Below are 61,338 nucleotides of genomic sequence, written 5' to 3'. Positions count from 1 at the left end.
CCTAGCAGTCCTCGTGGAATCTGTCTTGTTCAAGTCCAACGGCGGCTTTGGCGCTCATTTCACGCGTCGCACTGCCCTAACACATGCACTTTTTCTTCTTTAACGTCTGTTGTGTCATGGCACACAGGTAAGAAATAAAATGGGAAGAGCCCCGACATCATGTAAAAAACATGGTGAACATACGTAAATACATGGTGTATATACGCCCGCAAAAGAGGGCGTATGTTCAACCATGGTCCTGCGCTACCTCTCTTTGCGCCTCCAATCAACTCGCTGGAGCAGACAGGGGCGAGCTTTGAACTTGCATTAATAGGAGCCGCCGGAAGTGTGTGATGTCGACGGACGTCAGGAGAAAGCCTACAAAACTTCCCTAACAGCTTTAATCCGACGGACACGCTCCTGTGCTTTTCTGTCGCACATTGAAGAAGACGAATACCCGCGCCGTGATTACTTCACTCTCTGTTGTTGACTGACGCACACATTCATACACCCTAAGCAAAACTTGCAAGCTCGCACTACGCTCTAAAATCTCCTTGTCTCAAGAATGGTATGTACTGCGAGAAACACACGGGTCCAAAAGACATTTAATTTTTCAGAGGCCTAGAGCGGCACCTGGAACTTTAGGAGCGCGGTCGCTATAGCACCGTTGATGTTTGGCACAGCAGTCCCAGTGCTACTCTGCGGAAAACACCACGTGACTTCCGCCACACTCTCTCCAATTGACCCGCGCTAGCCGGGGCCTCTTCTAGGCTTTCTTTCCCTCATATGTCGTGGCAACGTAGCTGAGACGTAGTTATCTCTGTTCGAAAGACTACCCTCTCACCACCGTTCAGAAAGTTTCACGTATTTCGACCGCTGCTCTTCAAGAGATCCACACAATGCACTACTTCATGAAGGAAAGTACTGATACTTGCAGCCGAGAAAGTCAGTGATGCTTGTATTCGGCATGAGTTAGCCGAGCAGTCCAATTTACACACTACAACATTGAAGGCAAGATCATGGTCCACAGGCAGAGTAAAAGAATCCACATGCTAAGACTATTGACCAAAGCTGAAACGTTGGTACAAATGTTTTACGCAAGAAAAGTATGCCACTGACAGCGATGTAGGAGGCTTTTCAAAACACAGCGAGCTCAGCATGTAAGCATAATTAAAATTTTTGGGCAAATCGTGTAATCTTGGAAAGGACCACAAACAACTTTTTTATGCCCTTGTATTAATCTCGGATGAAAACAGTGCTACACACTCGGCTGAAATCTAAGCAACAAGTTAGTAAAAACAGTCATGCCCGGTACGTAATTACCATGACATTGCCAACAATGAAACACATATGTCTAATCGTAGCGCTTCATATCATAGGTGGTTAACATGGTTCCGAAGGCAAAAGGTCGCCATAGGCTCTAGTTACGAAGGGGTCACCGAATATTCGCGCAAAAATGCTGTACTAATCATCAGTATCACCAGCAGACTCGGAGCGAGACTGCTGAAGAAAGTGGTAGGTTCCGTGCAGCGATCGCCGGTATGACTGCCAGTAGGCCATCGCGGTGACGGCGTCACTGCATCACCTCAGCGGCATCACATCCTCCTGCCGCCATCACGACAGACTGCCGCGAGGGATACACTTGAGAACCACTGAAAAACTACGCATAGGGCTATCGAGTGAAAAGAAACACTCGTCATAGTTGACTACAAACACTGACAAGTATTACTGTCATCTATCATTTTCCTTCATACTCGAACTGATTTGCGCTAAAGGAAGACAAGTTAACTGCAGTGCGTAGTGTAAGAGGGTACAACTAGAGTTACTGCTAGTCGTGAGCTCCAGTGACTGTGCGTTTAATAGTGTGATGCGCTACAGAGAACATCGCTTATTATAAATGTCGTTCCTCCGCGCCCGTACTTTCCTCACTGTGTTCTGAGCTCCTGCTCCCATCTTCTCTCCCGCTCGCCCCCCGAATCCACAAGATAAAGTAAGCGAACTTCAGGGCATAATTAAAACATCGTCCTCGTAGCCCGCTGCCGCTTCCTTGCAGACGCAATGTGCATAGTAGTGTCCAGATTAATAATAATAATAATAATAATAATAATAATAATAATAATAATAATAATAATAAATAACTCTATTACATAGATCAAATATACAAGACTAGTATTCTACGCCTGTGGCGGTTTCAATACATCAGGCTATGCTTAAAATTGGACCGAGGATGCCCGAACACTGCGCATCTACATCTAGAGCCGTCACCAAGTGGGGCCTCGTGAAGTAGTTCAAGCACTTAGGTAATTCGAACTTATTGTTTCGCTACCACAATAATCTTGCAAGTGGTGTGCCAACGAAGAACTTCGGACTGCCGACTTCCGTGTAAATCCACGCCATTGTGGCAGTGTTGCATCTTCAGAAATTTTTTGGTCTTTAGGCAAGGAGAACAACGTTAGGAAATACCTTCCGAGTCAAACGTTTTATCGTTCGTTATATACAGCGTTTACATGTTAAGAGTAGTGTGAGAACTACAGAGCTCTGTATCGTTCGCAACTGTTCATGCTCTTGAAGCTGTTACTAGCTTTAAGGAAATCTTAAATTGCATGAAAATTGGATCACAAAGAGTGACATCGACAACGGTGTGCAGGGACGTTATTAACGCCAGTCTGAAGAACTAAATTCAGAGCATATGACTGTCCTACAGTAGTTGAACTGAGCACATGTTTTCGTTAGCTTATCTCATGACGCACATAAACAAATGCAAGGCTAAAGAACGAACAACGGGCAAACTGTCATTTATCTAAACGCAGCCAAATGGCCTTTCGTAGACCGCATAATAGCTTCATTCACGTCAATATTTTGCCGCACAAATGTAATCCTAAGCGTGACCGCCATTCGCAGCTATCATTCAGTGCCCGCCAGGAGGTGTTGAATGACACGGTGGACTCCGAGAACATGGCCGACTTGGTGGGCGCCATGATCGCGTACGCGACGTTCGCTTCGTTGCCCCCAGCACAAGCCAACGTCACGCTTGCCGGGCTTGACATGTCGGCGGAGCGCTTGTTCTTCGTCAATCACTGTGTGATGTGGTGCCATGAGTACGGCGTGTCACCCGTCCGCTATGCACCAGACCGATCCCGCTGCATAGTGCCTCTGATGAACATGCCCGAGTTCGCCAGTGCCTATGGCTGTGCCGCAGGTGAACCCATGAATCCCCTAAAGAAGTGCAACTTTTGGCAGTGAACAATTTACTGCTGCTCGTACTGCTTTCAGCACTGAAGAAGGTCGATAAAAACTACAATAAACGCTAAATTCAGAAGTCAGCGCAGGATTAATTATTTCGTCTGACAGGGTTTTAGGTGGAAGAGCTGTTGATAATGATGTTTTCTAAATAGGTTGTAAGCAAACGAGCGAAAAAGCACTATGCGCTCAATGACTCGTCGCTGAGTATAAGATGACTAATAAAAGTTACCTGAAAACTACTGCCGTCATTTTAACCCTTACAAAAAGTGTTGAAAGGTTATTTAAATATCATTGTTCAACGTCAACAAATGACATTGAATGAACATTGGGGAATTGTTGAAACATCATTGAGAAAATTGTTGACAAGTGTTGATAATTCGCCCGCGACATATTGTTGAAACATCATTGTGGCCTCTCGATTTGATAGATCATTGGCATATTGTTGGAACTATGATGTATTTCAAGGTAGAAACCCATTGAGGCATTGTTGAAGATGTCTTCATTCTCAAAATTGAAAGCGCTTTGAAGTATATTTGAAATGTGTTGTTTGTAAACATTGAAAGCCCATCGAAAAATAGTTTCAGATCTGTTGAGCATCGACACTCAAATTATGTTGAAAGACCGTTATGCCCCACTGTGTATTACGCACTGTTTAAAACTTCACTTTCCTGAAAATACTGCTGAGCTATGTTGCATATAGTTACCTTTTAGATCAGGTTGATATGTTTGCTGTGAGAGTATAGGGGTCAAATTTAAATGCAGGCGCTTTTGTATTGCAGGCCTCTATCACCCTGGCCTTAAAAGCACAATCATAGATCGCCTGTAATAAACCATATTGTAAAGCTGCTAGCAGTACTGTAATGCCACTTTTTTTCAATTGTCAAAGTGAATGGTCCTTCACGAAATCAAAAGTGCTAAACTGATGTAGACAAAAACATTTTTCTAGGTGAACTGTTTATTTGTAACCAAACATCTGTGTAAATGTACAACCATTTGTAGTTTGTAGGAAGTAGAAACTTCCTGCAGCTTGACACCATAAGAAAATTGAATACTGACAGATGTAGTCTGTGTGGCCCTCAAGTGCAAAACATTACTCCAAACAAATAAATCTTAAAAAATAAATACTTAAATAAATAAATTTACAAACTCACTGACATGCCTGTATATAAGAACTCAGAAAAGGTACTTGCTTTCTCTATGAGGTAGCCAGTGGTACTATAACCATGGCACGATTCGCTTGAGCGCACAGTACTCTCTGAGACCTGATGTGAAGTGTGGTTATCTTTAAGTTTCATGGAATTTATTAAAAACTGGTGCTGCAGCTAGCATAACTCTAGTTACAGAGTGCCAAACATTACTTGCATGATAAATCAAGACACCATATTCAGCTAATTAACAAAAACTCAGTTCTTAATAATTTTTTTAGGATTCGTAGCCTGTGATTTTACAAGGTGTATGCACTTAGAATAAATTTACAGAATTACACCAGAAACAAGACACATGCCATCAAACTGGCTGTAGAAATGCACTGTTGTTGCACTTACCTTTTTTTACCAAAACGCACAGTTATGCATTGAAGCACAAAAGTAACTGGAATACCCATGTATTTCTCTCACATTTATGAAAAATCCCGAAACTGTGTCATCCTGAAAAATAATTTCAAGTGAATACGTCTTTCAAACTCACTTGCTACAATTTGCAAACAGAAATGTGCCGTGATATTATAAGTGAATAATAAATTCGTGAGAATCCGTTGGACGTGTTTCCATTTCTTATGCTAGTAATGTCCACCTCTGAAAAATCCTGCTCAAGAACAATAATTATGGTACCTGGCAAAGGCAACCTAAAAAAACCTGTAAACTATTTATGGATCACTTTGTACAATCCGTATTTGTTGGTTGAATGGTATGCCCCAATTTCAGTAAACATTACGTACCTTTGAAACATGGCAATCGCAAAAGTGATGCTTATGGAAGCACTTTATTTTGCTGCATTGCTGCTGCATGATCCAGTTGTGTTTGCTACCATAATGTTCCTGCGCAGGTCATTCCATATCAAGCGACTTATTCATATAGACTGCTTCAGATTTTTATATGAAAAAAACAGCTATTAACGATGTGCTGTAATACTACAAAGTTCCTCCTTGTGTGCGTTCCATTTCAATTCTCTTCACTGCCACAAAAAATAACGAAATAACTTTTTAAAAATCTGGTTTCATGCAAACATGAAAACCACATCATTGCCTTTACCGGACATTTTTGTTGAATTTTAAATTCAAGCCGACTTATACCTATTAATATTTACTCATGTGTTTTACATAGCAGTAAACAATTTGTACGAAGTTATGTAAAATGCAGCTTTTACTGAACGACTCTGATCACTTGCAAGTGCATCTGCGCTTGCAAGCGATCTGCAAGCGCAGATGCACTTGCAGGTGCGCGATTCCATGCCGAATCGACCAGCGCTTTTTCAACACCACAGATATAGCTGAAAATATTGCCATATGTTTACTAAAGTTCAAAACTCCTTACCGACTTTTATTGATTTTTGGCAGATATATTGTAGCATTTTGGTGACAGTTTAGTTTTCCTACTCAGCTGAGCTAGAGGACATCAATCAACATTCTTTTTCAAATGTGCGTTGTATTAATCGACGCCTTCAAATTGTGTGCGTGAAAATACCATGAAGTCATGGAACTGCCAAAATAGCCACTTTTGAAAATATTTGAATATTTGAAGTACTTTCGGCACCGGTAAAAGTGAGTCAAATTACTGCATGCGTTAATTTTTTTCGTAACGAAAAATTAATAGCACAGAGATTAAATACAGAATGGTAGCCCAGGTGACGTAGTGCAACAGAAAAATATTTGAAGCTCTCAAGGTTCAGCTGATCGCCGGTAAAGAAACTAAAATTCTAATCTTTTGCAAGAAGCTTTATGTTCAAATTAAGAACAGTTTTAGTAGTGGGCCAAAACATATGTGATACAACATTGGATAGCTCTACATGTCTGCTATGCATGTATGAAGTTAAAAAAGAAGGCATTATTTTTAAATGCGAAAAATTTTTTGAATTTTTGTCAGCACCGACTTTTCTCGGATGTGCGTACAGCTTGCCGGCCTGGAATACAGACGACAAAGTTGGCTTTATCTGCAACACAGCTGGTAGAGAACTGGGGTTGGGGTCTGCATTTTATTGTCAAGAGACGCATGCTCTAACGCAACTAGCCTTGTGCTTGGTGTGGTCTGGGTAATCCATACAGCCATTGCACATAAAATATCATTACGAAGTCTGTTAGAAAAGTATCCGACCTTTGGCTGAAGAAAGAAGCTAGCATAACTGGAGCGTTGGAAACATAATCACTCTCGAAGTAGTCTCCTTGGGACTTCACCCACTTCTCCCAGCGGTGCTGCCATTGTTGGAAGCATTCCGAGAAGGCCTCTTTATGAATGGAGTTTAGCTCTGCTGTCGTTGCAGCCATAATGTCCTCTCCTGTATGAAATCACACTCCTTTCAATGGCTTCTTGATCTTGGGAAATAGCTAGAAGTTGAAGGAGATTAAGGAGCCTGTTGAACTACATGAGCCTGTTTTTTCGCCCAAAAAGTCTGAATAAAGAGCGAGGAATGTGCAGGAGCATTGTCGTGATGGATGCGCCAATTTCCTGTTGACAATTCCAGTATCTTGCGCCGCAGAGCATCACGTTGGCGACGGAGGACATCCTTGTAGTACTTTTTGGTAATTATTTGACCCTGTGGTGCGTACTCGTGGTGTACCACAGCGCGGAAGTCAAGGATAGCAGTCGGCATCAGTTTGGCGTTGCTGCGCACGTGGCGGGCCATCTTTGGTCTTGGTGACGTGGAATGCTTCCACTGTAACGACTGGGATTTGGTTTCCGGGCCGTACCCATACAGCCAAGGCTCGTCGCCAGTTATTATGGTGTTCATGAAGTGGGGTGACTGTTTCTGAAATCCAGCATGTCCTGTGAGACTTCCGGACGAAGTTGCTACTGCTCCACCGTGAGCAGCTTCGGCACAAATTTCGCCGCACTCTCTTCATGGCGAAATCTTCGGTCATAATGGAATGTGGAGAAAAAGTGCTAATGCCCACCTCTTCCGCGATTTCTAGGATAGTCACGCGACGGTTCAGCGCCACCACAGCGTTCACTTCGGCACTGAACTGGTCATTTGGGCATGTTGATAGCCTACCGGAGTGTGGCTCGCTCTCCACCGATATGCGGCCGTCTTTAAACCAGTTGCACCACTCCTTAATCTGTGGGCTGCTCCTAAAATAGTCGCCGAAAGCCGTCTGAATCTTCCGAATTGTTTCTACTTGGCTGTTGCCCAGTTTCTGGTAAAATTTGATCCAGTAGCGCTGCTCCAGTCGCTCCGCTATTTTCCTTGCAATAAAAAACTTACGAAAGCACTACGCACTACCTCAGTCAAACGCTGCGTCCCAGCGATTGACGCTATCATATCGGCAGGTGGGAAAAAATTCCCGCATGCGCACAAAGGTTCTAGCGTGGCTGATGCAAGCGCGCTTGTTTCATATCCAACAGGTGTTCACAAAAAAATAAGGTCTAGTACTTTTCTAACAGACCTCGTACGTGTTAAATTCGTGAAGTAGTCCTGCGGTGCTAAAAGATATGTTTCATGCAATTTAAAAACAAATATCTGCTATTATGTAGACAGTAAATCAAGAAAGAGCGCTGATACTGTTCATACAACGCATTTTAAAGGACATCTTGCACTGCAATGCAACGCGACATACGGGATGCAGGACACTTTGTGCACTCCTCCTTGGAACGCAATGACGATGCAAGTAGGAAATACCTTCATAATTAAAACTGAAAATCTACACGAGCATGAACAAATTCTTGTGGTGTTGCGTGTTACCACTGTTTCAGAGCCGAAACATACTCATCTATAAAAGTCATATGTGATTTGTTCAGTCTGATGTGGTCAGGCGTCGTTGGTGATCACTTTTCGCGTTCATGTTAAGAAAACACGAGTCGAGACTGTGGCGCTTGACGTCACCTGCGTTCGTAATGATGAAAAGGGCAGTCACAGTTTGTCGAGGAGTTTTTGCGGCTAATTATATTGACAATCTTTCCTTTATAGATGACATGTATTCATATATTTATGCTTTATGTGTGATCCGCAAATGAACATTATAAAAATAATTTATCGCACTTAAAGAATTATACCTTTTCGTTACTTGTCTCATGCATAGAAGACATGTAAGGGCTATGTAATAATGGGCGACATACTTTTGCACCAGCCACTAAAGCTAATTTGTTCACCTTCAACCCGAAGTTTTTGGGAAAAATTCGAACTTTGCAGTTTTTGTGTGATCAACTAAACCTCCAAGGCTTGAAATATATTGCAGCTATCCCAAGACAACCAGGCTGATTGTACATTTATTTTGTGCCATCTGTATTTCCCTACGTTTTAAGAAACAAATTCAAGCTTTGCAAATTTTGGCAGTCACACCACTTCAGTCTCTTCACAGGAACACTGTCTGAATATCTGGATATTATAATTTCCCTTTAAAAAGAAACGTGTATCAGTGCCTTCCAGCTTAGCTGGGCAAGAACAATCAATTTTCGCCAAAATTCTTGAAAATTTTTGTGAAGGAAAATAAATGGAGAGAAGAGTTCGGCGCTTCAACAAACATCACAAATTTTTTTCATCTATATCTGTGATGGTCAAGAAAACGCTGGTTGGTTGCTCTGGAGTGACTCAGGTATATGCATGAAAGCAAATTTTTCAATACTTTTCTCATTGTACCTACTTTTGAATATCAAACAAACTTGAAATGCTTTGTCATAATGAAACTATTCTTTACAAAATTGGGTTGTTTGACATGAAATGACTGAAAGTACTTAAAATATATAATAAGGAAACACTATCCTTGCTGGAACAATATCAAAAACTAACATAATGTAGAGAAATATAACAAAGCAATGCACTTGTATTCTGGATTGAGCAAACCAACGTGGGCTTTTCAGGAGACTAGCATAATTAACACTTATAAAATTAACATAAAAATGTAAAGACATAGAAAGGCAAAACATCTGTATGCTCGTTTGAGAAATCCGAACTCGGCTCTTCAGGAGACTAACATAAACGAACATAAAATGCCGAGAGTTACGAAAGCACAACACTTGTGTTTTGGTTTGAGCTGTCCAACTTAGGCTCTTCAGAGGCTAGTGGTCCCATGCGAAAAGCGAGGCCACATTTCTTTACATACGACATGTTAGTACCAGGAAATTTGCAACACGTGAAGCCGGCAAAAACAACAAAAGCGATAACGAGCTTTAAGAAGCAACTTCCACATGCAAAAGTGTGAAATGCAATATGGCCTCGGTATAATGAAATCGATTTGTGTATTTGTCTTGCTTTATTCCAACTTTCCACGGGTACAACTTCACAGTACGACCACTTAAATTTATTCAGCGTGGCACAGGACTCCGCTAAGTGTCAAATGCAGGAAAGGGCAAATGGGAACAATACACTGTAGCAAAATAAATTTATATATATCCTCAATGTCGAAGATGTGAACTTTGCTGGCTTAGAAACAAAATAGTGAAAAAAATTTCACGGCGTTCATAAAAAACCTAAACTACTGACAACTAAAATTATTTCTTGTAAGTTTCATAATTAAAATGTGCACCACTTCACTGCGCTTGTCCATGCTTGAAATACAATACTTTCATGTCAGTACGATTGAGTGTGGCTTCATTTGAAGTATGTTTCATGGGTTGAAATGCAATTGGAATGTACTTCACGCCTTACAATGACTTAGGACTTCCTACCTTAAAGAAAATACTGCTTACTCCGAAATGTGCTTTCTGCCTCAACAAATGAATGACTGTTATAATGAGGATTGCGTGGAGCTTTGCACCAAGCCGCTTAGTATGACACATGCAAAATGTGGCAGCTACGAAGAAATGCTCGGTATTCTGAGAGCCATATGCCAGAGGACCGACTTCTTTAACCCTTTTAGGGTTCACTGCCCTACATCGGTGACTGTGACGGAACATTTTGAAAAACATTGCTTTTTAGAACAAAGTGTTGCCTAGCATCCCACTGGAAGTGCTGAAACTTTCTTAGAATTCTAGAAAATATTCTTATTGTGCTGCCACCCCTTGGGTTTCTGCAAACTGATTTTCCACTTAGCCCCTTGGTGTCTGTCATTGCAGTGATTTGAGAGTAGTGCCACTACACCTAGTTTACAATAACACAAGATTTTGCAAGTTTAATTACACAAAAAATTATGCTGCTTCATCCTGGATAGAAAAATAAACATGTAAAACTGCAAATACTGAAAGGGTTTTGCCACTTTATTGTCACTTAAAAAATTATTTACCAGTTTCTTTTCTCGGATTGTCACTCAGAAGAACCTGAATCTGCAATAAAAATATTAGGCATGCACGAATAGTTATTTTTGAGACCAAACCGAATAATGCCAGAAGCAACTCGACTATTCGATAGCTTCTGCATAACGAACAGTTGATATCACAATTAATGTAAAATGATGCTCACATCCTAGTATTCTTAAAGTTAGCAAGTTTCTGTCATTGCATACTATATTATGAAGACCTGTTTATTAGAAGCACAAATGGAGCAGCAAGAAGTTTCTTCCATGCACAGGAACCTTCAGTAACCATAAAGGATTGCTGTACAGCCTCTAAAGTACAGCTACTTAAGTAACGTAGCCTGCTTTGCTATTCGTACAAGTTCTCGCGTTTTATGTCTATACTACGTTATTGGAAGTAAAAATTTACCGTACTTTGCCTCAAATTTTATGTTTAATGAGTGTTTTGAAATATTAAATAATACTCGCATCTAGAAATAGTGACCATTCAAAGAACAAATCGAATAGGACACTATTCAATTTGAAAGTTTCGTATATTTGCACACCATTAAAGATATATGTATAACTCCTATATTAGAGAGGCATATTTCTCCCTAAAATGTGATCCCAACGGGCGAACAAGAGCGACGGGAAATACCATTAATCTTTTTGGTAAATTTAAGCCCATAATCTACTTAGCAATAGTTCATAATAACCATGTAAACAAGCAAGTCAAGTAAGGAAGCAGGAAACAATTCCAACAAATTCAGAACGTCCGATGGTCTGTAGGAAGCTTTATACACCTATTCTCAATTTATTGAAGTATATGGGGAAAAGCCAGATAAATATTCTTTCATATCTTAGAATAGAAAGTAATAACATGCATGTTAAGGAATACGAGTCATAGGTTAGGTGCTTAGAATGAGTAAGCGTCCCCTAAACTTAGTACTGTTGAAAGTGCTGCTGGTAACTCTGTCCCTGTTGTTTCTTTGATTGAAACAACCAAAAGAAAATAGCCACACAGCTCAGGTTCCCTGTGCTGAATGGTTGCTGTGTGGCATCACGTGGACCTCCTTCAAGGTAGGAGCAACTTTAATTAAACATGGTCTGTTAAAATTGGTGTAAATCGCAGAACCTTTAGAGCTGCTTTGATTGCTGAAACTTGGTGAACGTGCTGCTCCTCAGCTGAGCAGTAACCACACTTGAGCATTGCTTCTCCGCAATTCGTGTATTAGAATAACACTTTCAGGCTATTAAACATGTCCTTCATGCCACTAGATTTGGAGCGTGCTTCCCAGACAACTATTCATTGCAATGACAGCCAAGTAGTACTGCTAATGCGCGCATGCCGCTCATTTCATCTAGTGGCGCCACCAAAAACTTCTGGCAATGAAGGCAACTTAAATTTTTGAAGCATTTGAGTGCGGTGCCATGAGGCACTTAGGATCATGTGAACAGACATTCTAACTGGTAGGCTATTGTAGCACACAACTGCACACATTGGCTACTTGAAAGTCGTTTGTTATGGCAAAGGCAAGTTACTAATTTTAGAAAAGAAATGGGAATGTAAAAATGAAATGGAGGGGATATACGGTACTTGCCTATAACAACGTTGACCGTGGTGGGGTGAAGAGCCTCTTGGGCCCCTTGGTATTATTTCCAAAGCGCAAATGGCTCATAAGCTCCTCCTCTGTGAACATATGGAGAAGCAAGGCCCTTGCAAACTTTCCTGGTCGACCATGGCAGGCCCCCATGGTAAGCTGTGCCAGGATAATCTTCTCAATGTGCACTCCTCCAACCTATGTGAACATGCATGTTTAGGTAAATGGTAGCAAAGCAGTTTTAACGCTTTTAAGCACATTTATACAACAGTCCTACTGCAAACTGAAAACAAAAGCACCTGTTGCAAATCTGGAACGCTCAACTTTACTTCTTACTGGCCTGTTATGCTGTCTGGATGCCACGTGTTTGAGAAGAGCAATCCAGCGCAAACCAGAAAAATAAGTAAACGAAAGCATCCGAAAGATCTAGTACATTTTAATGCGATTGCCATTCTTAGAGTACTTCATATTGTCGGATGTCTGGGGCTATTTTCCCACGCATGTGTGTCAACGGTTAGCCCATGGTCTGATGGGAAAAGATAGGGCTGCTATGTTGAGGGACGTGGGTTCATAATAAACCGTCAGAACAGCTTGGGTGACTGGGTATGTGACCCTGGGTATATGCCACTTTTCAATGAATCTCATTCACGCTATATAGGGCAACTGCTGCTGCTTGTGTTGGCAAGCAGCATTAGGAGCTCGAAGAGGGACATGACTGTCGATTGTTGCTAAGATTACCACTACACATCAGGTTCGCTTGCTGTGGTCCAGAAGTAATATGCGAGATTCCACTCCACTGTATAAAATTTACATAAGCCGCAAAGACAGTATGTGCCAACCACTATCTCATCAATTAAATTATTCGACTCGTAAAGCACAAGCTGCAGAAGATCACGGAGTCAACTCAGAAGTTTGCGGACAGTCAGTTGATGTCCATGTCAGGGACCTCTAGGGAGAGTCGATCATTTCCTCGATGTCCTTCATTGTGCCCTCACACACTGTGTTACAATTATGTCTTTCTGTTTGTGCCACCGTTCTAATAGTCATCACGTGTCAACACTAATGAAAATATAAGCAGACACTTATATCTACTGTTTATTAAATCTTTATGGAGAATAATTTGAGCATGAGTTTTTGCAAGGTAATGAATGCTAGAGCTTAAAGGAGCACTAAAGAAAAATTAAATAAATTCTGACGTTTTACGTGGCAAAATGACAGTCTGATCTTGAGGCACGCCATAGTGGGGAACTCCGAATTAATTTGGACCACCTCAGGCTGCACGTTACATGGGTAATTTTGCATTTCACCTCCATCAAATTGCGGTTGTTTGATCCTGTGACCTTGCGCTTAGCGGCCCTGTGCTAATGCCCCTAAGCAACTATGGCATGAGAGCACTAAAGAGAAAAATAATTTTATATGTATCTGTAAATGACCTTCCTACAATTCAAGAGATTCACTAGTACTGTGGCAACAGGCTGAGTAAACTGTAAAAGGAGCAAGAAGAAAGATTGGTGGCAGTGCTGCCTTGAAGTCACCACACCAGCTAGCTGTGACGTCACGGATTTTGATGATGTCTGTTCAGGTGTAGCAATTTTTGTGACAAATAAAGATGTTCTTCATCGTGCTCCAAAAAGCCAAGTACACAAAATAAAAAGCGTCAGGAACTTTTACTCAACCAATACAACCCAAGTTTGTAAAAATACTCGAAATCCACGATGTGGCAATGAGGTGTCAGCACGAAGATTTTACGGCGATACTCAGAAAATCGAACTTTGAGCTTTATTTTCTCAAATAATGAACCAACTACCAAGAAGTTAACAGAATTAGACAATTAAAACAATGCTTTTTCATTTTAAATTGATTTAGGGGATCATTACTGTCCCCTTAACACAAAACAAGGAATGCACTTGGCTGCGTAAGAGGATACCATGCATCAGTGGTTCTCATTAAGGTAGGATTGTCAGTATAGCAGAGGGCATGCACTGGCTGCTCCAGAGGAGAGCCCTGCCACCTCCCCTCAACATCCCAATTTCCAATTGCTTTATGAGCAGTGATGCAATTTCTATATCTTAAAGAGACATAATGCGTAGGAAATTCATGCCATGTTGGCTACAGTATGTGGCGACCGGCACTGCACACCGTCCAGCTCGGTATCAATCTTTTTTTTTGGAATTTGACCTTTAAAATGCAGAAAGCCCCGATCACTGCTCGTTCTTCAGCCAACTTTCTCAATGGGTGCTGCTGTTTTGGTTTGATACCCCTAGCAATGCACTGCTTTACGACATAGGTCATAATACCTCCATTCTTGTAGAACTAGAACGAAGTGCACTCATGTAGACCACTAATGTCCACACTAAGTTTCCGGACGCCCCTCTTATATCAGGCATATACACTGAAAAAGGCATATTGTACGTGTAATATGTTCACTAGTGACACCGAAATTCACTCCCAGTCCCTGTGCAGTTGCAAAGTCTTTCAGCTGAGTGACTAAAGGCACCATGTCTGCTACTGAAGGCACTCTGCACCAATTGATCACTGGAGGAGAAAATGCTTGCAGTTGCATCAGCAATGTTTTTTCTGCTTCCTGCAATATCTTTTCACGGCATCACTGTATTTCATCATGGTGACGCTACAGAATGGATGGCCAAAGCATTCACCTTTAGGATTTCAGTTTGGGTGTCTCCCAGCTCATTTGCAATATGAAAAAAAAGATGCCCGTATTAAGACGAAGCCACGATGCATCAAAAGCAACAATAAAAAGAGCTACATGGACCACATACATAAATGGACGGATACAAATTACTAGTAATTGAAAATACTTAAGTGTGGCTGCTCTTGCCAATGGCAGTGTGAGCTGGTCAAATAATTTATTTCACATTCCTATCGTTATTTAAAAAAAAATTTCTGCTCATCTACTTAACTGTTATGGCCACATCCTAAAGGCAGCTCCTTCATATAAAAACTGCAGTGTTGCATTCTTTTGCTACCGGTCTACCTAATACTACTGAATTTTTTCTTACTCTCAAAGAAGGTATTTCACAGAAGGGCTTCACCGACAAAGCATTAGTCCAAGCTTTTGGCAAAGAGTCATTTAGTTCACAACGATGCGCTCCCCTTTCCGTCTGTTCTCTGTGTAGTGGTCGGATTCAAAGCAAAAATAGCTTTTCGACACAACTAGCTACATCTATGGTCCCAAGAAACCTTGATAATTATTTATGTTTATGTTGCCGATAACGTATACATGCCGCCTGGAAACACAGTGGGACGACAAGGCAGATAAGCCCAGGCATCTCGTTCCTTTACTGATTTTAAAGCTTTGTAAATCAATCAGTTACTAAAGTGCGAAAAGCTGAAATTTCACGCTATTACATTATTTTGAATGTTCTATCCAAGTAAAGTAGGAACTGGAGTGCCATGGAATCTGCCTTTTCCGTGAATGCAAAGAGCATCTACGCGAAGCCGCTTGCGCGAAACACTCGGTGGCGTCGATTTGAGAAAATCAAAAAAGGAAGTTGAATGCGTGCGAACTGGTGGAACGCAAAACACACGCGGTTGGCGAGGCGTATAACTCGATGATTTCGCAGCACTCTGTGGCACCACCCCTATTGTATCTCACGTATCGCATAGAATCGCAAGTACACCCTTGAAATTTTTTATTACTATCGCGCGATAGCCTCCTCTGTGTTCTCTGATCGCGCGAGCGTCGGCCTAGCAGCCATGCGCGATCGCTCGATCCTGTAGCGATCAGATCAACAGAATATCATTTCGCCGATCCCACCGCCCCTCGTTGGTAGAAACCCGCTCACACGCCATGTACTAGATTGCGTGGCGCAAACAAATTATCTTCGATTACAGTACAGATCGGATGGTTTCATGTCGCATTGTTTTGCGCTCATTAACAAGGCTAACTCAATCGGTGCTCGAACGCCGTATAAGAAGTCGGGGCGTACAACATGGCCTGTTTTAGCTGGCACCACATAGCTGCCTTACGTCACCGCAAGCGGAGTGTGAAGTTAAACCAGGACAAAACTACATGTTATATACCACAAATCTAGTGCTGTACAACCAATTCTCGCAATGGAAGGATAGTACTAGGAATGAAAACTCGAAAAGAGGCGTGCGGAACGCACGCACAGGCACTGAACGCATTTCCGCGTTTCCGTTCACCGCGTCGCAATGGAAGAACAAGGGGAATGCGAAACACACACTCACATTTGATGTCGCTGAGTCGGAGGCGATCATGGCGATCTTCGAGGCAACAAGGCCACAAAAAGCGAGCAACACGCCGGAATATTCCAAAGAAGTCACGGCGAAGCACACAAAGAACGCAGAAAACGCAGGAGGCTCTCAAGCAAATGGCGTGCACAAACTCCCGGAATGCGCCGAAGCATCAACAGCGCAAACGCGCAGTCATACAAGTACACGCTTATATTATCATAAATTGTAACATTTTATAACAAATTTTGTAATATCATGTTACTGCTGAACAATTGCTGCGATTTGCAAGTGTATGAAAGTTTTATGCTTCGCTTCTTTGATGAGGTATTTTCTTTATCGCAGTAACGCAGTGCACCGGCCGGAGCTAATGGAGTGCGCTGGAAAAGGCGCAAAATTCGAACGTCGCAAACGCCGCGCCATGTGTGCGCGCACAGTTTTCATCGTTTGGATTTTAAAAAAAGTAATGCGTGCCGCAACCGTGTGAACTGAAATATTGACCAGAAAAGTACAGAAATGTCGCTGTCTGTGCTTCTTACTTCGACGCCATGGCAAAATGCAGACGGTCTGTCATCCCATTCTTTAAACATTTGTGTGTGTGCTTCTGCGCTGTGCGATTTGTCACCGGAAAAGTATAGCAGCGCAGATTGTGCTTGGTGGTCAAGCAAATTCCCAGCACATTGGCCAGCACCCCGCCTAAGTAACAGAAAAGACTTTGGCCTCCATGTGAAATATGAGCACTTCGTCGTAGATATAGGCCAAGATTTTCGCTTCGTTCAAAGCGAAACGCACTCTGTAAAAACAATGTTCACTACTTTCTCCGCTGCACCCGCCGTGGTGGCGTAGTGGCTGAGGTGTTGCGCTACTAACCCGAGTGCCTGAGATCTAATGCCACCGCGGCTGCATGTCGACGGGAGTGAAATGGCAAAACGCCCGTGTACTGTGCGTTCGGTGCAGGTTAAAGAACTACAGGTGGTCAAAATAAATAAAGGTTCTTAATACGGCGTGGCTCATAATCGAAGCGTGGTTCTGGCACGTAAAACCCCAGATTTGGATTGTGTAAACTTTGTCCGCCATCTTGACTATATTTAACATGGACGTATACATTGCCGTTTCCTCACACACATCTGGGGCACTGGCCACTTACTGCTGCCCCCAGGACGTTCGTTAATAAAACGGGGGCAGCCTTCCCCTCCCCCTTTTGCAATAACAACCCTCCCCTTTCCACCGCAGCGTCTTCCGCGCATTTTAATACGGAATAAACGTGGTTTCATTCATTCTGGCCACTTACAATGGCCGCCGATGGAAATGCAGGATGCTTCCAATCATCGGTTGTTGGTCACTGCTTGTAGGGACGTGTGTCTTCTTCGCAAACTGCACACACACACACACACACACACACACACACACACACACACACACACACACACACACATATATATATATATATATATATATATATATATATATATAAATATAATGGTCTTACAGCAGATAAGGTTAGGCTGGGGAGCTTAAACTCTATGCACTCTATGACGACGCGAACAAATGCACGTTGCTCACTTTTGTGTGTAGCATGTCGTGATATTTTTGCATTTTGCTTCATTAGCTCATTAGTCAACGATAAGTAACGCATCCCTGATGTACGACGTGCGAAGCGGTGGGATGAAGGCGTTCGGCCGCGAGTGCTGCTTTGCCCTGCTGAGAGGATGCAATGTAAAGTCGAAGTGAAGCGTCTTTGGCGTGAGTCTGACGCTGCTATACGAGCGCACGAAGCAGCAGCTAAGCGTCGAAAACAAGCCGAAGTTGAACTGTGAAAGCAGCGCCGTGATGATGCAAGACGGCAACGCAGATAGAAGGACGAAACTCGCATACAACGGCTTGCCACACGTTTAATTCACACTGCGGCTCGTTAAATCTTGCAAGAGGTCTGACGCCTCCAATCGTGTAACTCGACGTGTTACAAAGAGCGCAGCACGCCTTCGCCTTCACGTGTTGCAGGACTGTAACATCTCTTATCTTCCGTTTTCTTTATTTTTTGCACATGTTTCCTTAAGCGGTCGTTCACATAACGCGCGATTTGTCCAATGTCCAGCTACACATTAGTTTGCCAGCGAATTGCATATACAAGAGTTCTGTAGCATTTAACAAAAGGCTTCTCATGCCGATTGTGGCAGCCCCGCATGCTCTCACACCATACTCGAGTGCTCAGCTACGAAAGCTTCTTGGGCGCAGAAAGAAAAGAACATCGCCATGACGGTTAGCAACCTTTGACAATGTTGTTTGCCACATTGTGCACGTCGGGTATAAACTCCAACCTCACCGTCGCTCGTTGGACCTCTGCTCTTGCGTTTTATGCCCCAAGCTTTACTTTTTGAAGTAGAGACTCTGCTATACAGTTGACGACCGTCGAAGGCAAACCAGGTGCCAGAAGGCATCCAGCTTGGTTTGAGAAACTAGACCGCATTTAATGCATGTGTGATTTTCGCAGAGCCGACTCCAAGCAAAGGCTACATACTGCTCGCTTCACTACCTTAGAACCTGAGGAATCATACGGTAGTAAATGCTTCAAGGCTCGCGGTTGATAGGCGCAGAAGACGTGGCCCATTTCAAAACACAGCTTTAAGTCTAATAACTGCAGGCCTGTGGTGCATAAGAGTTCACACCTATAAATAAGCCCTTGTTATTGGTTGATAAAAGCTACTAAAATAAAAACAGGAGTACTAGACTCACCGTCATTGCTTAAAAGCACTAAAAATCGTAAACATATCTTAAAACCTTGAAAAGCTGACACGTCCCCCCCCCCATTAAACCATGCTCCAAAGAACTGTCGAAAAGGATGAAAAAATGCTGCACAATACAGGAGCGATACAAGCACCTATACACACGCTGCCCGACATTGGAGATATGGCAGCTCTTGGAAAAGAATAAAACCCCCAGCAAGCTAAAACTCAAGTAATTTTAAAAAGCTGCTCATTTCCAAGCCTGCTGAGTTCTGGCAGTTGATGACATCATTGCACTTAATACATTCGCTTAAGAAAACTATGTTTTTCTGAGGAATTGAGTAGAATATACCTTGTACGTCAACATAAATACCATACTTGATGCCATAACTACAATTAACAAATTGTGCAACCTCCGAAGAACTGTTCACACGGAAAGGATCGTTCACATGTAGCTTATTAAGCTTTTTAAGAAGAAAGTAACGCAGTGTTGTCAAGCCTGCGTTCACTAATAATAGTTCTCTGAAGAATATCGGGCTTGCGCGGTTTCAAAGTAAAGAAAACAGTTAAATAGCTTTCTTTGCTGTTCTTGATTTCTTTAACAAAGGGTGGTCAAATCTACACTTTTGCAGAACTAATTGACGCTTGACTTGACCTAACGGCACTCTTACTAATGGGAAATCAATTCATTTCACTCCTACCTGCATTTTTTGTTTAACCGGCCTTCTCACTACACAACAAAACCACCTTCCTTATCTAACTGCAACAGCATGAGTTCTTCATGTTTGCAGAGCTTCACTACACCTACTAATTTTTTATGCTCTGCTTGGACATCTTGAGATGCGGATAATTGGCTCCTTCAGGCACTGGTCGTGGTCCTCTTGGATAAACCTTGCAAAACATCTTCGTTGAGCCCTAAGACATTGTGGGGCCAGACGGAGGGTGGAACAGCATACTTCGGAACTTTTTCCAGTGGCCTTGAAACGTCCTCGGGAAGCGACACTTGGTCTAAAGCAACCACAACCTTACCCTGCGGAGAACAATTCGTTGAAGACTTCAGAAGGAAGTTTAGCATGGTCCTCCACCTTGTCTCCGTGAACTGAGCGGCAACTTGCTTCAACAAACGCAGCTTCCTGCTCGCTAGCCATACTGGATTAACATGGTGGCAAACAACGTACAACCACTCTTGCTGAAGTCGTACTTGGCCCCAGAGTTCAGACTTCGAGAGTTTGCAAATCGCCTTCAGATGTCCCCAGGAACGCTTTACCAATCCAAACAGAATACAAATATGTTGAGGGTATATGCTTCGCCAGAAATGGCAGGCAAAAAACGTGGTCCTGCATTTGGCTTCGATGGTGTGGGATAGAAGAAGGTCGGTGACAGAGGAAATAGGTCATTACTTGATGCAAATTTGACTTTTTGCGCAACCGCCTTTGATGTGCACGTGCCTTGTTTTAGTGCTCGGTTTGAGCATGCGTCACAAGAGGATATATATGTAAAATTCTGTTCTTCCTTTCGGTATTTATGAGTAGCGCTTGTCTTTTTCCACCTTTCTTGTGTGTGTGTGCGTTTTTTATTGCGTTAAGTTACTAGTACACTAATCAAACTCACGTCAATTTATCCTCAAGGGAACTCAGTCATGTTGACACACTGGCGCACTCATGCTCATCCATAGGAAACCGTACTTCTTTGCAGTGACACCTACATAGTAAGACAGAATCTATATAACCCCACGGGCAGTAAAACAGCGCTAAACAACAGGACAAGCAGAGGGACACAAACAGTGCTGAAAGAATGCTGTTGTCTGTGTCCCTCTTCCTGTCCTGTGGTTTAGCAATGTTTTACTGTTCGTAAGCATGAACCAACCAGCCCAAATGCGTACTCTTCTACATGGCACCAATTCCACCAGGGGTTGCAGATGCTTCCTCTGTGTTAGTCTAAGTAAGTATTACACGATGTGGACCTAGTGACACCATATGAATGGGGCTTTTTCGAATATAAGGCTAGTGAGGCAGTATGAAGTCGTGGTTTTAGTATATTCGACCCTGATTGGCTAGTTCATACAATAGAAGGAACTCTACGCTTTTGCAAATTACGAGACACTAAATTTAAAGCTGAACCTAGGCGATTCGCATGCAAGCAGGGAATGCATTGGCAAACAAAAGCTGTTAGCCTGAATTGTTCGAAAGAAGATATTCCAACAAACTCTGATGCCGCACATTATATTAGCAAAAGTTGCTGGGCTACGGCAGAGAGAAGTTAGAAGTTAAAATCTTTGAATTCGGTCGCACATGATGTCCATTCGTTCGTAAGCTTGAGTAAGATCATGGAAGAAGCGCTTACGCTATTTTGTATCAATGTTCAAAGCCGTAAGGTGTGAGGTGGTTAATTGCGAGGCCAAGTTCTTGTGAAGTCTGCTTAATCTATTTAACTCTGCCTGTATTCGCAAAGAACGTTCTTGGAATAAAACTGTTCACAAGAACATATTCTCGTCAGCCGCTATTTTGTGCACAATATTAGCGAAGACGGACTGTCACTGGTAATGGACTCTTAGAACGAAAGAGCTTATTGTGATTGTCACCCTTACTATAGTATTGCAAACTTTCGCTACGTCTACAATGATCACGTGCTCCCGATCGCAGTTTTCTAGCATGCTCGACTGACTACTAGTTCACTAAGACATCCTTTCAGCTGATGCAATTTTGGCTCCCGAGAGGTAGGAAATAAAAATCTGACGAAAGCGTTCGCTGCCTCCGCGAGCACCAGCCATTCCCTGCCTCGTTCACACGCATACACGAAACTGTCCACACATATCCTCCTTAGTTAAGGCTCATTTTCAGTCAGTTCAACAAAAGTATCCTATTGACTCAGACTCCTAAAAGTATCCTAATCTGACTCAGACTCTCCGGAAGCGTACTAAAACAAGGACATTCAGACAAAGGTTCGCGGGTCGATTTGAATGAATGCACTGCATAATTTGATGGCGGTATAACATTTGAAATTTGCGTAGACTTCTTCATTACAATGTCATTGTGTTATTATTATTGATGCTGCAAGGCAGGCGTGGAATCACGAGCACAGGAAATGAAAGGAACAACACTAACACGAATCTGTTCCTTCTTGTGGACAATGTTCGAACTGCTGCCTTTCGATTACATAAATCTTAGCAACTCGATGAGCTTTCATTCTATCGAAATTCCTGCTGTGCTTTAATTACGGCGTACACGTCGAAGAAGTACCCTAATAGGGTTTGCAGTTTCGTAACCAACTGTTTACTATTAGCACTAATACTGCAGGAATCAGAGGAACAGTCGCAGCACCAGCACGGCAACCTCAAGCAGGGGCGCAACCAGGCTTGGATCTTCCTTTCCTTCATATGCTTGCTCGCTGTACTGCTAGGAGCCTCTTGCAGCATGTTGTTGATTGCTGCTATGCTCTTCGAAGAGTCTCCAGATGGAGCAATCATCACGGTTAGCACTTGCAGGCACGGAGCGTTTGGCAATGTTGCTTCGAACAACTGACAACCAGTGTTGCATTCTTTGGCAGAAATCATTCATCTTTTCAAGCACGGTTAGGTATCTGATTATTAACTACGTACACAGCCTATGGCTGGCGTGCGTATGCACGGTCAAAACATCGTGGTGAAGTATGTACACTCTTTAGAAAGGAGGGTCAGGAGAACCTATTGCCAGTCAGCTGTGGAACCGTCTTTGAGGCGCACATGGTGTGGCCACGTACGTGTCAAAGAGGGTTCCACAGCTGACTGCGGACAGATCGACACCTCACCAGTCTCTTAACTTGTGGTATGAGACGCAAGGGGATATGAAAATCACTAACGAGCTTAAATAGAAAAAAAAACCTTAGTGACACAAAATTACGAAGAAAATCCGGATAGCCCATATCCGGAAAACTAAAAGCAGCAGCCGATGGAGCTGCGGTTGCTGTTCGTCGAACTGACGAAGATCCTCCGCCGCCGACGAAGACGCCGTAGTAACTACCTCGACGAGATAACAACACGCCGCCGTCCCGACGAAGTCTGGAAGCAAAGAATGCGACGACGAAAGACGACCTGACGACGTCACATACCAGCCACAGGTCAACGCGACGCGGTCACGATCCGACGCCAAGACCGAACTGTAATGCAAGGCAAATAACCACCGACCTCGACGTGCTTCTCGACGGCCATGGAGTCACCGCCTTAGTCGACACAGGGGCTGATTATTCCGTCATGAGTGGACACAGGGCCGCCCAGTTGAAGAAAGTTAAGACTACATGGGAAGGCCCTCAAATTCAGACCACTGGAGGACACCTCATAACGCCGACTGGAATGTGCACGGCAAGAATTACCATTCACGACCGGAATTACCCTGTCACCTTTGTTATCCTCCAACAGTGTTCACGAGACGTCATTCTCGGCATGGACTTCCTCAACCATCACGGCGCAGTCATCGACCTAAAGTCGAAGTCAATAATGCTGTCGGAAGATTATGCGATACCGCCGGAGAGCCTTCCTAGTCACCGCGCCTTGAGTGTGCTGGAAGATCAAGAGAGCATCCCGCCTCGCTCGAGCATTGTTATTTCAGTCGGCACCGAAACACCCGCTGACGTAGAAGGCGTCATCGAAGGCAACCAACGTCTACTGCTCGACCATGAAATTAGCGTCGCAAGAGGGATCGCTCGACGGCACGGAGGAAACACGAAAGTCTTGCTCACATTTTTCAGCAAGGAGTTCAAGCTCATCAACAAGGGCACGACGATCGCATACACCGAGGAAATTCTGGAAAACAGCAATGCGCTTGTCCTCTCGGATTCTGCCGCATCTACCTCGACGACAGTAGTTCCCGAGCCAGACCACGACATAAATCCAAGTCTCCCTACAATTAAGGAACAACAGCTCAGAAGTCTACTTCGACGAACCCCAGTCGCAAAGCATCGCACAATAACCGAAGAGTGCACTCGATCTCTCCGCCAGAGCCCATACCGAGTTTCGACGCGAGAACGTGAAGTTATAAGGCACCAAGACGACGAAAGGCTGCGCGACGACATCATTCAGCCGTCCAAAAGCCCGCGGGCATCTCCGGTAGTCTTGGTGAAAAAAGAGGACGGAACCCTACGTTTCTGCGTCGATTATCGTCGTTTGAGCAAGATCACGAAGAAGGACGCAAACCCTCTCCCAGGGATAGACGACGCATTGGATCGGCTCTGCAACGCTAAATACTTCTCGTCGATGGACCTCAAGTCTGGCTATTGGCAAATAGAAATCGACGAAAGACATCGCGAAAAGACGGCCTTCATCACCCCAGACGGCCTCTACGAGTTCAAGGTTATGCCATCCGGACTGTGCTCGGCGCCTGCAACGTTCCAGCGCGTGATGGACACGGTTTTAGCAGGATTGAAGTGGCAGACCTGTCTCGTTTACTTGGATGACGTCGTCGTCTTCGCCGGAAATTTCGACGATCACCTGAGGCGGCTTTCGACAGTACTAGAGGCCATCAAGTCATCAGGGCTCACTCTGAAGCCGGAAAAGTGCCGCTTCGCTTACGATGAGCTTCTGTTCCTAGGTCACGTAAGCAGCAAATCTGGTGTCCCCCCAGACCCGCGAAAGACAGCTGCCATCGCACAGTTTCCGCAACCCATCGACAAGAAGGCAGTGCGTAGATTCCTTGGCATGTGTGCCTACTACAGGCGCTTTGTCAAGGACTTTTCACGCATCGCTGGGCCGTTGACACGTCTAACTAAATTTGATGTTGAGTTCAAGTGGGAAACGCCGCAGTCCGACGCATTTGAAGAACTCAAACGACGCATGCAGTCGCCGCCGGTACTTGCGCACTTTGACGAGTACGCCGATACAGAAATCCATACTGACGCCAGTAGCCTAGGCCTCGGTGCCGTTCTAGTCCAGAGGAGAAACGGAGCCGAACAGGTAATAGCTTATGCTAGCCGGTCGCTGTCAAAAGCGGAAGGCAACTATTCTATGACCGAAAAGGAATGCCTCGCCATCGTTTGGGCTACAGCTAAGTTTCGCCCTTATCTATATGGCAGGCCATTCAAAGTCGTCAGTGACCATCACGCGTTGTGTTGGCTAGCGAATATAAAGGATCCTTCAGGACGACTGGCGCAGTGGAGCCTCAGACCACAAGAATACGACATCATTGTAACCTACAAGTCCGGACAAAAACACTCCGATGCCGATTGCCTACACGAGCCCCAATTGACCCGCCGCCGCAAGATTTTTTTTTTATTTATTGATACTGCAATCCCGCCGGGATTTTCGCAGGGTGGGTTACAATACATGAAAGAAAATACAACATAATGGCAAACGAAATATATGTACATGCCTAGGTCACAGTCAAGAAAGAATAAAAGAAAAATTAAGCAAAACATTTATCAAATGTGCAAATGAAATAGACGAACACTCAACGCATACATCATATAGACAGTCACTATAATATAACCAATTATGTTTCAGCCATCAAGAAGGGACGCGAAAGCTGACAAAGAGACTGCTTGAACGATACAGCTGTTGAGATTATTCCAGTCTCTGACTGTTCGTGGAAAAAATGAATACTTGAAAGATGACGAGAATGACGACGCATTCCTTAAAATGATAAGCGCGGAAGACTTCGCTTAACAGCAACGGGCAGACCCGGAGCTAAAAGGCTTCGTCGAATATTTGGAAGGGCACACCGACGTTGTCCCTAGGGCGCGGATTATCTTCCTTCGCGCTTGAAAACAATCTACTCGCGAAGAAGAACTTCTCACCAGTCCGCGACAACTACCTTCTTGTTGTTCCGTTGCCACTGCGTCCAGAAGTACTGCGCGCCCTACATGACGATCCGACCGCTGGGCACCTCGGCTTCTCGCGGACGCTATCGAGGATACAAGAAAGGTATTACTGGCCGCGCCTGACAGCCGACGTCGTCCGTTATGTCAAGACATGCCGAGACTGTCAGCGACGCAAGACACCACCGACAAGGCCAGCGGGGCTACTACAGCCGATCAAGCCTCCTTACCAACCTTTTCAGCAGATCGGGATGGACTTGCTGGTACCGTTTCCGACATCAACTTCCGGAAATAAGTGGATCGCCGTGAAGATGGACTATCTCACCCGCTTCGCTGAAACTAAAACTCTACCTAAAGGCAGCGCAGCCGAAGTGGCGAAATTTTCCGTCGAGAGCATCCTGCTGCGACATGGTGCTCCAGAAGTCCTCACCACCGACAGAGGAACGGCTTTCACAGCAGAGCTCATGCATGCCATTCTGCAATACAGCCAGACAGGTCACAGGAGGACAACAGCCTACCATCCGCAGATGAATGGTCTCACGGAGCACCTGAACAAGACCCTCGCCGACATGCTTGCAATGTACGTCGACGTCGAGCTCAAGACGTGGGATGCGGTCCTGCCGTACGTAACATTCGCTTACAACACGGCGGTGCAAGAAACAACACAGATCACGCCATTCAAGGTGGTTTACGGCAGGAAACCCACGACGACGCTCGACGCCACGCTGCAGCACGTCACTGACGAGGAAAATCTTGACGTCGCTACCTATTTCCAGCGCGCCGAAGAAGCTCGACAGCTCGCCCACCTGTGGATCAAGAACAAGCAGAAGGCCAACAGCCGACACTACAACTTCCAACGACGCTTGGTCGAGCACCAGCCCGGCGACCGTGTTTGGGTATGGACCCCGATACGCCGACGAGGACTCAGTGAGAAACTACTCCGACGCTATTTCGTACCCTACAAGGTCATCCGACGTATTGACGATCTGGACTATGAGGTCGTGCCAGACGGCATTTCGCATTCACAGCGGCGCCGCACAGGATCTGAAGTTGTCCACGTGGTGCGCCTTAAACCCTTTTACGGACGCTGACGAACTTCCTTATTTCGGTTGTTTTCTTTGCTACAAGTGCTTTTGTTTATTACTTTCGTTTGTTTCCAGCATCGGGTCGATGCTTTTTAAGAGGGCGTAATGACACGTGTACCTAACTTTATCGGGCGACCACATTTCGCCGCCTAACAAATGTTATCGCACAGCGCAGGACGCGCCTGCGTGTGAAAGAAGTTCCTGGAATGTTATCGATGTTTCCGTCCACTGTCTTTCACCGCAACTTGTGTAATCTGATTGGATCTATGCGCGACGCGAATAGTGTAGAACGTTGTGGAAGACACGCGGGCCCCAGCGGTTAATCTGGAACATTCAAAGACCGATCTATAAAAGCCAACGCGCTTGACCCGCTGATCAGATTTTCATTGATCGCCGACCGTGTTCGCCGCTATCGTTGTGCTATCAACATGGGCACAGGTTCGCCCACTAAAAGTTAGTTTTATCGTTCACAGTATTGCTACTGTGTTCGACAACGTCACCACCATGTGACAATATATATGAGGACATCTTAATCCAATGGTCATACATTAATAATTATGTACAAGTACGTTTTAGACGTTATGGCCTTTAATTTAGAATTTTAGGTTTTCTGTGATCAAAGGTGCATTTCTTCTGGCATTTGACCAGTTGCAAGTGCAAAAACAGCTTTTCAGCTATATATATGGTATCGTGGATGTACATACGATTTTATTCAAGCACCACTTGGTACACACACACACACACACACACACACCCACATATATATATATATATATATATATATATATGATAAGACTATATATATATATATATATATATATATATATATATATAGTCTTATCATAAAAAGCCAACAAACACTGACACCAAGGACCACATAGGGGAAATTACTTGCACTAATAAATGAAGTAATGAAACGATAAGTTCACGGAAATTAAAGTGGATGAAAGCAACTTGCCGCAGGTGGGAACCGAACCCACAACCTTCGCATTTCGCGTGCGATGCTCTACCAATTGAGCTACCGCGGCACTGTTTTCCCATCCACTTTCTTGGGTATTTATGTGTCCTAGTAGAACCCTGGGAGTGTTAGCCAGCGCCGCCACTCACCGACCTTGGCGGCGGACGTGGAACGTCTTTCATGCCGCAGGCGCCACGAGAACGTGATCTTCTTGGTGAAGGCAACCGGTCAATAAACCCACATATGCTACCTAAAGGCATCAATGTTGCCGGATTCGGGACCCTCGTTATGTAATCAACGAGAAGAACGGGGGTTAACCGAGGGGCGTGATATTTATTACTCATACCATAAGAAGCCAACAAACACTGACACAAAGGACAACATAGGGGAAATCACTTGTGCTAATAAATGAACTAATGAAACGATAAATTAATGGAAATTAAAGTGGATGAAAAAACAACTTGCCGCAGGTGGGAACCGAACCCACGACATTCGCATTTCGCGTATACCTTTTTTTCGCACAACCTTTCGCATATATATATATATATATATATATATATATATATATATATATATATATATATATATATATATATATATAAGCACACCAAGTGGGGCTTGAATGAAGCCTATGTACTTACATCCGGAACGCAATCGTGGCAGGCGCCTAGCCCAGGCCACCGCGTTCCTCAAACGCATAAACAAGAAAGCGGACGCCGTCGCTTTCGTAGACGCCGCCGCCTACCCACGCAACCGAGCCTCCGCCGCGGTAGCGGACTCGTCCTCGTAACGGACTCTGTACTCCGCCACGGTACGCACACGTGACCCCGAGGTGGCGGATCAAGTGGCCACATCTCTGGTAAATGCTCGACGATAAGCGAAAGGCAATATTCAGCGATTCGAGACTGGCCATCAAAGCGTTCGAGAAAGGAGTCGTCTCCGACCAGGCGTTAAGCGTCCTCCGGGGTGCTGATCAGAGCACTCTCAAACACCACAACGCCACCTGGATTTCCGCCCACCTGGGTTGCATCACGTGCTCCCCGCCCAACCTCATCGAGACAGCCGACGACGCTGCGCACGCGCTTACCGACTGCGCCGTCACCCCCGGGCAACCGCGTCTTGATGAGTTGGAGGCGAACAGGGACGCCCCAGTAACGTACAATGAATTCACCAAACACTCTTACTTGGGACGACGTCTCTTTCCGCCCCCGCACCTCAAACTGAACAGGCCGCAGGCGCTAACGCTGCCCTCGTTACAGACACATACTTATCCAAACCCCGCCAACTTACACATCATCTACCCGGACGTCTACCCCGACGATGCGTGCCCCTCGTGCGGGGTCACGGCGACACTCGCGCACATGCTCTGGGAGTGCAGAAATGCTCCGCCCGACTCTACCGCCGAGTGGATAAAGACTATAAGAAGCCCGCTCCTACAAGAGCAGCAATCGGCCGCCTAGCAGGCTCGCGCAGAGGGCGCCAGGTACTTCCTGTCGGTCCCTGCGAGGGAGGCACCCACTGCGCGTTGACGTGCGTCCTGCAGGACTTTTATTAACGTTCTTCCAATTCAATTAAAATAAAACATTTCGGAACAGTTTAGGTATCTGGTCCCGAAGCGCACGGAATCATGGGACACGACAGTGTGAAAGCGCACTATCGTAGCTTATTTGATGCAAATGTCGTGTTGTCTCTTTTTGTGTCACCATGGGCCGTATAAAGTAAAACTATTCCAATATGTTTTTATTCCAATATCCTGTCGTCAAATTTGCGCAACCGCGACGCAAGCATCGGGTGGTCACCCGCAAGGTTGCCTGAACAAACCAATCAAATGCTCTTCTCGTTCATAGGAGGTCACTTTTGTTTGCCTGAAAAACGACTAACCTTGCCTGCACTGAGCGGTTTGTCTTATCTAATTGGCAGACAAGAGGCGAGGAGCATGCTCAAGTGGAGAGGGATGCGATAACGACAAGCCACTGCCATGAATATCGATAACTGGATGAAGAGGGTGGTGCCGGCGTCTGCAATTGGTCCGCTTTCTTTTACTTAGCTTGCGGTGGCTCGTCAACAATCGCGGCGGCATGCAACGGAAGCTTAAGAATGACGCTAAACCGAATTCTCAGCAAAGGAAACTTGGCAGAACGAGGTCGTAAACGTGCCGAAAGTTCTCGAAAACGTCACACGCCCACGCAAAAAGTTTTATTACACGCAAATAAACGCATGCTCTCCGGCAGGGGCGAGTAGCGATTGCCGGAGCGATCGGCGGCAGCCATCTTCTATTCCTTTCGGAACGGGGCAGGCCTGCGGCTATGCAGAAAAAAATTCGCTTTTAACGCCTCTTTAACGCATACGCGTCACTTTGACGCGGTACGTTTTTGCGGTTTTGGGACATCGCGTGACAGGCAGATGAAGTGGGTGCAGCCCGAAGACGTTTGGCCGATAGCCGAGGGCTAATGGCAATAAGGGGTCGAATCAGAAATAACTATTTTTGTTTTGTTCGGTCAAATTATGCATAATCAGTGTGTACACTTGATATCAGATGGGGAGCTATCGCGGTTTTCGTGACATCGCGTGACAGACAGATAAAGTGGGCGTGGTCCAAAAACGTTTTTGACGAATCGCGGTGGGCTCATTTCAGAAGTGGAATAGAAAGTTTGGAATAGTTCTATGTTATAGCGCCCCACATTTCCTTTCTGGAAGAAAACGCAAGAAAAGGTTTAATTGCCTCCATAGGTGTATCCAGCTTACCCTTTCAGCAGAATTCTGCTATCCACGGGACAAAGCAGCGCACGCCGAATTATGAGCACAAAAATGTGTATTGTACATAGGCAGCATTGCAGCGCACTGCGGGTATACATCGAATTTTTATACGTTTCATTGTTGGTGGTGTCATCTTGGCTGCAATGTCACTTTGTTTCCCATTTTCGTCCTATATTTGATTTTCTCCATATCTTGTTTACTAAGCCAGTTTCATGTCTTCTTGTCTAAATTTTATCTGTATTGAAAATTGAAGGCTCATTTTCTAGAGGTTTTATTACGGTTTTATGGAAAACCTCCTTGGTGAGTACGGGCCATGTTTTAAGGCCACAATAACAACATCGCCATTGTCAACTCATGAGAGTCGGTTACTTTTCCTTGAATGAGCAGAAGTAGAAATAAAGATACCATAAACAGAGTGAAATACGAAAAACACAAGTTCACGATAATAATAAGAACAATACTATTATTCGGAATTTACAGCACTCTCTATATCAATAATTTACTTAATTGTACGAAATAATATTATTAAGCTCTTATTTGTGTGCACCAACAAATACAACGCTGACTACATTACTGCACACGATTTAACTTCCCCTATTGGTTTCTTTCAGATTTTTGCGCATTTTATTAATAATAATGTTATTATAATGACAGTCGGTTTGTTGGCTATCTCTCACAGTGGGTTTGAGTCATTATACAAGAAATCATCGTCATTATCATAATCCGCATTCGGCTGCGCCGCTTCATTCTGTAGGAACATACCGCCACTCACAGCCTCACACGATCATCGCCTGTTTTTCAGGGCTCTCCGAGCGTCATTCAGTCAAACTACGGTGATGTTATGCATGTTTGTACATTTTTTCTTGAACAGTTTAACGTATAATAGGTAACATAAGATCTACGCCACACCAAAACGGAATGCCACAGATTTTGCTGGCCTTCAGATTTTTGTAGCATGTATGCATACTTCGCCGTAGATCATACACACACGGCTACTCTGAGTAGACTGCATGAATCTTCAATTTCAATCTTCGGAAATATTCAGTATGGTAAGCCGACGTCAACCCGTGTTGACAACGCCCCGTGTCAGTCACAGACCAGTGTGCCAGACAGCTGGTCACGTGTCTTCCTACACGCTATTACGTAACTGTACCCTCCGTTTCGACCTCCATGTATTCATTAAGAAACAGCCGCTTCGAAGTGTCACGAGCTAATTTTCTTAGTTGGTTTCGCGCGGTTGGTGCAGAAGTAACATGCTTCCATGCCTGTTTTAGACGCGAGCATAATTCCCGCTGCATGACAGTCACAAATCTTATAGCGCGACTCTCATGAAATGTGGAACTCTCATGCGTGAAATTAAACTCGAGACTTTTAGGTTTGTCGCAAGTGGATAGTAGAGCCTGGGCGCATATTATTGTGTTTACTATTGTTTGGAAAGCGCCTGTGGCGTTTTGCCACTGTCTACGCGTTTTCGTGGGCCGTTCCTGAGCGTGTTGCCAACAAATTGCTAAAAACCGCGCGGTGCTATAGTAGCGCCGCACGGTAGTAGCGCTGTCAGCGCTGATACTCCTAATGGTGATGAGGGGGCCGTTCTCACATTCTTCCCTCGTGACCGCTGGGGTTTGAGACGCTGACGTTGTGACGCTGCACCTCTGGTCTAAGACGCCTCTGATTGCAGAAGCTACTTCAACCGAAGTGGTCGCAGGTGTCGCACGGTCTTACCCATTGGTAAAACCTCGAAGGCGCTCGAAGTGGCGCTCGGCTCCCGCCTACGGGTGTGAGGCACGCTGGCAGGGGAAGCACCACGCGTAATGCATTGCGCAACACAATGCCACAATTAGCCAGCTCCGAAGGCAGCCCAAACGCCGTAGACTCATCATGATTTACATATTTTTTCTAATGTCGTGGTTTCTACTCGCACAGAAGTTCGTAGGTTCGAGTGCCTTAATAAAACGCTTATCTTAAATAAATGTGCCTTAATTACCTTATACCTGATTACACCAAAGGTCGTCGTTTCCACTCCCCCCAATGGTCGTCGGTTCGACCATCAGTGGCGACACCATTTAATTTTGGTCCCACCAACGGTCATGGGTTCGTTTCGCACGAAAAGTCAGTTTGAGTTCCCTAATTAATTTCGCCTTAATTAACATCATAAGTCGTGGGTTCGACTCCCACCGAAGGTCGTTGATTTGAGTGTCCTAATTACATATATCTTAAGTAAATATGCCTTAACTTCGTCCTAATTATCACGAAAGATCGTGGGTTAGGCTCCCACCAATTGGGGCGGGTTGAGCCGTCAATAGTGGCACCATCAATTTTGGTGCCATTGAATTTTGGTCCCACCGAAGGTTGTGGCTTCGACTCCCACCACCGTTTGATGCTGCCACTTGTGGTGCCATTGAATTTTGGTGTAATAACGCCGGACGGTCAATTTTGCAAAAACGACGGGTAAAAAATTTTTCGACTTATGAGGCAAAGAAATCACGAAAGCATATTTTAATGCTGAACAACAGACTTTGCAGCGCAGAACATGATTATGGGAATAAGTATGTTATATACCACTCTCCTTTCCAGGTTGTGATAAATTGTGAAAATTAAAAGAAGTACCAAGAGCAACGTGGCTTGAAAAAAGGCGGCGAAATACGTCGCCAAAACTTGTGGTTGTCTCGTGCAACTAAGATACCCCTGTCGCACCCACACGCAGACACACTAAGCACATGCTGAAAAAAGCGGAGACATCACAGCACCTGAAGCGCCGACAGAATAGCAGATGTCCCTCAACGTTTGCAAGAGAAGCGGACAATTAGAACCACCAGTTTAACAAAAGCGCTCTTGAGTAATTGAGGCTTCGCAGCATAACTATGGAGCTGCACAAAATAATGACGTATTATTTTGCGTTCTGGAGGCTAATTTCACGTCCATTCATAGAACGCTGCGAATAGTAAACACATCCTTACACTTGGCAATGAAACCGTACTCTCTAACATCCCTAAAGCGCATTTTGAAAGAGAAGAAAGGAGTTAACCGAGAGGCCCGATTTTTATTATCTATATTATAATAGGTCAACAAACAATAACACCAAGGACAACATTGGGGAACTTACTAGTACTTTCTAATTGAAATAGAGGAATGATACATAAATATAAATGAAACTAATAGAAATGAAATGAAGCATGTGGGGAACGATCCCACGCCTTGGCATTATGCGTGCGATGCTCTTATCAGTTGAGCTACTGCCCCGCCGTACTTCCATACACTTTGTTGAGTGTTTATGTTTTTGCTACTAGAAATAAACTTGGGAGTTTTAGCCAGCGCCACCACTCAGAAACCTTGGCGGCGGACGTGAGCATCGCACGCGTAATGCGCAGCCGTGAGATCGTTCCCCTTCTGCGGCTAGTTGTTTGTTCATTCACATTAATTTCCATTAAGTTGTCATTTACTTAATTCAATTCGTAAGAACAAGTAACTTGCCCTATGTCGTCCTTGGTGTCATTGTTTGTTGGCTTACGATATGATTACTAAAGTGCAGTTTGTGAAATACGCCGCAGTAGAGGGCTATAGTTGAATTTCCTCTACCAGGTGTCATTCACGCGCTCGCTAAACACTGTATAGGAAGGCGTTTTTGTTAGGCTCAGTTGTGGGTGAGTGCATAGGGCGTTGCGCTGCTAAGCGCCAGGTCACTTGAACAGATCCCCGCCAGAGCACCCGCTTTGACGTCGGCGAATCGCACAAATGCGCGTTCATTGAGGGCACGGGAAAGAACTCCAGTTAGTCAAAATTATTCGCACTACGGCGTGCACGATAACGAAATTGTGGCTTTGGCAGCTAAAACCACCGAGAGATTTTTTTTGTGTGTGTTAAGCATTATTCTACCGCCGGAATGCAGCGCCAACGAATGTGACTTGATCACGTGACCTCGTGCTCAAAAGGGCGGTTTCATAGCGACTCAGCCGCCGGGGTGGATCGGTGCAGTTGTTTGACGTGGTACAAAAGCTTTAGTTTCGATCAAGGCGGCTTTCCGGTCACCGATATGTCACATTCGTGCGCTACATTAGTTAGGCGTGCCATTGTGATGCATACATACTAAATCGGATCAAGTACTTTTAGCATGGAATTTCACTTTATGCGGGTTTGAATGTCTTTCGTATTTACGACGCTCGCTTCAAGTTAATCTCTCTAATACGATTCACGATTTGTTAACTTGTTCTTCCGGTATCAAACACTCATGATCCAGCATCCCGGAAGACGCTTGCTTGGCAAGGGCAGGCTCCTTGTCGATGACAGTTACGAGCGGTGGCGCCAACGCGAGAATAGTTGGATAAGGCTGTTCTTCTTGTGCCTGCTCGCTATGGTGCCTGGAGTGCTGTGCTGCATTATCCTGACCATATTTCTGCTCTCCAATCAATCGCCAGAAGGCGACGCCAATACGGTGAGCACCATGGTAGCATTGATTAATCGTAGCGTAAGATCATTCATCACGCCCAGGCGTCGACAGCATTTTCTGAGAGCGAACTCCGCACCCCACGTCATCACGTATCAAATTTCACTAGAAATATATTCTAGTCGTTTCCGCAACAGATGTTCAAATATTTCGGTATCAGTTGTGCCCGCTTATTGCCTCATCTGCGCTGCTCGTTTTTTTTTCTTGGACAATCTCACGAGTCCTTTACGTCAATTTCGTGAAGGTTTGGTTGTGATTCCTCATTATGTCACGCGAATCTGTTACACATCTACTGTGACGACACATCTTTGACGGATTATTACGTATATATATATATATATATATATATATATATATATATATATATATATATATATATATATATATATATATATATATATATATATATATATATATACGTGTTTTGTAAATGATAAAGTTGCAAGAGTCAACGAGCATAGGGCACACTGCTGCTCACGCTTATTACAGTATAAAAGATACATTGCAGTTTATTAGCGTGAAAGGAGTGGCCCCCGTAAGGTAAACTTTGGTGGCCCACAATAAGCTTTGAGATGAGCTAAACGCACAGTTTTCGAATGTTTCAATACCAAAACTCGCAACCCTCGAAGACTTGTGAAAAATACCAACAACCTACCGGATCCTTTATGCAGTTTTGTCGTTTTTCACTATAGCTCTCACACGCTGTAGCAATGCGTAATCAGTTGCTTGGCATTATTTTAGAAGCAAAGCTACGTGTTGTATTAGCGATTCCCGAAAAAAAAAAACAGTGTGTAAGAAGCAATTGCCGCGATAAATTCAGCTTTGCCTTTGCAAGCCTAATCAGTTAAATAAAATAGGAGTAGCGCTTTCTTTAAATCGAGAACTTACTTGAACTTATATTTGAGCGGGCATGGGCAGGACATGTAATGAGCAGGGAAGATAACCGATGGTCATTAAAGGTTACGGACTGGATTCCAAGGGAAAGGAAGCGTAGCAGGGAGCGGCAGAAAGTTAGGTGGGCGGATGAGATTAAGAAGTTTGCAGGGACAACTTGGCCACAATTAGTACATGACCGGGGTAGTTGGAGAAGTATGAGAGAGGCCTTTGCCCTGCAGTGGGTGTAACCAGGCTGATTGTGATGATGATGATATATGAGCGGGTATAAGGCAGACGGTTATTTCCGAAACTCGCAGAGTACGTTTTTTTCTCCTCGCGTCATTTACATCTCTGTGCATTAACTTATTGCCGAAGTGTAAGTGCGCATGCCTGCAACGTCTGATGCATGCACCTCGTCGAGTCCAACGCTTATTTCTCGCCTTTAGGCTCTTTCACCGAATTTACGTAAAAGTGATTGCCACACTTCGCGCGTTAGTGTAGGGTAGATAAAGTGCCGAAGGTGCTACTCGGTACCATTCGCCGGCTTTCATGTTTTGCTCTGCCTGCTCCCCGCCAAAACGCAATTTACGCATGTTATAAAACTTGTTTATATACGACTTGTGGGATCTCTCGTTCACTAACAGCTGTGGATCTCGGCCGCCGGCAGTCGTCAAACTTGAGTGTTTCAAACGCCAGCATGGGGAAGTTGCACCCGATGAAATTTTAGAAAGGACTTCTGGTGACCGTACACAAATAGAAAACGAAAGAAGCAAACCAGGGCCTAAAATATTTTTTGAAACACTTCTACGACTAGTTTTGCGGCATAACCTGCATTTCGAGCAGTAAGAAATACGCAGTTGAGCTAGTAACTATAGCGCATGGCTTTGTTGAGCTTTCGCATGCAGTTATTCGTGCAAGAGACATCAACGTGAACGCAATCAGAAAGCGGTAGGGAACACGGGAAGGATAAGGAGCCTCGCACGGTCACAAAAATAAAATAAATGCTAATATAATATTGCTTTCTTGAAGACGCGCAACTTCAGATATAGAGGCTTGTGTAAGCGCTATGAAAAATAAGCATTTGTTACAGCTGCACAGGTCATGGGGGCAGAAACATTGCAGAATTAAAGAGGAAGTCTTTCTGACATGTAGAACCTTCATTTTACTAAGACTCTTAGTAGGTACTAGAACACCTTGGACTCGTGGACCCATTACTGGCGCGAAACATTTATTCTACACTGTAAACACAAGTGAGTTCTAAGGATAATAACCAAAAAGACATTTGGAAAAATATAATTTCCACACGGTAACTAAAGAAAAAACGGCATCGCAACACCATCAAAGTGTCTGTGTGTAAAACGAAATTTTCTTTATCATGATCGCGGTTCCCGGCAGCGTGCTCCCACAATTTCCCGATTTTTCGGCTAGCAGAGCGTCGCCGTTATGTCAGGTATAACAGCAGTGGCAAAAAACCCACACAAAGGAAAGGAACACTGACGGACACGAGCAATCGCTGGTTACTGCTTAACACAGAAAGAAGGGCTCACTGTAGAGTAAATACACTTTAGTAAAACGAGCGCTCTGTCAATGTTCCTCTTTTCAGTCGGCTTTTTGGCGCTGCTGTCATGCCTGCAATAATTGACCAACACGACGAAGAACTCGTTTTACTGAGCGTCCCCGATTTGGTCTTCGGGTGCCGAGCTGAGCAGCACGTCCTCCCACTGTTCAACATTTGTAATTATGACGGTCTGTCGGGTTGCCTAAGAGCAAGCCCACAAAATGTCTGGCAGGTCCGTCCGTTACTCATACAACTCCCATTTGTCCGAATACTGGCCTGAGCGGGAGTTGTTATAAGCCACCATGCAGGTTCGACTACGTGTTGGTTGGAAGGAAGTGTCAGGCAACCGCATAGTAAGAGGACCGGCACAGTAATTGGTGGGTGCGCGGGGAGTACCGGGCCCATTCCGAATCTGTAATCACTCGTAATATTCCTGCAGCTAACCATTCAGTCCCCTCTCGAGCCTGGCCAGGGCGGCTCGGTGGCTCGGCGCGCAAACACCCGAGCCGTGGCGTGAACCGCCTCGTTGGCGCGGAGATAAATGTGCCATGTGAACCTTATTAGAAACGACTGTTTTTGTCGTGTCTTGCAATCCCCTAAACCCCCCTGAGGGAAATCTGGAAAAGCAAAGCAAATAAATATTTTAACTAACTAGTCACATGCATGTATATATGCTAAAAAGCAACACACGTTCCACAACTTCGTCTGTGTTGGCCACTGTTTGAAGTAAGGATTTATCTGAATTTCTCGTTTTAGTGTGCCAATGTCTGAACAAAACAGCTCTAGGTTCATGCCAATGTTGCCAAGGTTCTCTGTTTATGCGTACAAAATTTAGTAGCAGTAGCAGACGCTGCAGAAAAAAAAGGTGAAAGCAGCAGCTACACGTGTAGTACGTATGCTATACAGCAAGCAGTTTCATCTTGACGTACCTCAATCTAGACGGTAGATGGCGTTTGCAGCAGGCCAGTGGCGCTTGACATATTGAATAACTCAATTTGATCCTAGAGACAAAAGCATTAATGGTTGCTTCTCTGATATGCTTGAAACAACATGTACTTGGTTATCTCCTGGTAGATTATTTCGTCGTTACAACTTAGGGCTTGATCAAAGTATTAAACCCTGTATGATCGCAAGGTCTCAGCCTTGCGCGGCGCATCAGTACAAGTTCCATCTTGTTCGGAAAGACTTCTGCGCTGCATGAGCCAGGCAGCCGAGACCGTGAACTGTTTGGTATACCTCCCTCCAAACGCGCATTGTGAACTCGCGGTAAGCGCTGAAAGCTTTTTTTTCATTTTCTTATATTTTTCACGCTACTTTTAAGTGCTGTTGAAATTCGCCAAAAATATATCGTGTGTCTAGCCGCGTTCATAGCCGCTTGGGTAGGGAGACTCTGAAACCACGACGTTAGAGCCACTGTGAAATACTATGCTGTGCCTCCTGCCACGATGAGCAGAACCCGTATACCGCGGATAATTCAAGTATGTTTTCAGGCATTTTAGATATGCTAAATCGAGTTAAACTGACCCTACCGGCATGCCCCGCGCTGATTTTCTAGAGAGAGCCTCCCCCCGCTCCAACCGCCGAAAAAAGATGTAGCGCTAAAGGAAGTGAAAGAACTGATGAGAAGGTTTGATATATCACGAAAGCAAAAAGCAAAAAAAAACGTAACAACTGTTGCAAAGTTCACATACAGGCAGTCATCGAGTAAAAAAAAAAACGAAAAGAAAGAAAGAAGAGGCCGTAGTTTACGTCCATTTACTTCTACATTTGTACTTATATTCGTTTTCGCTGGTTTCCCTTTGTACTCCTGTAGATTCGGAGGTTCGAATCTTTCTGTGAGTCCAGGTACAACCAAATTAAGAAGGCCCACTAAGCTTCAACAAGGACACTCCCTCACCAGAACAGAAATTGGCATCCCTGGTGCAATTAACCCCTGTCCCCCGCAGATGTGAGCACCTGAGCAGGACGGCGGTCAGATCTTAAAGCAGCAGAGGGTGCTAAGGATATCTGGGTCCAGACAGGCCGCCAATGGAAAGTGAGACTGTCAACCATTAATTGCCGAACTCTGTCGTGTGAGGCTAGCTTTGCAGGACTCTTTGAGGAATTATAAGATATTGTTTGGGATATCATCGGCCTTAGTGAGATTAGAAGAATAGGTGGGGCACGTCCTCTGCTATAGATGTCTACCAGATAAGAAGATATACGTGGTAGGATTCCTAATTCGTAAGGACATAGTGAGCCACATTGACGAATATTACAGTATTAACGAGAGGGTAGTTGTAGTCGTAATCAACCTAATAAGAGGTATAGATTAATGGTGGTAAAAGCCTACGTTCCAACATTCAGTCACGGTGATGATGAAGTAAATCAGTTTTATGGAGAAGTTGAATTAGCGATCAGAAAAGTGCAAATTCAGTATTCTGTAGTAATGGGCTACTTCAATGCAGAAGTGGAGGAAGAGCAGGCTGGTGAACAAGCAATTGACATCTACGACGTCGATTCTAGGAGCACTCGAGAAGAGATACTGGTAGAATTCGCAGAAAGGAATAAGCTTCGAATAATGAACACCTTTTTCAGGAAGCGTAGCAACAGAAAGTGGGCCTGGAAAAACCTTAATGGTGAAACAAGAAATGAAATTGATTTCATAATTTCTGCTGATCCCAGTAAGGTACATAATGTAGAAGTGATAGGTAGGGTAAAGTGCAGTGATTATAGGATCCACCTCAGTTTAAGAGAGAAAGAGTAAAATTGGTCAAGAAGAAACAGCTCAACCTAGAGGCAGTAAGTGTAAAAGCAGACAAATTCACGCTGGCGCTTGCAAACAAATACACAGCCTTAGAACAGAGAGATGAAGAGCACATAAAGGTAATGAATGAAATCCTAACTATGCTGGCTTCAGAGGCAGAAATTGTGGGAGGCAAGGCACAAATGCAACCAGTATGCAAGCTCTCCCAAGTAACAAACGACCTCATAAAAAAACGACAAAGAATGGAAGCGTCCAACTCATGAAATAAGTAGAATGCGAGGAACTGTCGGAGCTCATCAATAAGGCCAAAATAAGTGATATTCGAAACAATAACGTGAGAAAGACTGAAGAAGCCGTAAAAAATGGACGCAGCCTGAAATCAGTGAGAACGAAACTTGGCATAGGACAAACCAAAATGCATGCAGTGAAAGATAAACAGGATAATATCATCAGTAATATCGAAGGTACAGTAAAAGCAGTGGAAGAATTCTATTCTGACCTGTGCAGTACCCAGAGGAGTCAGGATAATTTCTTTTGAAACAGTGATGAACAGGATGCAGACGGTCCTCCTGTATCTAGCCATGAGGTTAGAAGGGCCTTGCAAGACGTTCAACGAGGAAGAGCGGCAGGAGAAGATGGAATAACAGTTGATTTAATCAATGATGGAGGCGACACAACGCTTGGAAAACTGGCGACTCTTTATACTAAGTGTCTATCGTCTGCAATGGTCCCAGAAAACTGGAAGAATGCAAATAATATACTAATCCAGAAAAAAGGAGACGTTAAATAATGGAAAAATTAGAGGCCCATTAGCTTACTGAAAGTATTATGTAAAATATTTACCAAAATAACCTGCAATAGTATAACGGCAACACTGGACTTTAGTCAACCAAGGCAACAGGCTGGGTTCAGGAAGGGATACTCTAGAATAGATCGCATCCATGTCATTAATCAGGTTATCGAGAAATCCGCAGAGTACAAGAAGCCTGTCTATATGGATTTCATAGATTACCAAAAGGCATTTGATTCAGTAGAGATACCAGCAGTTATAGAGGCATTACGTAAATACATTGGAAAATCTCTACAGAGGTTCTATAGCTAGCTTAATTCAACACAAGAAAAGCAGGAAAATACCTATAAAGAAAGGGGTCAGACAGGGAGGCGCAATCTCTCCAATGCTATTCACTGCGAGCTTAGAAGTATTCAAACTATTAAACTGGGAAGGCTTTGGAGTAAAGATCGACAGCGAATAACTCAGCAACCTTCGGTTTCCCCATGACATTGTTCTATTCAGCAACAATGCAGGCAAGTTACAACAAATGATTGAGGACCTTAATAGAGAAAGTGTAAGAGTGGGATGGAAGATTAATATGCAGAAGACGAAGATAATGATGAATGACCGGGAAAAGGAGCAAGAGTTCATGATCGCCACTCAGCCTCTAGAATCTGCGAAGGAGTACGTTTACGTAGGTCGATTAATCACAGGGAAGCCTGATCATGAGAAGGAAATTCATGGAAGATTAAAAATGGGTCGGGTTGCATACGGCAGACATTGTCAGCTCCTGACTGGAATCTTACCATTATCATTGAAAAGGATGGTGTGCACTCAGTGCATTTTACCAGTCCTGACAGATGGGGCAGAGACTTGGAGACTGACAAAGAAGCTTGAGAACGAGTTAAAGACCGCGCAAAGAGCGATGGAACGAAGATTGCTAGGGATAACGTTATGAGACAGAAAGAGAGCGTTCATAATGGGAACAGCGCGAACAAGACGACGACGGAGTGAAAGGACACAGAACAGCGCTCGTTCTGTTTCCTTACACTCCGTCGTCGTCTTGTTCGCGCTGTTCCCATTATGAATATACCATTCTCGCCCAACTTTCCACTTTAATAAAGAAAGAGACCGGTTTGGATCAGAGAGCAAACGGGTATAGACGATATTGTAATTGCCATCAAAAGAAAAAAATGGAGCTCTGCAGGTCATGTAATGCATCGGTTAGAGAACCGTTGGACCATTAGGGTTACAGAATGGGTACCAAGAAAAAGGAAACGCAGTCGAGGACGGCAGAAGACTAGATGGAGCGATGGAATTAGCAAATTCGCGGGCGCTAGTTGGAATCGGTTGCCCCAAGACAGGGGTAATTGTAAATCGCAGGGAAGAGGCCTTCGTCCTGCAGTGGGCATAAAACAGGCTGATTAAGATGATGATGATGATGATGATCCCAGTTTTGACATAATGTTACGCATGAAGAAAACGAAGACCGGCGAACGTGATTGCTGTCCCGAGTGGGGGAAGGAAAAAGAGAATGACGCTGAGTTGATCAACCGGCTGGACGCTCTTGCGCCCACCTTCGCGACCTAAAGTAAACGGTCCCCTTCATCCGTAAAGGTTATAAATGGTCTCCTTCGCGCGTAACAATGTGCTGGAGGTGCTGGGTAACGCTAATAATGGTAATAGCGGTAATAATGGCTGACGAGCTAATCGTTTGTCATACTGCGAACAATAATCACATTTAAGAGACAGAAATACAAAAGTAATTCTTTTAAACAACTTCCTGCATCAATATATAGCACTGTTTGAAAAAGGGGGAGTAAGATCCTCTTCCATTTGTGGTATGACAGGCCGTCTAATACTTTTATTCAATCTGATTTCTTAGCGCGTACGTGCGTCCTTGTGGATAAAGCGTCATATACAGTTAGGAAATAAGGCAACGACCGTTAATTGTACTAATTTCTTGTCTTCCCCGTGAACTAGGTGGACACTTTGGCTGGGCTCGAGATTCCGAAGGCTTCCGTGCCTGACATAAGCAGCCCACCATCAGCCAATATGGAGGCCGATAAACCGTTGACTACGGCTTCAGTTGCTAAGCCACCTGCGAATCGGCGTCATTATTTACCGACACGCAGCATGCGCACCGACACTTGTACATCGCCATTTTGCAACTACGTGGCGCAGCGGCTACGGTCCAGTATAGACTACTCCAAAGAACCGTGCAATGATTTCTACGGCTACGTCTGCGGAAGGTTCCGGGGTCTGAGTATGTTGAAACACGTAAGTTGCAATCCCTCACACTATCTCTATGTCCAATGTACCTTAGTGCCTTTACTCTAAACTAGTGAGCTAGTATTGTCCTTTTGCTAGGGGTTCATCTATGAGGAAACTCCGCAATTGCAGCACGAGCATCGGCCTACAGACCACACCGTGAAATAGTAGCTCACCTCTGGAAAGATACAATTAAAGCCATATTGGGCAGCTAATATGTCACTTGACACATTTTTGTATGTAGGTTTCACTGTGGCTGCATAATTGAGCAAGCACCAACAAGTCCATGAAGCATTTGTTTGGGCGACCTGCTGGAGCGTGTTTTTGTGTTGCACAAAATACTCACGTTGCAGGCACATGTTAGGGTTAAATTTGTAATGTTCTGGTGAGTAGGATGCTGTCGAAAAGAATGAAGGCAGAAAAGAGTAACACTGAAGGGAAGAAAAACCACAGGGAAACAAGAACAAGTGCTTGAAAGCCATGTTCCAAAAATGAGTTGGTGGAGAGGAAGGCCAGTCGCACAAAATGTGCCTTCTCGAAATATAGCATTTCTCTTGTTTCACTAACACAAGGGCCTTAGCGTTTACACATGCTCCGCTTTTAGAACAGATGGACAGCACCATAATTATTTCATACTTTACCTGCCCGCCTAGGCACTTTCTTGAGTAAATTGAACGTGTACGGCGTGACTTCCATTCATTAAAGTTTGATGATACAAAGTTGGAGGTTCACGTGTTTCTTTTTTTGTCTTCCCAATTCCATTCGCGCACGTTACATGATATGCTTCCATTTTTAACAGGGCCATCTATTCATAACTCCGGGCACTTTATATATATGAAAAGTATCAGAAAATAATAAGATTGTTTTGAAGTTATGTGTTTACCTAATTTTATGCACTTCTCAGGGTCGTTCTGGCATTACAGAACGCCGTGGGCCAAAATAAATTTATTAAATGCAGTTGGGAGTAAGTAAGCGTCGTTTATTCGGCTCCATATATAATGTGAACATTGCTACTCATTTGCGCTGCTGGCTTTAGGGTAGGTGTTTGTTAATTTTTCCATTGGTAATGCTGAGAATTACAGAGCTAGAACCGTATAACGAAAAACTATTCCATGAAGCTTTTGAGGTGAGAGCCTTAAGTTCCACATGGATCAAAAGATCCGTTGTTCGGCGTTATTGAAACAATAACCGACCAACGTTATTGTAGCAAAAATTCAATGACACGAAAATTGACAGTGGTACTCACGACCACTGGTGGGAGTCAAACCCATGACCTTAGGTGTTAATTAGGCCAACATCAATGAAGGCACTTGAATCCACCACCTTTGGTGGGGGCCACAGCGTCCAACTTTGGTGGCACGAAAATTCAATGACACGAAAATTGATGATTCCACCATTGATGGGCGAACTCATGGCCACTGGTAGGATTCAAACCCACAACTGTGGTGTTAATTAAGGCGAAGTTCATTAAGGTACCGTTAATTAAGATATATTTAATTAGAGCACTTGACCCAAGGGAGTTTGGTGGGAGTCGAACCCTCGACCTTTGGTGGGACCAAAATTCAATGACGCCAGAATTGATAGCGCCACCACTGATGGTTCAACCCCCAAAATTTGGTGTTAATTAAGGCGAAGTACATTAGCACATCGTGAATGATGGTTTTGAGCTTTACGACTTCATTTATGAAGATTTCGAGCTCGACGTTCAGCGTAGATAATTTCGTTTTGACCGCCTGCAATCGGCTATAGAGGACATGAAGCGTCGAAAGCACAGACTGTTCGGATTGGATGAGTTTGTTCACCTCATTCACAATCCTTGTGATTTCTGACCGTCTAGATTGCGCCCTTGTTCTTGACACGCTCCGTGATGGTCTCGGTGCATAAACACGTCCCAAATGAGAAGGAACAGCTCGTGGGGATGAAGGATAGCTTTCGCGGTTTCGGCACCAAAAATAGGATATGGAAAAAGTCGTTCTGCCGCCTTTATTGGCGCTTTGCGCGATACTGTCTAAAGATGGCGTACATCCCAAACAGTCGTTCTCTAAACATTCCACACCCCACTATGCAGTTCACCGTCTTCTCCGCGCCGCTCGCCATATCTGACAGCCGCCTTCCTTCTGGACGCCATTGTGAAACGTCATGGTGCACCTCGTGTACTGTTGAATGATCGCGGCAAAACATTCATGTAAAGAATAGTCGAAGCAGTACTGAGAGTTTGTGACACAGTTCATCAGACGATATCCGCATTCCACCCTCAAACAGACGGCTTACCGCTCTCAAGCAAACCACGGGGCTCTCACCTTTCTGCCTTGTTTACGGCCGCTCGGCAACACTAACCATCGACGCCGCTTCCTTAAGTGTCCCAACTAACACCTGCGCGACTATACCGGAAAAGTTCGTCTCGATGCTTGACGAACGTCGGCCATGTGCTCCCTTCAACACAGAAGGCAGTTCTCAAGATCGCAAACAATGTTACATCTCTCGTACAGACGTGTACTTTCGTCCTCGCGACCAAGTGTTGCTTTAGATGGCCACTCGTGCAGCCGGATTGAGTCAGAAGTGTGAATCACGCTTTCCTGGACATTACGTTAGTAATGAAGAAACATCCTCAGTGAACTATCGTGTTACTCCCGCCGAGGTTTCTTCGGACCATCGTTACCGTAGTTCGGAGATCGTTGATGTTTCGCGTCTCAAACGTTTCGTTCGGCGTTTCTGTCTTGGCCAAGTCGCGACCTGGCTGGCCGCTCACACGCGCGGCGCAATTAGTGTAAGCATAATTTATGCGCTTCATCTTCTCATCTGTACATACTCATTATCACTGTTTTGGACCTACGTCGTGGGTCTCTCGCTCGGGAAAATTAAGAACAGTGCGGCAGCTTAAACGCTGTCTGATAACATACATTCAGCCCAACTGGCGGTGCGCTGCTCCTGACCACAGTCATTTGCTTTTCGCTTCTAGAATAGGCAGGATGTGTGTGGAGTGAGCTCCTGAACAACAATATGCAATGCGATAACGGCGATTGAAATAATAGATTGCAGACCTCGAAGAGGTACGATGTGATGCTAACGCATTTCTTTCGCATTTACCGGTGAATGGCCAATACATTTCTCATTCAGCGTTTATGCCATTGCAAATGCACTTCATCTACACCAGACTCTGTGCCATTTCCATGCGACATATTTCAAGTTCATTGAGAGGAAATACTCGATATACGAAGATTGTGTCGTGCCATGCAAGCCACTTGGCTTATTCCACGCGTTTTGCAGTGCAGTGCTGTAGTTAGACGCTGACTGGCGTGAATGCGGTGTCTGAGAAACGTCACTCGTCGGGGCGTCGTTTATCATGTGGCTTTCGTCTTTTCCAGCTTGAACTAGACCTCGTATACACAACGCAAGACTACCTCAGCGTCGTCAAAGTGCCGTTTTCCAATCAAGCATCGTGGGAGAAAGCAGCCGGACTTTACCAGGCCTGCATGTCTTTTGCCTCTTCTACGAGGAACGAGGTAAATAACTACCTTTATTTCCGTTCTTTATTTTCGCACATGTACTTGTTTATCTTTCTCTGGTGACGGCTTTTCACCGACTAACAAATCTTAAACGTTATCTCTCAGTGCAGGACGCACATGCATGTTCCCGAAGTTTCTCGAATGTTATCGATGGTTCTATCCGTTGTTTAACGTCACCGAACCTTGTCTAATCTGATTCTGTGCGCGACGCGAACTGCGTAGTACTTTGCGGAAGACACGTGTGCACAGTGATTACAAAAAATATTCGCGCGGAGCGGCTTCATTTTACACAAAGACTGTGAAGAAATGCTTGCTCACGTGATCAACACATCAGAATGTTGCGCAATTCACTAACGCCACACTCTCAAAACAGTTGCGCCCTTTTGGGTGTATATTTGCCACAGAACGATAATCGTGATCTGTCTCGCCCGCATTTCCTTTCTTTAGCGCTGCGAGCGGGGCCCTTCCAAGTTAGGAACGGCATGCGAGTTATCAGCATGACAGAGCATTCCCGACAGGAAAGTAACCAGCGCAGCTTTTTCAAGAAAGGAAACGCAAGCAAGACAGATGACAATTATTGTTCAGTCGCAAATATACACTTCAAATGGCAAAACTGTTTTTAGAGTGCAGCCGATAGACCCAATAGATTTAGCTCGCTCGACACAGATGCCGACGACGAATGCGATCTAGCTCGAGCTCGTCATAGATGTCCAATTTCGGCATGCACAATTCATATTCTTGCAGTTATCTAGAGCAAGAACAAATACTATCGGTTATTTTGACGCCATCAAGGCTAAAAAGAAAGTGCGAGCCACGCGAACCGTCTCGCTGAGACAGTCGGAGTCTGCTGCCCGCCTCTGAATTTCCATCGTCGGACGTTTCTGCGCAGAACAGGTGCATTCGTGACTTAATTAGCTACATTCTATATGTTCTTTTTTTGTTTGAAAACTAGATCGTGGCCAATGTTTAGGCCGCTGTAAGTGGCGATACAGAGGCGAGTGTCTAACGTTCATAACTGTTCGGAAAGCGAACAGTGCACTTCGCTGTTTGTCGCTAAAGTGGTCGCTCGTAAATCTGAGGTGCAAGAAGTGAAAGACGCGGCCAACAGAGGAGAGGATGCCACCTCCGAAGTGCTCGTCGTCATATTGCACGCTAGTGTAAGAACAGTACTGTATTCCCGTTTGCTCATTAAATGTAAAATAGTAATTAATCGCTATCTCGCCACCTTCTATATAGACTGGTGGTGTCCGACGTTTACAAAATGGTTGAAGTAAATTAATAATGTCATTATTTTTCATTCTCAGCCGACAGGTTGTGCCGCACGTTGAGATGAGTTGCGAAGCAAAGCGCCAGGTTGCCTCCTACCAGGAGCTTGCACAATGCGCGCGCCAGGCTTGCACGACCAGCACTTGCACAGTAGCCAGTGCAGGGTGACCGCGAATTGACTGCTATGGCCACCTTTATTAACGTTCCTGTGAATTTTCCTTTTTATCTTCATCATCAGTTCGGATGTGACTCTCACGCCACCGTGCTCCCGTTATCTCTGCAATCTGCATCTAGGCGCGTCGAATGATAAAAACAATGAAACATAAAATCGAACATTACAATATAAGGGTCTGGTACTGCCTGCGTGAAGTAAACTTCAGGACCACGGTGCTGACGGCGCGCCTTGTACTGTGAAAATTGAGAACAAAAGTGCGGTACTCCAAAATTAGAGGAACACGGGCAGTCAAATCAGACATCTCCACACTCTTCCAGGCCTCCTATAAAGTCTTATAAGCCGGAGAGTAAAAGCGCTGGACTTGCGTGGGTTCAACGCTTCTGGTTGGTGAATGGGAATCAGAGTGCTATGGACGCTGGCCATAGCACGGGGAATTTGATCTCACCAGCAAATATCTCCTTGGCATTGACTTTGACTGCCAAGGTCTTAGAAAAGCGGGTCCAGCCTTTCTACCTGCCAACTACAGTAATTGCGAGAATAACTTGGTGAACAGTTTCAGCGACGGAGTTCTAGATCATTCCCATGATTTCTTCGCTCCTGTCAGACCTAAGGAAACCACGGGCTAGTGGTGTGAAACCTCATCGCGCAATGTTTTCCGCCGTGTGGTACCGTCGCTAGCACGGTTGCAGTCGAGTCTTCTCCAGTGCGTAGCGCAGTTAGCAAAATGTCTGGTTGGAAAGCCGAGAGAAATTGTGAAAATATTTGTCCGTCATCTCCTCGACTACATATCGAACCTCCAGCCACCCTCGACACCGAAGGAAGAACGTCAAGCAGACGCCAACGCCAAGATATAGCCTCCAAAGTTACAAACGCACGAGTTCGCAACGCCCGCGGGTCTCCGAGGCAGCACGGCCGGCATGCTAGACCAGTGCCGCAAGCCAACAACCAAGCCATCGCAACCGAACCTAAAGCGAATTACCTCTTCGTCTGTTTCGCTCTTAGCCGACGATTGCTTCGCTTTGAAAATTATTGAGAGAGGCATCCCGTGCCTGTAATTTGCTATGCTGCCCCACTGTCTCTGACAGTCGGTGAGACAAACACAGCGCTGACCAATCACATGGGGCTATGTGAAGCGTTCATTTTCCGAACGCTTATAAGATCCCGCCCCAGCGTGTTCGGGCCGCTAGAAGCCGGCCGGCAAGCGGCGCAGCCTCATTTTCACGCGCAGCCATCAGGCTGTCCGGTCGCTCCGGTTGTCGGATGAGAGTACCTAGGCAGTTTTTTGTTCGAACCCCATCCCGCGGAATTTCTCGGAAGTCGCTGGTGTGCGGTTGCTCGTACAAGACGGACACAGGATGGGATGCCGAATGTACCAGGTTTCTCTTATATCAGGCACGAGTGTCCCCTAATTTCAGCACAAGTGTATATTTAGTAACAGCAGCAAGTTGCGCGCAGGGTTAAAGTCCTTACGCGCAATTGCTGTTCCACGCAAACAACTCACGGATAGATCATCGCCAAGGTTTACTAATGCGACGTATCGGGTAGGACTAGAGTGCCATTCGAGTTTAAGGCGAGAATTTTGTCGCACCAAGATGTCGATGCAATACAAAAGTGACTTTAGTGACACATAAGTCGACTGGACTCAACCTACTGGGAAAAAGAAGCAGCCGGTTTGCTACAATGTTGTCATACGTCACTGGGAAACGTTATTACACAATGCTTTGGAAGAATCGCCGCGGAGGTCCAACTATGGAAACATCCAAAAACGCTGAGCTGACACACTAATATTTCCTGCAATCATTTGGACAGACATAAAGCTCATTCTACACATACGCACAGGGGAAAAGTACGTGCGACACTTAAGCCCAGTCCATATGGTGCGATATCACACTGCATTTTTCGCAGCTACAATTTCCGCAATGGCGAACTTCGCATTACGGTTTCATATGCACCGCGCGGCAGCTGCGATTTTCGCATTTGCAAGCTCCAGAACACTTAATTATTCTTGGCGTCATTTCGCTTCTGTAAGAGCGCAGTAAAGCAACTTAAAAACTTTTTGCGTGAAAGCACTTTGTGTTTGAGTGCGTGACTTTATCAAAACAAAAATTAGGTAGGAAGGCCACAGTGACCTGTCTACGATCCACGTTGCCATTGGCTCCCTGTCCTTACCCCATGTGCATTTTCCAAGAGAAGTTCAGCACTCCGAGCATCAAAAAATCGCACGCACCTCGGGTCCTACGGCGCATTTGCCGGAACTGCGAATTCGCAAGTGCGAAGACGCAGTCAACTTCGCAGGTGAAGAGATGTATGTCGTTTACATGCATTTGCGTGCTAGAGGCTTCGCAGTGATGTAACTCTTTATCGAAAAGAGCATATAAGTAAACGCCAGAACACTGCACAACTTCCCATAACAAAGATTCCAATAATGCATGGCAGCAGTCGCTTGGTGAAGTGCACCACTGTCCGGAAAGGTCTAAGCCTTAGGTGCGCCACTCTATCGCGTCCCCTCTCCATGACGGGTGTACGAGGAGCGTCGAAGTGCTTCATTTTTTGTTACTACACTGTAGTAGGGCTCGTCGCAAATTTGTAGACTGCATTATCTGCTGTAGAGGCCTGTGAGAAAGGCTGCACACAGATACGGAACAGTTCGGGTAACAGGCTACGGAAGGTACTATCATTTAAAAAAAAAAAAAACTGGCTCTCGAATAATTGAGAGTAGATGTAAGCATAATATGGCTAACGGCAAAGCAGATTGGTTGGAGCAATTAGGACGATTACTCAGAACCATCTCAGACCCAACCGCGGCGCGCCGGATGCTGCCGGCCTGGTCAGAAAGCGTGGCGCCATCTGTCGAAGGAGGCGGTGCAAAACTCGCGCCGCGGAACTCACTTCCGCTCAATTCTTATATTAATTAAGGTGAATTATTCAAAATTTTTAACATCGCCTTTATGGCAAATTGCCTATCGTTGCTGGCAACGTATATGCGGCGTGGTGATTTTTTTTCTGCGTTTAAAGAAAGCCCACGAAATGTGAAATAAAATCATGTGTCAGCGCTCATGCGCTATCGTATTGCAACGCTCTCAACGCGGTTTGTGCGAAAGAACCATGCTGGCGGATCGTCCAGACGTAAGCGGCCGCGGATCTGGGCATCGGCTTCACAATGCGTCGGCATCGTTGGCGGTGGCACACGGACAGGAAGCGCCGTCGTCCCTGATAAGCGATAGACTCGACGCACGGTTGAAAGCGTTGCAATACGATGGCACGCGAGCGCTGTCACCTGGTTTCATTTCATATTTCGCGGGCTATCCTTGAAGGCCGAAAAATAATAGGCACGCAGCATGTATATAATGACACGAAAAAACTTGCATCGGTAGTTTCTGAAGTTCCTCTACAACACAGCGAAGCGCACCTGGTCCTAGAGTAAGTATTAAAAACTTTGCACAATTTATCTCGGTGAACTAATTAAAGGGAATATAAAAATGCTGTAGGAAGCGCCACATCACGGCAAACCATATGCCGTTCGTTTCATTCAGCTGCTGTCAACCACTTCTAAAGCGAAAGCCTTTCTAGGATCATGGTGAAGTTTTTGTCAGCAGGCCTGACCGCCGGAGCGTCCGCCGAAGTGCCATCACGCCATATTAGGAGAAATTATAGCCAGATTAAAGTATGAAAAATGATTGATAATGACAGTTAGTGAATGATAACGTTATATTGATGACTAGTAATGACTAATAAGGACTACTAATGACTCTTAAATGACCAATATACCTAACGACGGCTTGCAATAACCACAATTGATCAGAAATGACTAGAATGTCTAGTAATGACTCGTAATGACTAAAATGACTACTATTTACTTGTAATGACTACTAAAGACTGCGAAATTACCAATGTGTATAAAGATGGCTTGTAATGACCATAATTGATTACAAATGACTAACAATTCTTACTAGTGAGCAGTAATGACTAATAGTGAGTGCAAAATCTTTTAATGATGAGTAACGACTATGAAATGATGAATATGTCTGGCTACGAATTCTAACGACCACAATTGATTAGAACTTACTAAAAATGCTTAGTAATGACCAGTAATGAGTAATAAGGACTGAAGTCATTTGCAATGACATCTGATGACTAGGAAATGACCAACATGTCTAACGACGAGCTGTAATGGCCACAATTGATTACAACTGACTAAAATGTTTAGTAGTGAGCAGTAGTGACTAAAAGAAACAAGATAAAGAGAAGAGGCAACGATAAAAAGGTGAATGTTAAGAGGAAGAAGAGTATGCTTTCGCCGTGGACCTCTTAAGAGAGATCTTAAGACACTGCAATTTTTTTTAATCCTGGGGACAAGAGGCAACAAGAAAGAGGCGAATGATAACAGGAGGAAGAGTATGCTTTCGCCATTCACCTCTTAAGGGAGATCTTAAGGGACACTGAGGAAAACACGGGGAATGCGGGAGATGGTAATTCAAGATAATGAGCAAAACGTTAACAAGGTGATTGTAGGAGCCAACGTTTCGACAAGTGGACTTGTCTTCAAGGCGACGTACGCTTTCCTCGCCACAGTATATATAGGTGGAGTTCTTCTAAAGGGGAGAGGGTGTGAGGCGGCAGGGTGCGCAAACGCCGGAAGGTGTGTTAGCGTGTCGAATTGAGAGTAAAGGAATGCTGTGCACAAGGCCAAAGCCAGGGCCCCCCCACGCCCACCCCGGTCTCTCAACGCACGTGTGTTAGCCGGCTTGTCAAGGGCGTCTGACACGCCGGCTGAAAAAGAAAGAGAAATGGAAAGGGAAAAAAAGAGGGAGGGATCAAACCAAGAAATCAAACGAAGTTTTCTTGCCTATAGCTTGAAGCGAATAGATTCTAAAGCTCCCGTTGAAACTTGTATGCCTACTGGTTGCAACGTTTTGAACATATGGATAAGGTATGATCCTCTGTATTTTCTTTCTCATTCAGAACGGAAATTTGACTGTAAAATGTAGAGCGTAAGTTCATCAAAGTTATGACCTGGTTGGTTGAAATGCTCAGCGACGGCTTAGGGAAGCTTTTTAGTTGAGCCCGTGTAATGTCCGTTTAATCTGACGTTCATTGATTGTCCTGTTTCACCGATATATTGTTTAATACAGAAGGAACATTCAAGCATATAAATCACATCCGAACTTGTACAAGTGAAGCTAGATTTGAGTTCATGTGTATAACTATTTGCGGTGCTTTTAATTTTAATGTCACTTTGAAGGTGCCTGCAGGTTTTGCACCTAGAACGACAACATGCTTTTATTACGGGGGAATGCTGTTCGCTGACTGTTGCGTGCACTAAGCTGACTTTAAAGTTCATGCTTCGGCCATAGGTAACCCTAGGTACATCCGGTAACGCTTTTCGCAGACCCTCGTTAGTTCATAATATTGGGTGGTATTTTCTTAGGATGTTGTTTATGTTTGGTAGTGCATTAGAATGTTTTGTTATAAAGGCCGGAGGTGTGTCAGGTTCTAGTGTGGGCTGTGTCTTCGCCAATTCCGACTGTCTCTCCAGTCTTGACGCGGCATCATAAGCTCTATCGAGAGCAACTTGGGGATAGTTCCTTTCTGCTATCGTTGTTTTAAGGTCATTTAGGGGGTGGATATAATTGCGGTCTTCGCTGCAGATTCTTCTTATACCTTTCGCTTGTCCGATAAAAATTCCTTGCTTGCAATAACGCGGGTGATGAATGTTGTAGTCTAAATATTGCTGGCTATCTGTAGGCTTCAGGTGAAATGTCCTTCTCAGTTTTCAGTTTTCTATGTAGACCGTCGTGTCCAGGAAGTTGATTTGACTGGGAGAATGGTGAGCAGTAAATTTAATACATCTCATCTCGCATTGACCACCGCCAAAAGGTAAACAATCCGCACTGCAACACCGTCGGCTTTTCATATTCATTTCTTCCCCAAACGGGCAAACATTGGAATAACTTACCCGCATTACTTACAATCATAACTGACACCTATAACTTTAAAACTACATATCAAGACTTCATGTTATAATTTAATGTTTCGTTTGCTTGTTTTGTATAATAACTGCTGTTATGCCATAATTTTAAGTTATGGCTTGTATTTTTATGTGGTATCTTCTTTTCTTTCTTTCCTTTCTTTTTTTGTTACACCATGTATTTTTGCCACGCTTACAAGCTTCTATTTACTATTCTTATTATATTGTATACGATGTGTTTGCCATGTTGTTGCCTTCCTACCTTATTTTTCCTTGTTCTTTTTATTAATTATTGACTTCCGTGTATTTAGCTTTGGCGCTTTCTTCAAAAGTTCTTGCTTCTTTGTACTTATTTTTTTTTCTATAATCAACTATTGTGTGATTTGCCTCTGTTTTTACCATGCCCCTCCCCTCTGCAATGTACAACCGCACCTTGAGGGTATAATAAATAAAATAAAAATAAAATAAAATAAAATAAAATAAATATACAACACAGCAAGTATATACAGCCACAACAACAAACCTTTATTCAAACCTAGTTCCATCAACAAGAAACTAACAATCACCATAACACAATCGTGTAGCGGCTAAGTGACCCGCTGTGTTTGCTTAGTGGCCATGGTATTGTGCTGTTAAGCACGAGGTAGTGGGACCTATCCCGGCCACGGTGGCTGCATCCCGATGGAGGTGCAATGTGAGAACTCCTGTGTACTTAGATTTGGATGCACGTTGAGCCCCACGTGGTCCAAATTTGCGGAGTCCCCAGTACGGCCTGCCTCATAATAACATCGTGGTTTTGGCTCTTAAAACCCTATACTTTAATTTTTGGTGGCTATGTGGTACAGCCCGCAAGTACAACAGATTTAGCGAACAATACTCACAACAGTGCGCTGGGTTTCAGACCTGTGGAATTCGGAACCTCCGTAAAAGACATGACGCGAAATACAAGAAAATTACAAGAATTTCTATTCGTAGAAATAATGCGACAAGCAATGTTTGAAATGATACCGATTATCTGCTTGTAAAAGCTCCCAAGGCAGTGCCTTCCATTCAGCTAATGTTCTTGGAAAGAAAGAGTAGAAAGAGTGAGAAGTTCGCACAGCTCGCGAGGAACGCTGTTTAAATAACGGGCTAGTGTTTAGGTTGAAATGATTATTGTGCAACAGATAAAGAAATTTTAGCGCGGCGACCTTTCTTTGGTTTGAATGTGAAGGTAACCTTAGCTCACGGAGCATGTGAGACACTGAATCAGTAAATCTATATGTAGACAGAACGAAGCTGGCCGCCCTTCCCAGAACTGTTCCAACCTTATCAACTTGGTTTGCCTGACGCGGATCACATGAAAAGTTCGCATATTGCAGTGTTAGACGTGCCAGTGTGAGATAGGCAGTTACTTTTGCTCTCGTGGAAGCAAGGTTCAATTTTCTACTGGTTAAACACGGCTTCGTTTCGGCTTTTGAGCACATTTTATTGATGTGTGTATGCGAGTTTAGAATTTGAAGATGTAGTGACGCCTAAACATATTAAATGGTCGTCTTGTATTAAATTCTGCCCGCTCATTTCATAATCAAAAGAAAAGACGTTTTTGGTTTTGTTTGTAATTGCAATCTATGAAGTTTATCAATGATTAATTTTCGTTTTGTATGCTGTGGACCATTGATTAATAGTGTTGAATGCAGGATTTAGTGTGAACCGGCCTTCGTAGTTTGAGATAAGCGAGTAAATTAAGCAACCATCCGCGAATAGCCGGGCTGTAACATGGGCGGGACGGAAACTGCAACGCTTGATGTAGCGGAAACGTAACATGTGACCTAGCACACGCCCCTGAAGGACAGCTGAGGGTACCACTAGAACGTCAAGAGTTTACCCCATTTACCTCCACGAACTGAGTTCGGTTGGTGACGTATACTTTTATCCACCATACAATATTTCTGTTTACGCCAAGGTCAAACAGCCTATTAACACGCTCGTCTTGCGGAAAACGGTCAAATGCTTTAAGCACGTCCAAGAAAATTCTATCCACTTGATCTCTATTATTAGTTACTTTAGAAAAGTCGTGCAGCGTTTCTATAAGTTCGGTAACAGTAGATAAGTTCCGTCTGATACCATGCTGATAGGGAATTATCTTTCTCGTGTCCTCAAGGTGTTCGAATTAGCACTTTGCCACGGCATGCTCAGATATTTTGGAACAGGTGCAAGTGACAGACATAGGTTTATATTTAATAGGAATGTGCTTGCTTACAGATTTCTGCATTAGTATATTTTAGCCTGTAGCCAATCAGTTGGTAAGCAATGTTGCTCTAAAGAAGTCTTAAATATGACGAGTAAATAGTTAGCAACCCATTCTGCGTATCGCCCCAGAAACTCATTGGAAATAGAATCAGGGCCTGGTGACTTTTTCGTCTCTAAATTAAGTAGCAGAAGAATTACACCTTGTTCATTCAATACAACATCTGCTATGTCAGATGACAGTGCACAACTTTCTGCATTAGAATTATGAGGGTACAAAGTAAGAAGACTGAACACAGAATAAAAATAAGTTTTGCGTCTGTTGGCGATTTCAAATTGGTCAGTACTAAAACAACCATCCGTTTCCGTGTGTCACATTTTTGCATACGAGGGTGAAAGGTGACGCCAAGAACGCTGTGGGGAAGTTTTCATAAGTCGCGTGAGCTTTTCTAAAAGTATTTGTCAGTCGCTGCTACCAACGTCTGTTTAAACATCAAATAAAGGCGCGAGATACAATTTGGATTCTTTTCTCTCTTGCGTTTTCTACGTTTTATCTTACGTTTTAGTTCGATAATCTCACGGTGTATCAGGGATTATGCTTTCTGACAATTTTATTTCTTCAGGAACAAACAGTTGTAGGCAATAGTTGGCAATGTGTCTAAACTCAGTCTACTCTGTTCATGTCATCCTCCGCATCAATGAACCTAAGGACGTTTCCAAGTAGTCTAAGATGCTTGCATCGTCAGCTTTTGAAAAATCTGTCGCCAGCTTCTGTTTAAGCATGAAAGAAAGGCGCGAGATATAATTTGGATTCTTTTCTCATTTGCGTTTTCTCTGTTTTCTATTGCATCTTAGTTGTATTATATGACGATTTATCCGGGGTTAGTGCTTTCTTAGTATTATTTATTATTATTATTTATTAATATTTAGTATTATTTATTATTAGTATTAGTATTATCTAGATGAACAAAAATTTGTAAGCAATAATTGACAGTGTGTATAAACATAGTCCACAATGTGTTGACGTCATCCTCCGCATCAAATGAGTATAGAGACGTTTCCAAACAGTGTAAGATGCTTAAATCTTCAGCTTTTAAAGAATATCTAGAACAAATATTTACACTTTTTACATGTTTTAACGGTCTCATGCATTGGTGGTCCTAGCTTATGATCTAAGAGCCCTTCCTTAACGGCCACGTCATATTGAGTTATTTTACTGCTTATAAAATCCAAGTCCTTGCTGAATGTTTAGTGATTTGTGTGACGTAAGTATTGAAATTATTGCCCAGCAAATCCATGCAGTGTTTAGCATCAATTGTGCCTACCTCAAACAGCTCACAAAGGATATTCAGTTAATCAAAATCGCCAAAAATGATAACTTGTGTTGGCAGATAAATCAGCTAAAAGATAGTTTCGTAATGACTAAAAAGATGTGAGGAGAGAGTTGGGAAGCCTCTAAACCACTGAAATTATGACACAGGAAGAACAAAGAACAACATATGCTCAACGTCTTAGGAGATTATTTCATCTGAACAACTTCGACTTCTTTAAAGGTAACAGCGACACCACCACTACGGGAAACCTGATCCTTTCGAATCTTTTTTTACGTAGGCAGTATTATCACACTGTCACCAATTTCAGAACGCATCCATGTCTGTGTAATTTGGAGGACATCTGGCTGATAAAGCACAATGATGTCTTCATGTTCGAAGCTTTAATCAGGAGATGCGTTCAGCGACGTCTATCAAAGTAAAATGCCATTCTTCCGTCCTACACTGTCACGTAGTTTTACTATCAGTTCGCAATCTCTCGGAGTGGAACTCGACGAAATTTACCATCGCTTGCCTCCACAACTTGAATCCGACTCTACGGCTACGTATTCTGTCAGGACTATTTATAGCCGCGGAGACACTTCTGTACCGATTGTGGCTTCGTCTGGCGTTCACTAAAGCTCAGTCATTTCGCATCCGAGTGGCCAACAGCCCTACGTGCGATAACTGTGGGTGCAAAGAAACAATCTCCCACCTTCTCTGTGAGGGTCCCCGCTTCAGTGCGCCCAGGAAAAAAAAATTCAAGAGTATCAAACAAACGCCCGTTGTAAGAGTAAAGGGCCCTGGGAAACTGGCGGAAACCGTCCTCAGCACATAAGGCTTTGCAAGCTTTGTTGCGATCCTTGCGGAGAACTGTTCTCAGAGACATACATTAACCAGTACCTCATTCTCCTTTGTTTTTTTCCCTTTTCGTTTTTGCACTTGTTTCCTTTCTTGTAACTTCCCTTTATATTATATTTTATTCGCCTTACCCCTTTTCCTCAGCACATGGTAGCCAAGCGGTCTGCGAACTGGCTAACCTCCCGGTCCTTCCGTCTATTCCTGCTACTTTACTATCAGTTGCGAGGACCCGCTCTGTTTTGGTGCTTGAGTGATTGTCGTCATCCCAGATGAGTGCTTCTTTGTCAATGAAAATCCTATCTTGTTGGAGCCGAATTTTTGCGCCTCTATCTTTTTCTTGATTCGCACTATCGCACAGTCTCTTACCCTTCTGTAAAGCTACTTGAGGATACTAATATGATAACAAATAGTCGCTACCCTTTAGCTTCTTGCAATTCAAAATAAAAAAAATCTGTTTTTTCTAGACAGAAAACCTAGTGATCACTGGACGCACCTTGCCCAGGTGCTTCGGTCCAAGCCTCTGTATTCAATCCACTGTGTTAACTTCGACACCGAGGCCTTCATGGAAGACATCCTGCTGAACATCTTGAAACCATCAGTTGTTTCGCTAACAGTTTCGTGTCTACCGAATACAAAAATAATATTTCGGTGCCTCTGATATTCCAGCTCGGTTATTTTCTTTTGCTGTAAGGGGATAGTGGCTCTCATTTGCTGCACTGATGTGTCCAGTCATTCTTCATGTTTCTGCTTATTCTATAACGTCTTCCCAATTTCTTGCATCGTTTGATTGATTGTTTCCAGTTGTTTGGAAAGAGCACTCTGATTTTCTTTAACTTGCCTGATTTTTTTCCATTAGTGCTTTCTGCTCTTTCCTAAGTTGACTGAACGTTTACTCGACAGTTTCAGGGCCAGGCTTTCGCTAAAGAGCCCCGGCAAGCACCAAAAGAAATGAATTGCACTCCAGCACTAGATCAGCACTTATCATCATGAACTTATCATCACTTCAAAAGCGATTGCCATGCTTTCTAACCTCTGAAAACAGAATAAACAAGTCAGGCGGCGTCATTCTGGAAACCTCGCAGTGCCCACGGGACGGCTCGATGTCGATTGAGCTTAAGCTGCTGGTGCTGTCCGTAGTCATTGCCGCAGTAGGTGTCGCCAGAAACACATGCGCAGGTCTGTCCCAAAGGGCAGCTTTCCAAGCAGACATTCGCGAAGGTGATTGTCGTAGGTGGTAGCGACAGAGCACGTACTTGGGGCGCAATCCAAAGTTGAAGCATAGCACAAATTTGCAATGGTTCTATCAAACTGACAATTCTAATATTAGTTCGCTACTGGAAAGTGCGTTCTTGCTACTTCCATACCTCGGTATCAATTTCTAGAGATTAAATTATCTGAGACATTCGGATGTTTTCATATGGCACATCAACGTACACATCTTACAATATATATACCTTCTGTACATGGAATATTTACTTTACTGAAAGTGTTTTGAGCTCCCAAAAGTCCCAGCGCGCTCCACAGATAATGCGATTGCAATCCTGGGATCCATTCATTTATGGGTCTGAGCGTTTCACTGAAACACTGGGGCTACAGGGAACCCAATAGTTAAGGGCTCCGGTTTTTTTTTTTGGAGCGTGTAGCTTGAAATTTCACTTGCAGTTTTTTTTTTACCGCGCGCCTTCAACTACTAAGTAACCGAGCGTTTATTCCCACGTCTTGTGGGCTACGCCTCAGGTCTGAAATTTTCTAATGGCGCCGGATATTGTCGAAGGTGCACACGAGTGCACTATTCGCACAATATTCATACAGAGCACGCACAGTAGCTGTCTTGTGTCGCTTCTATATAAGTACTTGAAATTGGCCCCAGTAATTCGAAACACAAATTTACATTTTATAACAAAATATTCATGTTTCTAGGCGGCTTGTGACTTTTTACACATGCGGCCCAATTCAAATATTACATTAGCTGCAATTTCAACGCGCTGCCATGTTTCGTTCGTCACACAGTTTTGAACTTGGACTTGTGTATTCGCATTGCTCAATGACGTTCGTGCGTTTGCTATGACATTACCACATAGGAGCACAGCTAGCTTAATGAGCGGCCGCCTATACCAAATGCACAGCAGCGATGTAACCGTGAAATGTGCACACATGCTGATCCTTTTGCGTTTATTTTAATATTTATCCTGGTTCTTTATGAAAGCGCCCGTGACAGTGTGCGAGTATTCTCATTGTACAGTGATTATTGTGACGATTTTTTTTACCTATCTCCCTGGCAGACCAGAGACCTCGCGGCGTGGATGATATCCCTGAACCTGGATTTGACCAACCAGACAAGACTGGCGAGAGTCAACCCAGTTGAAATGATTGTGCGCTGCTCACTCGACTTAGGGGTCCCGGCCATATTCTCTATTGTTCTATACGATAACGTGTTTCTTTCGGAGAAGAGAGCGATAAAGGTGCGCCAGTTTATCCTGCAATTCCCACTTTGCACGCCAATCGTACGTTAAAGAGCGTTCGTGATTTATCAAGGCCGCAGTGCTGCTACTCGTAAACGACGGTCAGGGTGTGTACATGTTGAACTGCGTCCCTGGCAGTGAATGATCACCTTGTTTTTGTTGCACGTCAACGAAAAAAAAGCAGAAAACAACGCGGCGT

General features: G+C 44.2%; 1 long non-coding RNA gene across 1 annotated transcript; it reads left to right on the top strand.

Annotated features, from left to right (window-relative positions):
• The first annotated feature begins 45,977 nt into the window (after nt 1–45,977).
• LOC142574167 (uncharacterized) lies at nt 45,978–61,127 on the top strand. Its single transcript, XR_012826444.1, has 4 exons — nt 45,978–46,129; nt 46,728–46,865; nt 54,087–54,186; nt 60,960–61,127. It is a non-coding gene; the product is annotated as an uncharacterized LOC142574167 (long non-coding RNA).
• The last annotated feature ends 211 nt before the right edge of the window (nt 61,128–61,338 follow it).

Source organism: Dermacentor variabilis, chromosome 3 (assembly GCF_050947875.1).
Source record: "Dermacentor variabilis isolate Ectoservices chromosome 3, ASM5094787v1, whole genome shotgun sequence".
NCBI classification, from domain to species: domain Eukaryota; kingdom Metazoa; phylum Arthropoda; class Arachnida; order Ixodida; family Ixodidae; genus Dermacentor; species Dermacentor variabilis.
The sequence above is the reverse complement of the archived record's forward strand: the minus strand, read 5'-3'. Positions and strand labels throughout refer to the sequence as shown.